The 72,089-nt window shown below is 38.6% G+C and overlaps 4 protein-coding genes across 6 annotated transcripts in view; 3 read left to right on the forward strand and 1 right to left on the reverse strand.

Moving 5' to 3' along the window:
- LOC118638606 (zinc finger protein 527-like) overlaps positions 1-7,991 on the forward strand; it is an 18,986-nt gene extending 10,995 nt beyond the window's left edge. Inside the window, exon 5 of the mRNA XM_036274655.1 lies at positions 6,249-7,991. Coding sequence (XP_036130548.1) covers positions 6,249-7,816 — 1,568 coding nt within the window. The 3' untranslated portion in view covers positions 7,817-7,991. The remainder of the gene's footprint in view (positions 1-6,248) is intronic.
- Positions 7,992-29,685: 21,694 nt separating this feature from the next.
- LOC118638620 (zinc finger protein 383) lies at positions 29,686-46,310 on the reverse strand. Of its 2 annotated transcripts, XM_036274681.1 has the most exons (5): positions 46,247-46,310; positions 45,453-45,515; positions 37,392-37,518; positions 36,981-37,076; positions 29,686-31,125 (listed from the first exon to the last, which is right to left on the reverse strand). In XM_036274681.1, exons 2-5 carry the CDS (start codon positions 45,477-45,479, stop codon positions 29,930-29,932), a joined length of 1,446 nt encoding a protein of 481 aa, XP_036130574.1. In that variant the 5' UTR covers positions 45,480-45,515; positions 46,247-46,310; the 3' UTR covers positions 29,686-29,929. The 2 variants fall into 2 exon arrangements, with proteins under 2 accessions (XP_036130574.1, XP_036130575.1); XM_036274682.1 differs by lacking the exons at positions 37,392-37,518; positions 46,247-46,310 and having other exon boundaries at positions 29,882-31,125; positions 45,453-45,489.
- Positions 46,311-46,426: 116 nt separating this feature from the next.
- On the forward strand, positions 46,427-52,937 carry LOC118638948 (zinc finger protein 585A-like). The gene is given in 6 exon segments (XM_036275087.1): positions 46,427-46,508; positions 48,426-48,605; positions 49,116-49,190; positions 51,315-51,393; positions 51,729-52,397; positions 52,565-52,937. Coding segments are annotated over 6 exon segments (1,458 nt in total).
- Positions 52,938-68,362: 15,425 nt separating this feature from the next.
- The window catches only part of ZFP30 (ZFP30 zinc finger protein), a 12,666-nt gene continuing 8,939 nt past the window's right edge, over positions 68,363-72,089 (forward strand). The window contains exons 1-3 of one of the 2 annotated variants that reach the window (XM_036274763.1): positions 68,363-68,528; positions 69,614-69,740; positions 70,724-70,819. In XM_036274763.1, coding sequence (XP_036130656.1) covers positions 68,520-68,528; positions 69,614-69,740; positions 70,724-70,819 — 232 coding nt within the window. In that variant the 5' untranslated portion in view covers positions 68,363-68,519. Of the gene's footprint in view, positions 68,529-69,595; positions 69,741-70,723; positions 70,820-72,089 lie in introns of those variants that run through there. The other variant, XM_036274764.1, reaches the window with a different exon arrangement.

The raw sequence follows: 72,089 nt of genomic DNA on the forward strand, positions 1-72,089 counted from the left end.
TTTTCTGGTTCCATATAAATTTTTGCAGTATTCTAGATCTGCGAAATATGCCATTGGTAAAAAATAGGGATTGCATTGAACCTATAGATTGCTTTGGGCAGTATGGACATTTTAATGGTGTTAATTCCACCAATCCACGAACATGGTATGTTATTCTACTTGTTTATATCTTCCTCTGTCTCTTTTTACAAAGTCCTGCGGTTTTCTGAGTACAGGTTTTTACCTCCTTGGTTAAGTTTATTCTTAAGTATCTTTTTTTTTTTTTTTTTTTTGCAATGGTAAATAGGATTGTTGTTTTAGTTTCTCTTTTTAAGAGTTCATTACTGGTGTATAAGATGCCATTGATTTCTGGATGTGAATTTTGTATCCTACTACAGTGCTGAATTCATTTATCAGTTCTAGTAGTGTTTTGATTGAGTCTTTAGGGTTTTCTATGTACAGTATCATGTCATCTGCAAATAAAAAGACAGTTTTACTTTCTTCTTTCCAATTTTGATGCCTTTTATTTTTTTCCTCTTGTCTGATTGCTGTGGCTAGTACTTCCAGTACAGTGTTGATTAAGAGTAGTGACAGTGGACATCCTGTCTTGTTCCTGTTCTCAGAGGAAATTATTTTTGTTTTTCTCCATTAAGTATGATGCTGGCTGTAGGTTTGTTATTTATGGCCTTTATAATGTTGAGATATGTTCCCTCTATTCCCACTTTGCTGAGAGTTTTTATAAAAAATGGGTGTTAGATTTTTTGAATGCTTTTTCTGTGTTTATGTATATGATCATATGATTTTTATCCTTCACTTTGTTTATGGGGTGTATCATGTTAAATTATTTGTGGATATTGGAACAACCTTGCATCCCAGGAATAAATCCCACTTGATCATGGTGTATGATATTTTTAATGAATTGCAAGATACAGTTTTCTAATATTTTCTTGATATATAGCATCTATATTCATCAGGGCTATTGGTCTGTAGCTTGTTGTTGTTGTTGTTATGTCTTTATCTGGTTTTGGAATTAGGATAATGTTGGCCTTGTGAAATTAGCTGGGAGTTTTCCCTTCTAGAATTTTTTGGAATAGTTTAAGAAGAATCTGTGTTCTTTAAAAAAATATATATACATATATATATATATATATATATATATATATATATATATATATTTGGTAAATTTCACTTGTGAAGCCATCCAGTCCAGGACTTTAGTTTGTTGGAAGTTATTTATTTATTTATTTATTTATTTATTATTACTGCTTCAATTTCATTAGTTGTAATCAGTCTGTTTAGATTTTCTTTTTCTTTTGATTCAATATGAGAAGATTGTATATTTCTAGAAACGTATCCATTTCTACCAGATTGTCCAATTTGTTGGCATATAGTTGTTCATAGTATTTTCTTACTATTCTTTGTATTTCTGAATTGTAAGTTGTTACTTCTCTTCTATTTCTTTTGAAAAATATGTTTTTTATTGATTTTAGAGAGAGAGGAAGGGAGAGGGAAATTGAGCCCACAACCTGGGCATGTATCCTGACTGAGAATCAAACTGGTGATCTCTAGGTGCATGGGGTGATGCTCAACCAACTGAATCACGCTAGCTGGTTCCTCTTCCATTTCTGATTTTATTCATTTGGATCCTCTTTTTTTCTTGATCAATCTAGTTAAAGGTTTACCAGTCTTGTTATCTTTTCAGAGAACCAGCTCTTGGTTTCATTGATCTTTGGTTTTTTGGGGGTTTTTTTAGATTCTATTTTATGTAATTTCACTCTGATCTTTAGTATTTTCTTCCTTCTGCTCACTTTGGGCTTTGTTTGTTGTTCTTTTTCTAGTTCTTTTAGGTGTACTGTTAGATTGTTTAGTTGAGATTTTTCTTGTTTCTTGAGGTAAGCCTCTATTGCTTTGAGTTTCCCTCTTAGGACTGCTTTTGCTGTGCCCATGAATTTTGTGTTGTGTTTTCATTTTATTTATCAGACGGTGACTTTTGATTTCTTCCTTGATCTCAATGTTATCATAGTCATTGTTTAGTAACATGTTATTTAGCCTCCATGTGTTTTTCAGTTTTTTTCTGTAATTGATTTCTAGTCTCAAACCATTGTGGTCATAGAAGTTACTTGATAATGATTTCAATCTCCTTGAATTTACTCAGACTTATTTTGTGTTCTAACATGTAGTCTATCTTAGAAAATGTTTCACATGCATGTGAAAGAATGTATATTTTGCTACTTTGGGGTGAAATGCTCTGGAAAAATTATTTAAATTTCTCTGGTCTGGTGTGTCATATAAGGCTGCTGTTTCCTTCTTGAATATGTATTTGGAAAATCTATTCATTTATGTCAGTTGAGGTATTAAAATCCCCTACTACTGTCTTTCCATTTATGTTCATCAAGAGTTTCTCTATATACTTAGGTGATCCTATGTTTTATGCATAGAAGTTTACAAGGTTTATATCCTGTTGTTGAATTGATTATTTTATCATTATGTAGTGTTCTTCTTTGTCTCTTATTATAGCCTTTGTTTTAAAGTCTCTTTTGTCTAATATAAGTATTACTACCCCAGCTTTTTTTCCCCATTTTCATTTTCATGAAATATGTTGGATGGGAGACTCATGCTCCTCTTTGTTGTGTTCTCTGCATCCCATAAGTTTTTCTTTTTATGCTTCATGTATGTTTCTTTTGATATTTCCCCACAGTAATAGAGAATTTCACATATCACCTTAGTTCAGTTTTTTTCACAAATGAAAAGAAGATCTAAAATGCAAGACTTAGGTCAAATTATTGGTCTTAGAAACTTCTTCCTTCTTTTATATTATTGATCATTTTGCCACGAATCTTTTAACATAATTGTACAGGTTCAGAATTCAGGAATTCTCATTGAAATTGGCTGAATATAAATTAACTTGGGGTGAACAAGCATGTATACATATTTTTTTCATTTGGTGCAGTTATATCTTATATTTTTATTTAAATCTCCTTTAAAGTAATTTTATAGGAGTCTTTTAGTGTTTCTGTATACCATAATCCTTCTCTCTTCCAATTAATTATATACCAATTGTAATCTTTATTCATTGCTTTCACTTCAAATTTTTTTCCGTTGCCTTACCACTTGCATTATGGCTTCTACTCCTCTAGTTTGACTAAATCCAGGTGCCTTTTTAAATTTTTATTCCCTAGCTTAATGAGATATATAAAATAGTTCTGCCCACAATTCTTTTTCTCTATCCAAATCTGTATTCTGTTTCTCTCTCTGTTTAACTGACTCCTGTTTCTATTTTTCTGTCTTTTCTTCATCCAACCATAATTAATCTTTATCATATTAATCTGGAGCCCTATCTAGTGCTGTCTAATAGAACATTCTTTGATGATGGAAATGATCTATACTGTGCTTCCCAATACACTACCCATGTTTGTCTATTGAACACTTAAAATACGGCTAGGTATGACTGAGAAACTGAATTAAATTTTTAAAAATTAATTTAAATTGTCATATATTAGTGGCTGCCAAATAGGTCAACATAACTTTACACAGTCTTTTATGGAAGGAGATCCAATCTGTAAGTCTGTGTGTCATTAGGTTATTCACTGGGACATATTTGGGGCAGTAGCACCAAACTCCTCCTTCTGAAGATTTCCCCATAAGGTACAAATCCTTTTTTTTTTTTTTAAGGAAAAATCAGAGGAATGTAATGTACAGCAAAGGGAAAATAGTCAATATTATTGCAATAACATTGTCTTATACCAGATAGTTACTGAACGTAATCTGGTGATCACATCATAAGGAATATAAATCAAATCACTGTGTTGTACTCCTAAAACTGATATAATATTGTATGTCAAGTATATTTTAATAAAAAAGATTTCCCCATAAGTCTTGTCTTTTTTTCTCAGAATTCCTAGTAGAGTCTCCTAGGTTTCAAACTAGATTCACATCTAATAAGAACTTTTACTCTTCTAACATTATACATAAGCTTACTTACTATTTAGTTCTGATTGGATTCCAAAGTTTATCATGCTTTGACCCTTTTGCTATAGTATTTTGCTGCCTAAGTCCATAATATTCTTTTTGCTTTTCCTTTTAAGAGAGTGGTTGGAGCTCCAGGCACCTCAGAATCCCCCATGTCAGAAATGCCTGTAGTCTCCTCTGATCAGGCTTCTTTAACTCAGCATTGTATTGGGTGTTTTACAAAGCTGTTATTTTCCTGGAGTAGAGAGGATTTATTCTTAGTTAAAGGGAATATAGCAGTCCTGAGCGATAGATACAGAAGAGATTTAGAGTGGGTGAGGAAACAGAAGTAGTTGTACTTCTGTAGAAAGAAAGATCAGCCCAGCTGGTGTGGCTCAGTGGTTGAGCATTGACCTATGCACAAAGAAGTCACCGGTTTGATTCCCAGTCAGGGCACTTGCCCAGGTTGTGGGCCTGATCCCCAGTGGGGGGCATGCAGGAGGCGGCCTATCGATGTTCTCATCGATGTTTCTATGTCTCTCTCTCCTTCTCCTTTCCTCTCTCTCAAATCAATAAAGAAAAAAAATTAAAAAAAAAGAAAGAAATATTAACCGTGTAGACCTAACAGAGGATAAATGAACAAAGCCCTCAGGCCAGGGTTGAGATAGGGGTCCAAGGAGGATAATATACATGGTTGTACATAGGAGGAACTGGTAGGGGTGTGGGCTTTCTTTGAAGAAGAGAATGTATTAGAAAGAAGAAGGATACAGATGGATAATACGTTCTTTGTTTTCTAATTTTGTACTGACCTAGCATGGAGCTTTACTTTCTTTTTTCTTTTTTTTTATTTTTATCCTCACCCGAGGATATTTTTCCATTTTTTTTTTTTTGTACAGATAGAATGGGAGGGAGAGAGAGTGAGAAACATCGACGTGTTAATTAACCCCAGAATACTAACATGTACATTCTAAAATAATCACTAAGTACATCAAAACATGAAAATGGCCCTGGCCAGTTTGGCTCAGCGGTTAGAGTGTCGGTTGGCAGACCGGAGATTTCTGGGTTTGGTTCCTGCTTAGGGGCATGTGCCTTGGTTGTGGTTTGTTCCCGGCCCTGGTTGGGGTTATGTGGGTGGCGGCCTGTTGATGTGTTTCTCTCACATTGATGTTTCTCTCTCTCTTTTCTCCCCTCTCTCCCTTCTGCTCTGTCAGGAGATAAATGCAAAAAGTGTCCTCAGGTGAGGATAAAAAAACAAAACAAAACAAAAAAACATGAAAATGACTCCATCATGGAAATAATTACTATATTTTGGAAACCTTACCAAAGCCTTGAAAATCAAGTTCACGTTCTCCAGGAATTATTCCTTAACTAAGCTAGAGAGTTTTATCTCTGTTTTTCTGACATTTATACATTTATACTCATAATCAGTATCATATTTACTAATTCTTTATGTGTCATATTGAATTTTTATGCACAGAAGTTTTCTCTTTCTCATTAGAGTTTTTAAAAGGGAGACCTGTGTCTCAGACTTTTTTCTCCTACTAGGTGCTCTAGAAGCAGATTCTGTGAAGTTGAATATATTACCTGATTATTGTGGTTTGACAGTAAAAGGACTTTCTCATTTTACTCTTTTTGAGAGAATCTTTTAAACAGTAGTTTTCTTTCTCTTTTATCTCAACCAATAGCCTGTTCTGAAAGTATCAAGTATGTACATTGAAGCACCATTTTTCTCTCAATGATGAGAAATGCCGACCTCCAGATTCATTCTATACACTGAGAAAAAATAAAATTCCCCTCCTCTGGTCTAATAAAATTTTAGAGGTTGTTGAGCATTCTGTCAGTATTCATAGATTCAACAAAATGTTACCATTTTCCTAGGCACTGGATGCAACAATAAGAAAAAGAAGTAAACAATCCCTATGCCATGGAGCTTTTCATCTTATGAATAGGACTGGATAGTGCAGGATAGACTGGAGACTTTAAAGACTAGAGGCAGGGAAAATGTGATTATGATCTAATCTGTTGTTTCAAATTCTTATCTTTTTGGCATTTAACTTTGTCTACATCTTGATGCCATACATTTAATCTATTTCTCCAATCATCTCCTCCTCATTACCAACACATATACCTTCTTCTAGTAGCTCTCTTCATTCTTTGTGCTTTCTTTGTATTTTGTTCAAATTGCATAACATAATTCGAGAGATGTCAGAACCATGTGCCTTCTCTCCTCATTACTCCAATTAAATTCTTCAACTTCTATAATAGTTTTATTTCTCCTTGCAAAGTAAAAAAGATACATTTGCTTTCTTGATATTTTTCAGACTGGGAGTCTTGGTATGAAATTAAGGAATTATCCCCAAAATGGTACATTGATGATGAAGAGGAAATATCCCAGGGCATTGTAATGGAAAGACTTACCAGTCATGACTTTGAATATTCCAGTTTCAGAAAAGCTTGGAAATATGAGTGCGCATTTGATCAGCAAAATGGAAATCAGGAGAGGCGTTGCAGGCAAGTGGCAAGTCTTAAGGAAATCTATGCTGTGAAAAGAGATAATGAATATAAGAATTCTGAGAGAAGCATTCTCTTGAAGTCATTACTTTTAACACGACAGAGAGTTCCCATAGTACAGCAGGTACATAAATTTGATATTCATGATAAAATGTTCCCCCCAAATTCAGTCCCAGCTGAGCATAAAAGACAACATGCTGAGAAGGAATCTTTGATTGGTAATGAATATGAAGAATTCAACCAGAGTATGTACCTTAGTAAAGATAGAGGAATTCCTCCAGGGGAGAAATCTTATGAAAGCAATGATTTTTTAAATCTCTTAAGTTTCCACTCATTACTTACTCAATGTCAAACAACTCATTTTGGAAAATTACCCAATGAATGTGGGGATGCCTTTAGATGTTGCTCATTCTTAACTCAACCTCAGAGAATTCTCAGTGGAGTAAAACCATATGCATGCAACGACTGTGGAAAAGCCTTTAGCCATGATTTCTTTCTCAGTGAACATCAGAGAACTCATATTGGAGAAAAAACATATGAATGTAAGGATTGTAACAAGGCCTTTAGACAGAGTGCACACCTTGCTCAGCATCAGAGAATCCACACTGGAGAAAAACCCTTTGCATGCAATGAATGTGGAAAGGCCTTTAGCCGTTATGCCTTCCTTGTTGAACATCAGAGAATTCACACAGGAGAGAAACCATATGAATGTAAGGAATGTAACAAAGCCTTCAGACAGAGTGCACACCTTAATCAACATCAGAGAATTCACACTGGAGAGAAACCCTATGAATGTAATCAATGTGGAAAAGCCTTCAGCAGACGCATAGCCCTTACTCTGCATCAAAGAATTCATACAGGAGAGAAACCCTTTAAATGTAGTGAATGTGGGAAGACCTTTGGCTATCGCTCACACCTTAATCAGCATCAGAGAATTCATACTGGAGAAAAGCCCTATGAATGCATCAAATGTGGAAAGTTTTTTCGGACTGATTCACAACTTAATCGACATCATAGAATTCATACTGGAGAGAGACCTTTTGAATGCAGTAAATGTGGGAAAGCCTTTAGTGATGCTTTAGTTTTAATTCATCATAAGAGAAGTCATGCAGGAGAGAAACCCTATGAATGTAACAAATGTGGGAAGGCCTTCAGTTGTGGATCATACCTTAACCAACATCAGAGAATTCATACTGGGGAGAAACCCTATGAATGTAATGAATGTGGGAAGGCTTTCCATCAGATCTTATCCCTTAGGCTACACCAGAGGATTCATGTTGGAGGAAAAGCCTACACCTGTAATGAATGTGGGAATAATTTTAGCTGTGCTGCAGCCCTTAGACGACATCGGAAAAATCACAATAGGGAAACTCTCTGATTATAATGAGTATAAGAATAAAAATATTTAGTCATCATTCAGTCCTTATTAAATAAATATCAGTGAATTCTTTGGTTAGTAATTCTGTTAATGTAGTACACATGGAAAAACCTTCAGCTCATGAGCATCCCATCTCTTATTTGAAATAGCCTGAGTAGTAGATATCTGTTATTTTGTGATTTGTTCTGTGCCCTCTTTGAGACTTACCTTCAATGCATATGATTCTGGTGAAACTATTAATCAGGGAGACCAGTGAATTGGCCATAGGCCAGCCAGTTATTATTTCCCTCAACCTAGTGATTAATAAGGGATTGGCAAATGGCCTTGTCTGGACCAATAGAGCCCTTTGCGGGTATTATTATGGGTAGTAAGAGAAACATTTTCTGGAATTGCAAGTTTCAAGGATTTAGTAAGGTTAAAAACTCATCAGCAGCTTCCTTTGCCATTACATGAGAAAAGCTTTTTCAAGATAAATAACACAGAGGACAATGGAGGTGAGAGACAGAAATCTGGTGACATTGTTTGATCTCTTGGATCCAGTCATGTCTGAAGCCTGCATCATCCTTCACTGTTTCATTTTTCTGATCCAGTACATTTATTTCCTTTTTTTTTTCTTTAGTTAATTTGAACTGGATTTTTGTCTCTTGTAATTAGAATCCTGACTCATATATTGTATGTTTGCCACACATGTAAGAACGCCTTGATCTTTTATAGGGCATAATTATTTATCCTAAGGAGAAATGTTGTTATATAACAAATATATGAAAGTTGAATACACAGACTTCATAAAGCTGAGAGAACTGCTTCATTTTATTTGTTGATAAAGATTAATTTAGTATTTATTACTCTTTCACAATAGGGATGACTTTTTTTGACTGTTACATTGTTGTCTTTATTTTTATATTTACAAGCAACATAGAATTACTTTTCTTAAGGCAAATCTGGTGTAAGGAAACTAATATTTTTTTTTTTTATCCTCACCCGAGGATATTTTTCCATTTTTTGTACAGATAGAGTGGGAGGGAGAGAGAGGAAGGGAGAGAGAGAGAGAAACATCGACGTGAAGGGACACATCGAGTGGCTGCCACCCGCACGACCCAACCAGGGCCGGGGACAAACTGCAACCGAGGTACGTGCCCTTAGCGGGAACTGAACCCGGGTCTCTCCGGACCGCAGGCCGACACTCTAACCGCTGAGCCAAACCGGCCAGGGCAGGAAACTAATATTTTTAAAATAAAAAAAGTAACACTATCAATATATACAACAACATGGAAAATCTCACTATGCTAAATGAAAGAAGTCAAACAAAAAGATTGCCTACAGTATAATTTCATTTAGGTGAAATTATAGAAAAGGCATTAAAATCATTTGTGGCAGTGACTCACCACAGGCTTTCAAAGAAAGAAAACAAGCTAAGAGAATAATAGATCCATCAGTTTAATGACTGGCTCTTCATCTTAAAGGAATTATTTCATTTTCTGCTTTCAGTGTGGGTTAAAACATATTTTGTGATAGAATATAATAAGATAGAATTGTAAATGAGGGCTTTTGTGGGTGGGTCATAAACTTCATGTAAGAAGTATATGGATAATTTCTTTGGAACTCAAGATATCAGATAAATATATTACTGGCAGACAGAATAAACCATTTTCAAATAATGATAAAAATAAAGAAGTTGGAGCCTAAAATATTTAGAGAATAAATCATTACCATTATTCAGAGTAATCAGGAATATGAGGGTGTAAGGCAGTATATTCTAATTTTATAGGTGGATATAGGGAGTTAAATCAATATGGAAACATAGCCATGGTGAACAGTTAGAACTGGTTAGAATCTTGGGCATTGTCTGGAGATCACCTATAAAAACAAATCAGAACAAATGAGTTAGGAAAGAGTGAAGGATTTACATATGTTCATGGAGCAGAACAATGGGTACTACTTTCACAATTTCTTGAATAGTCATTTTATACTTATATCTAAAAAAAATTTGAAAAATTTTTGTATCAAGACAAATTCCCTTTAAGCAACTTTAAATTACAGATTTAGTATAATTGAATACTTCAAACCTTGAACAAACAAACAAAAAATGTATCTTTAAGCTCTAACGCTCCTTCACCTAGGTGTTATAGTTAGACCACATCCAAGAGGGCTCCGAATCCTTCCTCCTCACATAGGGGTCTGTTGCCACCATCGTCTATTTTCAGTTTGTCACCTCTCACACATACTTCCTCCAAGCCCCAGCTGCTTCTCCCAGCTTATATTTATCTCTTAGGCCATTCACATTTAAAACGTTATTGAGGGCCTTGGCCTGTTTGGCTCAGCGGTTAGAGTGTCAACCTGTGGTCCTATGGTCCAGAGAGACCCGGGTTTGGTTCCCGCTAAGGGCACATACCTCGGTTGCAGTTTGTCCCCAGCCCTGGTTGGGTCATGTGGGTGGCAACCACTCAATGTGTCCCTTTTATGTCGTTGTTTCTCCCCACCCCCCCCACTCTATCTGAACAAAAAATGGAAAAATGTCCTCAGGTGAGGATAAAATAAAATAAAAAAGTTATTGAGGTAAAATTCACTTAAGATGAAATTAGCCATTTTAAGTGAACAATTTGAGAGCCTTTAGTACAATCATAGTGTTGTGCAACCACCACCCCTGTCTAGTTGCAAAACATGTTCATTATTTGAAAGTAAAACCCCTTACTCATTAAACAGTTTCTCCGCTTCCCACAGCCCCTGGAAACCACTACTCTGTGTTCCATCACGATGAATATATCTGTTCTGGATTGTACATATAAATGGAATCATACAATATGTGACCTTTTATATCTGGCTTCTTTCAGATAATGTTCTGCAGGTTCATCTGTGTAAGCATTATCTGTACTTCATTCCCTTTTATGGTTGAGTAGTATTTCACTGTATGTATACACCACAGTATACACCATCTGTTGATGGACATTTTGGATATGTATGCCTTTTGGCTATTTTGAATAACTGTTGGTATGAACATAACTACACATACTTGTTTTCAGTTCTTTGGGTTGTATAGCTAGGAGTGGAATTTTTGAGTTGTACGTTAACACTATGCTTAATATTTTTGAGTAACTGCCAAACTTTTCTCTGCAGTGGCTGAAGGTTTTTACATTTCTACCCATAATGCACAAGGTTTCCAATTTGTCCACATCTTCACTAACTCTTATTTTCCTTTTAATTTATAGCCATCATAGTCAATGTGAAGTGGTACCTCACCTGTTTTTTATTTTACATTTCCCTGATGACTAGTGATGTTAAGCAACTCTTTGTTTACTTGTTGGCCATCTGTAATCTTATTTGGAGAAATGTTTGCCCACATTTTAATTTGGTTATTTGTCTTTTGGTTACTGAGTGATAGAGTTCTTTATATATATAGGATACTAGACCCTTATCCTATACATACTTTGCAAATATATATATATTTTTAACCCTCATCCGAGGATTTTTTTTTATTTATCTTCAAATAGAGTGGAAGGGGGAGAAAGGGAGAGAGAGAGAAACATTGACATGAGAAGAACACATTGACTGGTTGCCTCCCACATGACCCTGACCAGGGCCAGGTATGAATCACAACCAAGGTACATGCCCTTGCTCAGAATTGAACCCATAACTCATTGGTTCATGGGCTGACACTCTACCACTGAGCCAAATTGGCCAGGGCAAAAACTTCAATTTAAAATGGAAGTTCCTGATGAGTACAACATAGTGCCTCCAAAAGTGAAATGCTTGACCAGGATCTGGCACCCCAGCATCCAGAGACCATCGAGGGCACTGGTTGAGCTTCCCTGAGGACATTAAAGGATGCTGTTTGGAGATTAAACTCTCTGTTTACTGATCTTCTGAACTTGGATGACCCACTGAATTATTAAGGTTGCAGAGCATCACCTGAGTGACAAAGAGGACTTCTGGAACAAATTGGAAGAGTACATTAAGCGCTATGCCAGATGATAGGAGAGGAGACTGCAGCATGGACTGTGCTAAAGGGCCATTTCCAGCTCCTGGGGGGCCTCCATCCCAGGCCCTGTGCTTTCTCAGACCCACTGGCTCTGCCTGGTCCTGTGACATATCTGCAGAGGAACCTCTTCACAACTGCTCATTGTAGATGGAGAGTTCCACATAAATACAGCAAGAAAATGGGTTTGGACTCTAAAGAGTTGTCTGCTTACCTTAACATGTTTACTTTTGTGAACTTGTACTGTATAGGCTGAGGAGATGTTTGAGAAGTTGTGAAGAACTCAGAACTGGAGCTTGCTTCTTCCCTTCCTCCAACTCACTTTCCTGCACAGCAGGCCAGTGATTTGCAGGGAAGCTGGCAGGTGGAGGGTCAGAGCCCGCTGTAAACTGTGATTGGATGTGCAGTCTCTTAGCTCCTCCCATGAACAGTGGGCCTGTCTCAGTGTGCAAGGCTTCTCAAAATGCAGTCATTCATTGTAGATCTCTTACTGAAATGCATATTTTATTTAATGTAGGTATATTTTGGAACAGATTCATAATTTGTACAATTTAATGTTTAATTATTTTTTTTCTAGTCTCCAAGCAATTATTGAAGAGAAATACAAAGAAAATATGAAAGACAAAAAAAAAAAAGAATAATATATCCAGCAAAGTTATTCTTTAACTATAAAGGAGAGCCCTGGCCGGTTGTTCAGTGGTTAGAGTGTCAGCCTGTGGACCAATGAGTCAGGGGTTCAATTCCAGTCAAGGGCAAGTACCTCGGTTGCAATTTGTCCTCAGCCCTGGTCAAGTGGTGCAGGAGGCAGCCACTCGATGTGTCCCTTTTACATTGTTTCTCTCTCTCTCTCTCCCTCCCACTCTATCTGAATAAATAAATAAAAGGAAAAATGTCCTCCAGTAAAGATTAAATAAATAAATAAATAAATAAATAAATAAATAAATAAATAAATAAGGAGATATACAGAAGCTTAGGGAAGTTACCACCAGAATACCTCTGTTTCGGGAAATACTCAAGGAGATTATTGTACCTGAAACAAATGTAACAATCCTAGAAGAAAACATAGGCAGTAAAATCTCAAACATTTTTGGTAGTAATATTTTTCTGATATATCTTATTGAGCACGACAAACTAAAGAGAAAATAAACAAATGGGACTACATACATCAAACTAAGAAGTTTTGTACAGCAAAGTAAACCATCAACAAAATGAAAAGAGCTGAATGAGAGAACATATTTGTCAATGATACATCTGATAAGGGGTTAATATCCAAAATTTATAAAGAAGTGATACAATTCAACACCAGAAAACCCCCACAAACAATCCATTTAAAAAGTGGGCAAAGGACCTGAACAGACACTTCTCCAAAGAGGACATACAGATGGCCAATAGACATATGAAAAGATGCTGAATGTCAGTAATCATCAGAGAGATACAAATTAAAATCACAAGAGCCCCGCCAGTGTTGCTCAGTGGATTGAGCATAGTCTCATTGACTGAGAGGTTCCAGTTCGATTCCTGGTCAGGGCACCTGCCCAGGTTGCCGGCTCAATCCCCAGTATGGGGTGTGCAGGAGGCAGTCAATCGATGTTTCTTTCTCAAACTGATGTTTCTATCTCTCTCCTTTACCTCTCTAAAAAAAAAAAAAATCAATAAAAAAATAAAACCACGAGATATCACCTCTCACCTGTTAGAATGGCTATCATCTATAAATCAACAAACAAGTGTTGGTAAGGATGTGGAAAGGGGGTACCTTCATGCACTTTTGGGAATGTGGATTGGTGCAGCCACTGAGTATGGAGGTTCCTCAAAAAAATTGAAAATGTAATTGCCTGCCCTGGCCAGTTTGGCTCAGCGGTTAGAGCATTGGCCTGCAGTCCAGAGAGACCCAGGTTCGGTTCCCGCTAAGGGCACTTACCTCGGTTGCAGTTTGTCCCCGGCCCTGGTTGGATTGTGCGGGTGGCAACCACTCGAAGTGTCCCTTTCACGTCGATCTTTATCTCTTTCTCTCTCCCTCACACTCTATCTGAACAAAAAACAAAAAAATGTCCTCGGATGAGGATAAAAAAAAAAAAGTTTAAAGAAAATGTAATTGCCTTATGACCAAGCAATTCCTCTTCTAGGAATATACTCGATGAAATCCAAATCACTATTTTGAAAGAACATTTGCATTTCTATGTTCATATTTACAATAGCCAAGAATTGGAAGCAGCCCAAGTGTGTGGTACATTTACACAATGGAATAACATTTGGCTGTAAAAAAGTAGGAAATACTATGTTTAGTGACAACATGGATGGACCTAAAGTTTATTATGCCAAGTGAAATAAGCCAGTCAGAGAAAGATAAATACCATATGATTTCACTTTTATGTGGAATCTAACGAAAAATAAATAAACAAAATAGAAACAGACTCATAGATACAGAGAACCAAATGACAGGAGGATTTTGGAAGTGTGTGAAAAAGGTGAAGGGATTAAAAAACAAAAACCTAGGCCCTGGCTGGTTTGGCTCAGCAGTTAGAGCATCGGCCTGTAAACCAAAGAGTCCCAGGTTCTATTCCAGCCAAGGGCACGTACCTCAGTTGCAGTTAGTCCCTGGTCCCAGTTGGATTCGTGCAGGTGGCAACCAATCAATGTCTCTCTCACATTGATGTTTCTCTCTCTCCCTCCCACTCTGTCTAAGGATAAATGTAAAAATGCCCTTGGGTGAGGATTATAGAAAGAAAAAACCCTAGAGCTTGGCCAGTGTGACTCACTGGTTGAGCATTGACCCATGCACCAAGAGGTCACAGGTTCAATTCCCGGTCAGGGCACATGCCCAGGTTGTGGTCCCAGTCCCCAGTGGGGGGCGTGCAGGAGGCAGCCAGTTGATGTTCTCTCTCATTGATGTGTCTATGTCTCTAAAATCAATAAAGGAAAAAAAAAATTTTAAAGAAAAAACTCTAGAGACAAAGACAACAGGATGGTGATTCACAGAAGGAAAGGGGTACGTTCTGGTATAAGAAGGTAAGGGGGAGTATAAATGGTAGTAGGGGGGGTAGACTTAATTTGGGTAGTGAATGTACAGTGCAGCATGCTGATGATGTGTTGTGGAGTTTTACATTGAACCCTATGTGATTTTATTGATTAGTGTCACCCCAGTAAATTCAGTAACTGTAAAATCAGCAAGAATTTAGAAGATCTGAATGACTTAAAAAAAAAACTTGATTGACACACACAGAACACTACACACAAGTGCACAGAGTACACTTTCAATACCTACCATATTGCTATGCCATTAAGTGAATAGAAAAAAACAATTTTCAAGTTTAAACTATCTAGAGTATATTCTCTGATCAAAGTGAACTTAAACTAGAAATAAATAACAAAAAACGATGGCTGGTAAATCTCAAATGTTTTTAATTTAAATAGTATAATTGTTTTTTAAAACCCCTGGACCTCCATACAAGGAAAAAAATTATAAATTGGATCTCCTTAAAATTAAGGCTTGTTTTGAAAAACATCCTGTTATGAGGATTAAAATACAAGCTGTAGACCATGAGAATATATTTGCAAAACACATATCTGAGAACTTTTATACGACATGTATAAAGAACTCTCATTACAATAGTAAAAACATCTACAGGTATTTCATTTAAAAGAATATACAGATAGAAAATAAGCACATAAAAATATATAACACCATGAGCTCTTAGGGAAATGTAAAAACCACAACAAGAAATTGCTACACATCTATCAGAATGGTTAAAATAATAAAATACTAGTAACAGCAAATGGTGGTGAGGATATGGCAAACTGGATCACCCATATATCGCTGATGGGAAAGTAATATAGTAAATCCATTCTTGAAAATAGCTGGGCAGTTTTTATAAAACTTAAAATGTACTTACCACACGACCCAGCAATTGCATCATTGTGCATTTATCCCAGAGAAATGGAAATTATATTCACGTGAAATCTGTACATGAATGTTTATATTAGCTTTATTCATTATAGCCTATATTTGGGAATAATCCAAATGTCCTTAAATGGAATAGTTTTAAAAATTGTAGTGAATGTTACCATGGTATACTACTCAACAATAAAAAGCACAACTATTGTTACATACAACAACATGGCTGGATCTCAAGCAATTATGCTGAGGGGGAAAAAAGCAAATCACAAAAGGATACATACAGTATGATTCCATTTATATAACATTCTTGAAATTAAATAAATTATTGAAATGGTAAAGAGATTAATTATTGCCTGGGTTTGAGAATGTGGGAAGGGGTGGACATGACAATAAAGTGGTAACATAAGGTAACTTTATGGTGTTTAAACAATTTTGTATATTGTGGTGGTGGGCACATAAAATTTACACATAAATTACATATAACTATTGAATACAAAGAAATGAGAGTGTTTAAAATTGGTGAAATCTGAGCAAGTACTGTGGATTGTACCAAAGTCAATTTCATGATCTTGATACTTACTATAGTGACTATAGTTATACAAAATATTACCATTGAGGGAAAAGTGCATGGGACCTTCCTATAAATTTATTTGCAACTTTTTGTTAATATATAATTATTTCAAAATAGTTTTTAAAGACATAGATCAGCCCTGGCCGGTTTGGCTCAGCGGTTGGAGCATCGGCCTGCGGTACAGAGAGACCTGGGTTCGGTTCCTGCTAAGGGCGTATACCTCGGTTGCAGTTTGTCCCCGGCCCTGGTTGGTCGTGCGGGTGGCAGCCACTCGATGTGTCCCTTCACGTCGATGTTTCTCTCTCTCTCTCTCTTCCTCTCTCTCCCTCCCGCTCTATCTGAACAAAAAATGGAAAAATGTCCTCGGGTGAGGATAAAAAAATTTTTAAAAATTAAAAAAAAGACATAGATCAAAGAAAAATATTACCATTAAACTTATAAAATTATTAAAAATTAGTGATAATTAAAATAAAACATAAGAAAATGGGATGAGGTAAAGCTTATAGAGAAATTTATACTCATAAATGCACATACTAGAAAAGAACAAATGATAATTATATAAGAATTCATCTCAGAAATTTTGAAAAATTACTGTATATTAGATTCAAAAATAAGTAAGAAAATAATAAAAATAGAAAAATAAACACCCACAAAATTGAGAGCATCAAGAACTAAAGAATACATTCTTTCAAAAGATTAATAAATCACTACAAAGATCAACTGAAAAAAGGCACAAATAATCAAGATCAGGAATATAATGTGCAATATGATGCAGATTTTAGAAACAGTAAGTTAGACTGTCATTTAAGCAAAGCAAGTTAGAGAAAACAATGCATAGCATAGTGCCATTTTAAAATTTGAACAAGAACAAATCAGATTATCTGTGTAATGTTGGTAGAAAGAAAGGTGAAGAAAAGTAAGTAAACTTTGTTGAAATTGTAGATAGGTTTGAAAGAATTGGGGTGAGGGCATACCATTACTTATATATTTTTTCATTGTTTATTAGTTGTGGTAAAATATAAATGTAATTTTGGTAGAAGAATACAATAAAATTTATTAAAATGTATACAAAGAAAATGAAAAGTTCGATTTCAGACAGCTCCCATTCAAATATTAAAATAGAAGTACAAACAAAACCAGTGCTAAAATTCTAGATACTTTTTCTGTCTTTTTAAACTCGCCAATTCTCAGAGGCTTTTCTCCTTTAGAAAACGGTTGATTTTCTCAAATGTTTTTAATGATGCAATTTAATGTATATCACTTTTTTTTCTGTAAAAATTACCATAATTCAATGTTTAAAGAAAATATCTCTCGCCCTGGCCAGTTTGGCTCAGCGGTTAGAGCGTCAGCCTGCGGTCCGGAGAGACCCGGGTTCGGTTCCCGCTAAGGGCACGTACTTCGGTTGCAGTTTGTCCCCGGCCCTGGTTGGTCGTGCGGGTGGCAGCCACTCGATGTGTCCCTTCACGTCGATGTTTCTCTCTCTCTCTCCCTTCCTCTCTCTCCCTCCCACTCTATCTGTACAAAAAATGGAAATATATCCTCGGGTGAGGATTAAAAAAAAAAAAAAAAAAAAAAAAAAAAAAAGAAAATATCTCTCACCCTGGCCGGTTTGGCTAAGTGGTTAGAGCGCCGGCCTGTGGATCAATGAGTTATGGGTTTGATTCTGGTCAAGGGCACGCACCTCGGTTGCGGTTCGTCCCCGGCCCTGGTTGTGCGGGAGGTAACCAGTTGATGTGGCTCTATCACATTGATGTTTCTCTCTGTCTCTCTCTCTCCCTTCTTCTCATTCTATCTGATGTTAAATGGAAAAATATCCTCAGGTGAGAAATAAAAAAGAAAGAAAAGAAAAGAAAATATCTCTCATAGGATCTGACTGGAAGCAGAAATATAAAAGACAGATTTTTGAGATCTTTGGTGAGAGGCAGTTTATTCTGCAGAGCACGACCCATCTCCCACAGACAAACTAGAGATTTTCTACAGGGCCTAACATTAGAGACAAGCAAAAGTCCCTATCTCCAAATACTTAGCTATCTACAAAAATCTACTAAACTTTATCTTTTTATTCATATATTTTACTCACATAAACATTCTCCAGATGTGTATATTTATTTCAAATATATATAACAATTATGAGGAAAAATGGGTGCCATGGTCAAATTACTCTGTGACATGCTGGAATATATAAATTGAATTCTGGAGTTTGTTGTGGTCTACTTCAGGACTCTGTGTTGTACTCCACTGACATGTTTGTCTATCCTTAGATGACACGTCTTTACTGCCTTATCAAGTTTTATTTCAAGTCTTGAAGTTAGATACAAGTCCTTATTCTTTCTCAATACTGATTTGGTCTATTCTAGGTCTTTGGATTTCTATACTAATTTTAGAATAATTTTATCAATTTTAAAATACAAAGCATGCTGGTAGTTTCACTGGGATGGCATTGAATCTGTAGATAAATTTGACAAATTTTACTAAAGATAATGAGTTTTCTAATCCACAGCCATGGTGTCTTCATTTTTATTTTTTTAAATTTATTTATTTTTATTAATTAATTTTTGTTATAGATGTTTCTCCTTTTCCCCCACTGATTCCCCCCTCCCCCACCCTCCCTGCCCTATCCCCAGTTTGTTGTCCATGTCCACTGTTCATGCATACATGCATCTAAGTTCTGTGGTTTATCTCTCCCCCACTACCCCCTCTTCTGGGGATTGTCAGTCTGTACCCCACTTCCACATCTCTGGGACTACCCCATTCCTCAGACTGTTAAGTTCATTATATTCCACAAATAAGTGAGATCATATGATACTTGTCTTTCTCTGTTGGGCTTGTTTCACTTTGGATGATACTTTCCAGGTCCCTCCATGTCGTCTCAAAGGATAAGAGATCTTTCTTTCTTACAGCTGCGTAGTACTCCATTGTGTATATGTACCACTGCTTTTTTATCCATTCGTCTACTGATGGACAGTTGGGCTGTTTCCAGATCTTAGCTATTGTAAATAGTGCTGCTACAAACATGGGGGTACATATATTCTTTCTGATTGGTGTTTCAGGCTTCTTAGGGTATATTCCTAGAAGTGGGATCACTGGGTCAAATGGAAGTTCAATTTTTAATTTTTTGAGGTAACACCATATTGTTTTCCATAGTGGCTGCACCAGTCTGCATTCCCACCAGCAGTGTACTAGACTCCCCTTTTCTCCACACCCTCGCCAACACTTGTTGTTTGATGATTTGTTAATGGTGGCCATTCTGACAGGTGTGAGGCGATAACTCATTGTTGTTTTAATTTGCATCTCTCTGATGATTAGTGATGATGAGCATTTCTTCATATGTCTCTTAGCCATTTGTATGTCCTGTTTGGAGAGGTGTCTATTTAGTTCCTCTGCCCATTTTTAATTTGGTTCTTTGTCTTCCTTTTGTGGAGTTGTATGAGCACTCTCTATATATTGGAAATTAACCCCTTATCTGATATATCATTGGCAATTATGCTCTCCCATACAGTGGGTAGCCTTTCCGTTTTGATGATTGCATCTTTCGCTGTGCAGAAGCTTTTGAGTTTGATGTAGTCCCATGTGTTCATTTTCTCCTTTGTTTGTATTGCCTTAGGTGATGTATCAGTGAAAATTCTGCTGTGTATGATGTCCAAAATTTTGTTGCCTACAGTTTCTTCTAGGATTTTTATGGATTCATGAGTCACATTTAAGTCTTTCATCCATTTTGAGTTTATTCTTGTGTAGGGTGTAAGTTGATAGTCTAGTTTCATTTTTCTGCATGTAGCTGTCCAATTTTCCCAGCACCATTTATTAAAGAGGCTGTCCTTATTCCACTGTATGCTCTTGCCACCTTTGTCAAATATTAATTGAGCATATTGCCTTGGGTCCATTTCTGGGTTCTCTGTTCTGTTCCACTGGTCTATATGCCTGTTCTTGTGCCAGTACCAGGCTGTTTTGATTACAGTGGCTTTGTAGTATAACCTGAAATCTGGTAATGTGATCCCTCCAACTTTGTTCTTCCTTTTCAAGATTGCTGTGGCTATTCAAGGTCTTTTTTGGTTCCATATGAACTTTTGAAGTACTTGTTCTAATTCTGTGAAGTATGCCGTTGGTATTTTGATGGGGATTACATTAAATCAATAGATTGCTTTGGGTAATATGGACATTTTAATGATGTTAATTCTTCCAATCCATGAACAGGGTATGTGCTTCCACTTTTTTATATCTTCCTCTATTTCTTTTTTCAATGACCTGTAGTTTTCTGCGAATAGGTCCTTTATTTCTTTGGTTAAGTTTATTCCTAGGTATCTTAATTTTTTTTGCTGCAATGGTAAATGGGATTGTTTTCTTAGTTTCTCTTTCTGTGAGTTCATCATTGGTGTATAAAAATGCTATCAATTTCTTGACGTTAATTTTGTATCCTGCTACTTTGCCAAATTCATTTATTAAGTCTAGTAAATTTTTGATGGAGTCTTTGAGGTTTTCTACATATACTATCATGTCATCTGCAAATAATGACAGTTTCACTTTCTCCTTTCCAATTTGGATCCCTTTTATTTTTTCTTCCTGTCTGATTGCTGTGTCTAAGACTTCCATTACTATGTTAAATAATAGGGGCGAAAGTGGGCATCCTTGCCTTGTTCCTGTTCTTAAGGGAAATGCTTTTAGTTTTTGCCCATTGAGTATGATGTTGGCTGTAGGTCTTTCATATAAGGCTTTTATTATGTCTAGATATGATCCCTCTATTCCCACATTGCTGAGCGTTTTTATCAGAAATGGATGCTGGATTTTGTCAAAGGCTTTTTCGGCATCTATTGATATGATCATGTGGTTTTTATTCTTCATTTCATTTATGTGGTTTATTCATTTGCGAATATTGTACCAGCCGTGCATCCCTGGGATGAATCCCACTTGGTCATGGTGGATAATTTTTTTTGGTGTATTGCTGGATCCGATTTGCTAGTATTTTGTTCAGGATTTTGGCATCTATGTTCATCAGGAATATTGGCCTGTAGTTTTCTTTCTTTGTAGTGTCTTTTTCTGGTTTTGGAATTAGAATTATGCTGGCTTCATAAAACGAGTTTGGAAGTCTTCCTTCTTCTTGAATTTTTTGAAATAGTTTGAGGAGAATGGGTATTAGTTCTTCTTTGAATGTTCGGTAAAACTCCCCCATGAAGCCATCCGGGCCTGGGCTTTTGTTTGCTGGGAGAGTCTTGAGTACATCTTCAATTTCTTCTGTTGTTATTCGTCTGTTCAAGTTTCTATCTCTTCCCGGTCCAGTTTTGGGAGACTATGTGTTCCTAGAAATTTGTCCATTTCGCTTAGATTGTCAAATTGGTTGCCATATAATTGTTCATAGTAGTTGTTAACAATCTTTTGTATTTCTGTGGTGTCAGTTGTTACTTCTTTTTCATTTCTGATTTTGTGTATTTGGGTTCTCTCTCTTTGTTTCTTGGTGAGTCTAGCTAAGGGTCCATCAATCTTGTTTTTCTTTTCGAAAAACCAGCTCTTTGTTTCATTGATCCCTTGAATTGTTTTTTTGGTCTCTATGTTGTATATTTCTGCTCTGATCTTTACTATTTCCTTCCTTCTACTTGCTCTGGGGTTTTCTTTCTGTTTGCTCTCTAGTTCTTTAAGTTGTGAGGTTAGATAGTCTATTAGAGATTTTTCTTGTTTTTTGAGGTAGGCCTGTAGTGCTATGAACTTCCCTCTCAGAATTGCTTTTGCTGAATCCCATAGATTTTGTGAAGTGGCTACATTTTCATTGGTTTCCAGGAAGTTTTTAATTTCTTCCTTGATCTCCTCGGTGACCCATTCATTGTTTAATAACATGCTATTTAGCTTCCATGTGTTCAAATGTCTTTGTATGTTCTTCTTGCAATTGATTTCCAGTTTCATGCCATTGTGATCTGAGAAGATGCTTGATGTGATTTCAGTCTTCTTGAACTTGTAGAGACTTAGTTTGTGCCCTAACATGTGGTCTGTCTTTAAGAATGTCCCACGTGCATTTGAGAAGAATATGAATTCTGTAGTTTTGGGGTGTAATCCTCTGTAGATATCTATTAAATCCATTTGGTCTAGTGCTTCATTTAGAGTCACTGTTTCCTTGCTAATTTTTTGTCTAGAGGATCTATCCAGTGATGTCAGCGGGGTGTTGAAGTCCCCTGCTATGATTGTATTGCTATCGATTTCTCCTTTGAAGTCCTCCAGAAGTTTTTTAATATATTTTGGTGCTCCTATATTGGGTGCATATATGTTTATCAAGGTTATATCTTCCTGTTGGATAGATCCTTTCAATATTATGTAGAGGCCTTCTTTGTCTCTAGTTATGGTCTTCATTTTGAAATCTATTTTATCAGATATGAGTATTGCTACCCCAGCTTTTTTTTCTTTCTGTTTGCTTGGAAGATTTTTTTTTCCATCCCTTCACTTTCAATCTATGTGAGTCTTTTGTTGTGAGGTGGGTCTCTTGTAAACAACATATAGATGAGTCATGCTTTCTTATCCAGTCAGCTACTCTGTGTCTTTTTATGGGAGCATTCAATCCATTTACATTTAAGGTGATTATTGATATGTACTTATTTATTGCCATTTTTGTTTAGTGTGGTTCTATTTTTCTTCCCATTTCTCCTGCTAATTACAGCAGTCCTTTTAACATTTCTTGCAGTGCTGGTTTGGTGCTAATGTATTCCCTTAGACTTTTTTTGTGTGTGTCTGGAAAGCTCTTTATTTGACCTTCTATTTTGAATGATAGCCTTGCTGGGTAGAGTAGTCTTGGATTCAGATCCTTGTTTTTCATGCCGTTGATTACTTCATGCCATTCCCTTCTGGCCTATAGTGTTTCTTGTGAGAAGTCAGCTGAGAGACTTATGGGGTTTCCTTTGTAGGTAATCTGCTGCTTATCTCTTGCTGCTTTTAGGATTCTCTCTTTGTCTTTAATTTTTGGCAGTTTGATTACTATGTGTCTTGGTGTGGGCCTGTTTGGGTTCTTCTTACTTGGGGCTCTCTGTGCTTCTTGAACTTGAATGCCTTCTTCCTTCACCAAATTAGGGAAGTTTTCTGTCACTATTTCTTTGAATATATTCTCTAACCCTTGCTCATTTTCTTCTTCTTCGGGGACTCCTATGATGTGAGTATTATTACGTTTCCTGTTGTCCCACAGTTCTCTTAAGCTGTCTTCCTGTTTTTTTAATCGTTTTTTCCTTTTGGTTTTCTGATTGGTTGGTTTTTTCTACCCTGTCTTCTAATTTACTGATCCGGTCCTCACCTTCCTCTACTCTGCTTTTTAGACTTTCCAATGTGTTTTTCATTTCTGGTATGTCATTTTTTATCTCTTCTTGGTGGTTTTTAATTTCCAATTGGCTTATTTTCAGCATCTCCATGTCCTTACACATGCTGTTGAGCTTCCTCAAGATCATGGCTCTGAATTCTAGTTCTGTTAAGTTGCTTAACTGCACTTCATTTATCTCATCTTCAGTAGAGGTCTCTTGTTCTTTCATTTGGCTTTTGTTTCTGTTTTTCACCATTTTGGCTATCACAGTGGGCTTTGGAGTCTGCCAAATTTTCCCTGTGGGTGTTGATGTTCTGCTGTTGTGGCTCCCTCTCCTGGGTTTGGATGAGGTAGGGAGGACCCACTTTATACACCAGTGTCAAGTCTTAACTTTCCTGGCTAGAGTTGCTAGCCCAGGGAATGGTAGTTATCCTCTAGCTTTTTTTGCCTGGAGGCTATTAGTAGAGGTCACCTGAAGAACCTTGGTTTCTGAGTTGCCTGAAAAACTCCCTCAGGTGCTCAGTGTAAGAGGATTTCTCTATGGTGGGGCAGATGCTGGTTGTTAATGGGCCTCAATTAGCATTTCAATGGCCACCAGGTGGGGCCTTGAATCTCCAAGGGAGGGGCTGCCGCTTCTCCCCAGGGCCCTGGGAAGGAGTAAGATGACCACAGTCCTGCGTGGCTGCACTCAGCATAAGCTCTGAGCACCCTCCAAATCCCAAGTGTCCCCACACAGTTCCAGTCCAGTCTGCCTTCCCTCTGCCGGAGCCCAAGGTGAGTGGCTGCTGCCAATTTAGCCTCTGTCCGGACTCTGCGTCGTGGAGCTGCCTGGGACTTGCAACCCGAGGGCGCTGCTCCCAGCCAAGGGTGGCCGAGGCTGTAGCACCAGCCAAGGGTGTAGCACCTAGCCAAGTTCGCAGGACTCAGCCGAGGGCGTAGCACCCAGCTGAGGCCACAGGACCCAGCCACGGTCACCGGACACAGCCGAGGTGGCAGCAGCTTTTAGCTGAGGCAGCTGGACCCAGCCGAGGGCATAGCACCCAGCCAAGGTCACAGGACCCAGATGAGGGCGCAGCTTCCAGCCGAGTCAGCTGGTCCCAGCTCAGGCTGCTGAAGACCGTGGGCTCCTGGCCCCCTCTCGCGTTCTCGCAAACATACCAGGATTGAGTCAGTGTCCCTGGTTATGTGGTCCTCCAAACTGCCTTTCGGTTGCCCCTTCCTGATGATTTGTCTTTATTTTCATTGTAATTCCAGTTTGGTCCTGGGAAATTGTCTGTCTAGCTTCCATTCACTCCGCCACCATTTTTCACTCTTCCCATTTTTAAAGATCTTGTCTAATATCCTGGCCAATTTGGCTCAGTAGTACAGTGTCAGCCTGTGGACCAATGAGTTTCGGGTTTGATTCCAGCCACGGGTACGTACCTCGTTTCATCCCCGACCCTGGGTGGGGTTGTGTCGGAGGCAACTAGTTGTGTCCCTCTCTGTCGATGTTTCTCTCTCCCTCCCACTCTGTCTGAAGATAGAGAAATATCCTCAGGTGAGGATTAAAAATAAATAAAAAAACATTTTATAGTTTTCCATGTAAACACCTTTCCTATCTATTACTAAAATTACTCCTAAGTATTTTATGTTTTTTGATAATAATATAAAAAGTATTTTTTTCTCATTTCACAATTTTATATTGCTAATATAAAGGTATACATTTGTGGTCATTTGATTATAAATGTGCCAAAGCAACTCAATTTAGGACATTACAGTCTTTTTTGAACAAAAAGTGAAAGAACAACTAAATATCTATGTGAGGAGAAAAAACAAACCTCAATCTATACTTCATATCATACACAGAAAAATTAATTCTAGGTGAATCATTTGCCTCAAGCTAAGACTAACAAGTCTCTGAAAGAAAGCAGGATTTTCAATATAGCTTGAATCATTGAGCTCTACTTAGTTTGTGTTAAAGAACATAATCTGTGGATGTTAGTCTTTGCTGGTTATTGACTCTAGTTTTATGACCCAACATGTGGTCTATCATAGTGTTTTTTTTTAATCCTCACCTGAGGACATTTTTCCATTTTTTGTTCAGATAGAGAGGGAGGGAAACATCGATGAGAGAGACACATCGAGTCGTTGCCACCCACACAACCCAACCAGGGCTGGGGACAAACTGCAACCGAGGTACGTGCCCTTAGCGGGAACCAAACCCGGGTCTCTCTGGACTGCAGGTCGACACTCTTACCGCTGAGCCAAACCAGCCAGGGCCATAGTGTTTTCTATAAAAGCCAAGTGTATTCTGTAGTAGAGAGTCCTACTAAGTTAAAGTTGATTGATAGCTTTTGAAGCACTTCCAAATTCTAATCCATTTAGAAACTCGTAAATTTCATTTTAGGCTCTAATTTCTCTATCTCTGCAAAGTTTCTTCATCTCTCAGGCCTACTTCTTCATCCACCTATACCATACCCAAACTCCTGCCCACACTATGCACTGCACCCAGGTATGGAAGGTCACACAGCAATCTGTTCATCTCTAAAGGGCTTATTTCTATCAGAAATTCAGTTCAAGTCTTCCTTGCCTCCACTACTCTTAGCCCCAAAGGAAAGTATGATTTTTATCTTGTCAAGATTTTTTATGCTATCATGGAAATAAAGACCTTTCATATTCTTCTACATTCTAATTGTAATAAAAGGTAAAGTTCTGTTCTTGTTTTAATAACCTCCTTGGCACTACACTCTCATACTAAAGGCAATACTACCTTTATTGATCCAAGAGCTAGTTACCATGGTTTGTTCAATCTGCAAATATTTAATGTGCTTCATATGTCGGATTTGTGCACTTCTCTGTATGAATATAATTTATCTAAAGTAGTTTACTAAAAAATCTAAAGAGGCTATTTATAATTCAGCTGTTTCTATCTTCTGGGGAAATATTAAATCTTTAAAACAAATTTTTTTTCTTTATTGATTTTAGACAGAGAGGAAGGGAGAAGGAGAGGGAGATAGAAACATTGATGAGAGAAAACATCAATTGGCCTCCTCCTGCATGTCCCCACTGGGGATTTGGCCCACAACTTGGGCATGTGCCCTGATCAGAAATCAAACCAGTGACCTCTTGGTGTGTGGGTCAACACTCAACCAGTGAGGCACACTGGCTGGGCTCTTCTGGGGAAATATTAGCTCTATACAATCAAATACCTGCAGCATCTTGAATGTTTTGTTTGAAGTCAAAACCAGAAAAGAAGTGTAGCTTTAAAAAAATAAAAGTTTTAAAAATTGCATGGTAATGACTGGATTTATTGCCTATGTTTTAAAGGCTCTTCAAATGAGTAGACAGGGTAAGTGCAGTGATATTGCAGCAGATAGGATAACTCAAATTTATTTATTAAGTATATCCCATTCTATCAAATACTATTAAGAAAAAAGAAGGCTGCATCTAGAACATATTAGGGCTTGATAATATATTTTCATTTGTAGTGCTTTAGTTATTTGAACTTTAGAAATTCCTTGTGAATTATCTTGTGTTGTATTCCAAGAAACCCTGCCTTCAAAATCTATTTGGTTTCTGAGTTCAGATACTAAAGAATACTGTTACCTAAATATTTGATTTCTAAGTTTCAGAAAGTGAATAGCAAATTTGAATAAGTATTTAGCAGAAATATGTTGTTCCTAAATTCAGATTGTGAAAAATATTTTTCTTTCAATTGATTACTAGATTTATATGATAATTTATAACATCACATTTTCATAACTGATTCTGGATATACAGCTGACTATTAAACAAGGCTGGGATTAGAGGCCCCCACCTTCCAGCAGTCAGAAATCTGCATATAATTTTTAACTGACCCCAAACTCAACTACAGTTGGCCCTTAACATCTGTGGATTCAACCAACTATGGATCAAAAATCTGGGAATTCCCAAACTGTTGGGAGTCCATGGTTAGAAATGCAAAAATACTGTTTTCAAGCCATAGTTGGTCAATCTGCAGATTCAAAACTGTGGATACAAAGCACTGACTGTATTTATTGTTAAAAAAAAAAAAAAAAATCTGTGTATATGAACCCATTCAGTTCAAACCTGTGTTGTTCAAAGGTCAACTGTATTATATTTGTGTTCTCCTAGATAGTTTTAATATTAGAATTATGATAAATTCATAAAAATAGATAACTTGCTATCTCATATCTCAGTCTGTATCCTGGAAGAGTTCCTAAAACATTTCATAGATTTTACCTATAAATATAGCTAGTTTGATGTCTTCTTAGCAGCTCTGTGGCATTTAACTATATTTTGGTCTAATTTTAAAACGCTCCTTTTGGAGGGAAGTATTTTACAATTGTCAATTTAATTTCTTTATAAAAATCACATACTGTGTCCAGATCTCCAGAGATATTATTAAAACGTCTACAGTATTAACTTTTAAGTTTTTTAATTGAAATAAAATTCATATATCATTATAATCACCCTTTTAAAGTATACTGGTCAGTGACTTTTAGTATATTCAGTTATGCAACCTACACCACTAATCCCAGAACATTTCATCGCCAAAAATGATCTAGTCCTTTTAAATTTAAGTGTTGTCATTTAACTTCTCATTCACAAAGCTGCTTGTCATCCTTACTTCCCCACATAAATCAATAAAGTTTGTCTGTTTTTTCAGTCAAATCATAAAATTTTCTATTTTAGATTACTTACTTTTTTCTTTCACTTATTTCTGAATTTTATAACTAATAATGCCTTTCTCTACCCTGTGTTTTAGATTTTTAGCTGTTTGTTTTAGCTCCTTGGGTTCTATATTGATTACATTTATTAATGATCTTTCTAATATTTTAATATATGTATGCACACTGGTTATAAAATTTCCAACATGACATTCACAGGTTTTTCAATTGTGTTCTCATTTTCATTCACATTTAAATAAAGTTTATATTAAGGATTTAGTTCCTTAACCAATGTTGATCAAAGGAGGCACTGAATTAATATTCAGATATTTGATGGCCATCTTACTGTCACTCTGGTCAAATAATTTGGCCTCTATATTTTTTCCTTTCAGGAGAACTAATTATTAGAAAAATATTCCGACCTCTTCCTACTTTAACAGCTGTGCTTTCAACTACCCATCATTATATCCACAGGGTTAAGATTTGTATTTATTTCTGTGCACTATAAAAAATGAAGTCTGAATTAAGACTCCTTATATAGACTTTTTCTTTTCTTTTTAAAAATCCATGCTGAATAATGAATGAGAGAAGCTATCCTATACACATTACACTCATTTCTCTTTTTCATTACACATTCTTTGATTTATACAAAGATAAACAACATGGTTATAATCCTTCCCACAAATAATAAGAAAGATAATTATGAAAATTCATATATCAATGATAATAATGGATAACTTTTACTAAGTATTTAGTATGTGATAAAAATAGTTAATACTGTAAATGTATTCATTCATTTACTCCTCACAACAAACCAATACATAGAGCATAATTATATTTAGTATACATGAAATAAAACATATGAAGTAAAATGCCACTAACACCTTTAAGCAGGAAGTAAAAAAATATCTGGAAGGATAGGTAACACTTTGATAATAGTAGTTAAAAACCTTTCTAGTATGAGGTTGGGATTGGGATTGATAAAAGGAACATAAGCGTTTATAAGGAGAAGATGTGGATAATTTTAGCAATTAAAATACATGTTTTAAAAGAAATAAGAATCCAAAGATAAATTTTAGGTCATACTAACCAGGGCAGATTTTGTAACTGTGAACATTTAGATGCAACCATGACATGAATAATAGTCATTTTTAAAAGTAATTAAAAATAAAAATCTACATTTACTGATATGGCAATCATATTTTTGTGGCATGATTAGAGCAGGTGAAGGTACAATATGCATACATGACTACACTTGCTTTAAAAACAAAGTATGGTAGGATGTGTTCTACCAACTTGAGAGTAGTCATCTATACTTACTATGATTATAATTAATATAGGCTTTTTAGTTTCTGGTTTTCTGTTTTATAAGAAAATAAAAATTTGTGAAACAAAATGATTAACACTGACTTCAAAATCAAAGTACATTTGTACAAAGAATTAAAAAATACAAGATCACACAATTTAAGCACAAATATGTAAATCTGAAAATAAAATATAGCCCTGAAACACAAGCAAATATAAAGAATAATATAACATGAACACCAAAAAGTTGGAACAAAATAATGATAGGAAAGAATTAGTGAACATCTGCCATTAGTATAATATTGGGGAGGGGTGGGTAAATGCCAATTTTGAATCTGAATTCATAACATAGAATGAAATGTTTGGATTTATAAGAAACAAAAATAGTCAAAGAGGATAACTCTCCAACATTATTATTTTTTGTGTAAAATACTAGGAAGGTGACAAGAGCTTTAACGTTTATTCATCATTATGAATTCCCTGATGACGAATAAGATCTGAACCACTACTAAATGCCTTCCCACATTCCCTACAGTTATAGGGCTTTTCACCAGTATGAATTCTCAGATGTCGAGTAAGGTTTGAGCATTTATTAAAAGCCTTTCCACATTCATTACATTCATAAGGTTTTTCATCTGTATGAATTCTCTGATGTTGAAAAAGTTGTGAGTTTTGAGTAAAGGCTTTCCCACATTCAAGACATTCAAAGGGTTTCTCACCAGCATGAATTCTCTGATGTTGTCGAAGTTGTGAGCTCTGAGTAAAAGCCTTGCCACATTCCTTACAATCATACGGTTTCTCCCCCGTGTGAATTCTCTGATGATTAGTAAGTGCTGAGCCACTACTGAAGGCTTTGCCACATTCCTTGCACTCGTAGGGTTTTTCACCAGTATGAATTCTCTGATGCTGAACAAGCTTTGAGCTCTGAGTAAAAGCTTTGCCACATTCTTTACATTCATAGGGTTTCTCACCTGTATGAATTCTTGCATGTTGAAAAAGTTGTGAGCTCTTAGTAAAGGCTTTCCTACATACTTTACATTCATAGGGTTTTTCACCAGTGTGAATTCTCTGATGGTCAATAAGATTTGAGCAATAACTAAAGGCTTTTCCACATTCCTTACATTCATAGGGTTTCTTACCAGTATGAATTCTCTGATGTTGAGAAAGGTATGAACTGCAACTGAAGGCCTTTCCACATTCATTACATTCAAAAGGTTTTTCACCAGTATGAATTTTCAGATGTCGAGTAACATGTGAGCCACAACTAAAGAATTTCCCACACTCCTTACATTCATATGATTTTTCACCATTATGAATTCTCTGATGTTGAATAAATTGTGAATTCTGACTAAAGACTTTTCCACATTTCTTACATTCATAGGGTTTCTCTTCATTATTAATTATTTGATGTAGAGTAAAGAATGTCTGTTGAATAAATGTGGGCATGTATCCATGAGTAAATATTTCTTGGCTGAAATGCCCATTTTGATATCCCAGTTGTCTTTCAAGGTGGCTTCCATATTCCAAAACATCTCTATAACTGGAGTACTCAAGGCCATACTTTGTAAGTCCCATTAATTCCCTCTGGCATGATTCTATTTCATAAACTTCCTTCTTTAGAGATAATAACTTGGTTTCACACATTGACTCCAGATCTGAAAGAAAAGAAAATGGTAAATATGGGGGAAGATTCTTGGGCTCTTGATATAATAAAAAATAAATTCGGGCCCTGGCTGGTTTGGCTCAACCGTTAGAGCATTGGCCTCTAGACCAGAGTCCCAGGTTCAGTTCCCACTAAGGGCATGTACCTCGGTTGTGGTTTGTCCCCAGCCTCAGTTGGGGTCATGTGGGTGGCAACCACTTAATGTGTCTCTCTCACATTGACGTTTCTCTCTCTCTCTTCCTCCCTCTCTCCCTCCTGCTCTATCTGAAGATAAATGCAAAAAAATGTCCTTGGGTGAGGAATAAACCAAAAAAAACAAATAAATAAATTGGTCTTTGTACTTGGTTCCTACCTTAGAGCTTCAAAACTCTGGGAATTTCCTGAATAACAGGAGTGTTTTTGTTATGCTAATGAGGTCAAACACAATGGGTCCCTAGATAGTTCTGGGATAGACACTGGTCACCAGAAAGACTAAGCATATGATTAGAGGTCTGGGACTCTACTTGACCTCTGGAAAGAAAAGAGGGGCCAGAAACTGAGTGGCCAATAACTCAATTAATCATGTCAATGTAATTAAATCACAATAAAAACTCTAGACATTAAAGCTCATTGGAGCTTTCTAGTTGGAAACATACTGAAATGCCAAAAGGGTAATACACCTTGACTCAACAGTGAGAGGGTACCGAACCTCTGCATTTGTAAGCCTACTGGACCTCAGCCTAGTATGTATCCTTTATAGTAAAACTATAATTGTAAGTACAGAGCTTTCCTGAGTTCTGAGAGTCATTCTAGCAAATCATTGAACCTGCAGGGGTCATGGAAACCCCCAACTTTATAGCCAGTTGGTCAAGGTGTCGGTGGTCTGAAGACCCCATGAGACTTGCAGCTAGCATCCAAAGGGCAGCATTGTGGAGGATTTTGCTGTTAACCTGTGGGGTCTATGCCAACTCTGGGTAGTTAGTGTCAGAATTAAACTGCAGCATCCTCAGTGGGGGCAGAAACAGAATAGGCTCCTTTGTAAAGGATATATTGGATGAAATACGAAAAAGATTACAGAGGGGGTAAGCCACAGAGGGGAGTAGCCTGAGCTAAATCTAAGGTGCTGAACCACTTTGATGGAAGTGGCAGACTGGGAAGACTCAATCAGTTATGTGCTAGGTAGGGATTAAGTGAAAATACTGTTTGCCTGAGAATTTTGTGATGCTGATTTTAAGAGAAGAGAGACACTCGTGTACCACTGTAAGACTGTGAGGAGTGGCAGATAAAGTTTAAGGCAGACAGAAGGAAAATGAGAACATGCAAAATACTGCAATGGAAAGATGATAGGAACCAGAAGCAGATTGAGCTGAGTCCCAACTCTGATACTTATTCATTATATGTTCCTAGGCAATTATTTCACCTTCCCAAATTCCTATTTCTTTGTCTCTAAAAGGGAGATAATCATTAACTCATGATTATTGGAAGGGTGAGGAAATGTTTGTAATTATCTCTGAATAAAGTATTCATTATTTGACAAATATTATCATGGAAGAATTCATCTTTTTTTTCTCCTACCTCTATATGATCTTTCAGCAACATTCATCTAGTTAAGCTCCAAAGTAACTTTTAAAACTGTCCTCTTGCCCTGGCCGGTTTGGCTAAGCGGTTAGAGCGTCAGCCTGCGGTCCTGAGAGACCCGGGTTCGGTTCCTGCTAAGGGCGCGTACCTCGGCTGCAGTTTGTCCCCGGCCCTGGTCGGTTGTGCGGGTGGCAGCCACTCGATGTGTTCCTTTCACATCGATGTTTCTCTCTCTCTCTCTCTCCCTCCCACTCTACCTGAACAAAAAATGGAAAAATGTCCTCGGGTGTGGATAAAAAATAAAAATAAATAAAAAAAACTGTCCTCTTCTATCTCCACTGCCAATACCCTCTTTCAAACCAAAATAATCTCTTACTCAGACCAGTAAAGTAGCCTCCTAACCCAGTCACCCCACCAAGCTTCACACTCTTTAATCCATTCAGTGGCCAAAATGACATTTCGCTTGGCCTTCTACTACATAAAATCCATACTCCTCATAATGACCTGCAGAGGATGAATAATGTGGTTCCATCTGTCTCTCCAACCTTGACTCATATTCCACTCATGCTTGCTCATGGGGGCCAGCAATACTGACTCTTTCAGTTCTTCAAACGCACCAAGCTTTCCCCTCCCTAGAAGGGCCTTCACAGGGGTCCTTCCCTTTTCCTAGAGTTTTCTTCTTTATTAACACATTACATAGTAAGACCTAGCAGTGAGCCTAGTACTACAGTAGTTATGAAATAGTGATGAGCATAACAAACAATTCAATATGTTGATTTCAATTACTGTCAAAGTCACGGAACTAATACTATTATGGTTTGCTCTGCACACACTGTTAACTGGAAGAAATGCTAAATTTCACTTAGATGTTACTAAACATAAAGATGCATTTTTTTTTTTTTTTTTTTTACAGGGAGGTAGGGAGAGAGAGAAAAACATTGATGTGAGAGAGATACATTGATTGGTTGCCTCCTGTACACAACCATACCAGGGACCCAACCCACAACCTAGGTAAATACCCTGACCAGCAATCGAAACCAAAACCTTTTGGTGCATGGGATGTCGCTCCAAACGACTGAGCCATACCCCTCAAGGCAAGATGCCCTATTTTTTTTTTCCTCATCCAAGTTCATGGACTTCCTAAATTCTATACAAAGAAATTCAAAATTAGCAACCTCTAACTCAGAGTGATCCTTTAAAAACTGGTTTCACTCCGTTGTTCAAGTCATCTCATACAAACAAAATGGCTTTACACCTACCTCATTCAGAATAGAATTCAAAGTCCATACGTAGGTCCACAAATCCCAAAAATATCTGCAGGTACACCCTTCCTCCCACCTGTACCTAGCCCACCAACACCTATATCCTGCTACTTTGCTGATCTTTTAAAAAAAAATCTTTATTGTTGAATGTATTACACATGTTCCTCATTTTTCCCCCATTGACCCCCTCCTGCTCCCCTCCCATCTCCCTCCCACCTTTTCCCACACTGTTGCCTGTGTCCATTGGTTATGCATATAAGTTCTTTGGTTTATTTCTTCCCATCCCCCAACCCCCTTCCCTTTGAGGTTTGTCAGTCTAGCAATGAATTTGTACTTCTTAATCCCTTCACCTTTTTCACCCATTCCCCCAAACCCCCTCCCATCTGGCAACCAACAAAACCTTCTCTATATCTATGAGAATGTTTCTGTTCTGCTTGTTCATTTTGTTTGTAGATTCAATTGTCAATAGGTATGTATTCATTGCCATTTTGTTTGTTCATATATTTTATCTTTTTCTTCAAAAAGACCCTTCATCATTTCATATAATAATGGTTTGGTGGTGATGAACTCCTTTAACTTTTTCTTGTCTGGGAAACTCTTTATATGGCCATTGATTCTAAATGACAGCTTTGCAGGATAGAGTAATCTTGGTTGTAGGTTCTTGCTTTTCATCACTCTGAATATTTCTTGCCACTCCCTTCTGGCCTGCAAAGTTTCTTTTGAGAAATCAGCTGACAGCCTTATGGGAACTCCCTCAAGGTAACTAGCTGCCTTTCTCTTGCTGCTTTTAAGAGTCTCTCTTTGTCTTGAACCTTTTGCATTTTGATGATGATGTGTCTTGGTGCGGGCCTCTTGGAGCTCATCTTGTTTGGGACTCTGTGCTTCCTGGACTTGTATGTGTTTCCTTCACCAAGTTAGGGAAGTTTTCTGCCATTATTGTTTCAAACAGGTTTTCAATTTCTTGTTCTCTCTCTTCTCCTTCTGGTACCCCCAAGATGCGAATGTTGGCATGCTTGAAGTTGTCCCAGAGGCTCCTTACACTCTCCTCATTTTTTTTTTGATTCTTTTTTTTTTTTGCTGTTCTGATTGGGTGTTTTTTGCTTCCTTATATTCCAAATCGATGGTTTGCTCCTTGGATTTACGTACTCTATTATTGAAGCTGTGTAAATTATTCTTTATTTCAGTTAGTGCCTCCTTCATTTCTGATTGTGCTTACTTCATTTCTGACTGCTCCTTTTTTATGCTCTTGAGGTCCTCACTAAGTTCACTGAGGTTCTCACTAAGTTCACTGAGCATCCTTATAAGCAGTATTTTGAACTCAGCATCTGTTAGGTTGTTTATCTCCATTCGCTTAGTTTTTTTCTTGGGGTTTTGTTCTGTTCTTTCATTTGGGACCTGTTTCTTTGTCTCCTCATTTTGGCTGCCTCCCTGTGTTTGTTTCTATGTATTACTTAATGAGAGGTATAGGCCTAGCTGAGACCAGATGCTGCTGTTTGAAAGAATTTAGGAAAACCTGAAGCAGGATCCAAGACCAGCCAATCCTATGGTTAAGCAAGTGGCAACAGCTTGGGTGGGCCTGAAAGCTAGGTGGGGCAGGGCCTCAGGGAATCACCAGGGTGGGACAACCAGTGTGAGCTAGGTTGCTGGAGTCCCAGATATGGTGGCTGTCTGCCGCCCCTGGGAAGGGCTCACCAAAGGAACAAAGGCCTGTGACAGCACGTTTGTCCTGGAGAAAGCCCCTTCTCCAGCCCTCACTCCAATGCCAAACAGCTCAGTTCTTCCCTGTATGTCTCTGGCGCCTCTCAAGCTGCCTCCCATCCAAGCTTAGAAGGAGTGAGTCCGATAAGTCCATGCATGGGCCCTTTAAGAGGAGCTGCCTGGGGTTTCAGTTGCCTCAATCTCCCTGAGCCTCAATTCCCACTGGTTTTTCCAGCCAGAAGTTATGGGGACTTCTCTTCCTGGCACTGGAACCCAGAGCGGGGCACCTGGTGTGGGATGGAGACCCCTCAGTCTTCAGGGAGGACCTTCCCAGCCAAGGTATCCTCCCAATTTTTATCCGCCACACGTGGGTGTGGGACCAGCCTCTCTGCCTCCACCCCTCCTACCAGTCTTGATTTGGCTGCTTCTTTAATTCCATAGTTGTAGAACTTCCATTCAGCTTGATTTCAGGAGGTTTTGAATGATAGTTGTTCTGTATTTTAGTTGTAACTTTGATGTGGTTGTGGGAGGAGGCGATACCGCCTTTACCTACGCCACCATCTTGACTGGAAGTCTTGCTGATCTCCTTTAACACAATTCCCTCTTTATTCATTCTGTTCTGGCTACAATGGGAAGAGCCCAAATGCCGGAAGCTATACTGAAGACCATTATTTGGAGGGGAGGAACAATGCAGATACACACATACATGTGTGCACACATGCACATATCTTATTTTTGGGGTAGTAACAGAAAACATTTAGATAAGTCTAAGAGGAAGAAAGGCTTGCAAGGAACTGAATGTTAAATATGGATAAAAGTTTTCTTTGGAGGGTAAGTGAAGGGCACCTTTTACTTGAAATTAAGTGGTGTGTTGAAGAATGAAACAGAAAGAGTAGTGCCCTGGCCGGTTCGGCTCAGCGGTTACAGTGTCGGCCCGTGGTCCAGAGAGACCCAGGTTCGGTTCCCAATAAGGGGACGTACCTCAGTTGCAGTTTGTCTCCGGCCCTGGTTGGGTCGTGCGGGTGGCAACCACTCAATGTGTCCCTTTCATATCAATGTTTCTCTCTCTTTCTTCCTCCCACTCTATCTGAACAAAAAATGGAAAAATGTCCTCAGGTGAGTATAAAAAAAAAAAAGAGAAAGAGTAGTAAGTGAGGGAAGAAATGAAACAGGTCATTTGTAAACTCGTGCTAAAAGAACTTAGTTTTTCTCACAGGCCTAATGTTTTGATGGGAGGTTCTAAGATGACATCTCCAAGATGGTGTTTCTTCACTGATCAGCTGAGTTATTATCTGTAATGCCCTTCTTTGTTAAACCATTTCTCACTCACCTGAACACAGGCCTCTTGTCAGCTCTCTGCCAACCATCCAGGGCTCTTTCCCTTGTTCCAATAAGGAGATAACTTGAGGTTTAGGTATGTAAAGTCCTGCTCACAAGAAAAGATATGAAACATGGTTATGCTGTGGGTAAATGAGATCCGTATGTAAGATCCAGTCCCTTGATGATCAAGAAAGAGATGCCACTACAGGAACAGCCAAAGAAAAAAGAAGATGAAGCTTCAGCCATAGCCAATTGGAGCTTCCCATTTCCCACTCTTCCTTTTCATTTCAGCTCTAACCATTTATCTGGGAATAGGGAACAGAAATTCAGCTGGTAACTCAAAAAGCAGCTGATAAATTCACTGTGGAAGAAATAGACATTCCAGAAGACAACTCTAAATTACTGGTACAGATGACCTTACCCACTGACAGCAGGTTGCTGTAGTTCTCCAACATTACATCTCTGTACATGTCCCTCTGAGCTGGGTCCAGGCATTCCCACTCCTCCTGAGAGAAATCTATAGCCACATCCCTGAACATCACTGATTCCTGAAACAATAAACATGTATACTTGTGTAATAAAAGAAATGCTTCAGACTACTGCACTTGTATTGTGGCGTGAAGCAAATAAGCAATTATACTGGAGTCACTGAGAACCAGAATCTTTGGATCTCAGAAATAGAAGCAAGAGTAATAAGTTTATCTTACATTAAAAAACAAACAAACCACATCAAAACTACAACTAAACTACAGAAAAACCATCATTCAAAACTGCCTGAAACCTAGCAGAATGAAAGTCCTACAACTAGGGATTCAAAGAAAAAAGCCACATCAAGACTATTAAGAGGAGCAGAGATGAGGAACAGGCTGGGGATCACTAATTCTAAAAATTTATGCACCCCCGTGTTCATTGCAGCATTATTTACAATAGCCAAGATATGAGAACACCCTCCACTGAGAGATGAATGGATAAAGAAGATGTGATATATGTGTATCTATACATACATATGGAATATTACACACCACTAAAAAAGAAAAATCGTACAGTTTGCAATAACATGGATGGATCTATACAGTATTATGCTAACTGAAACAAGTCAGGCAGAGAAAAGCAGTACAGGTTTCACTTATATGTGGAATCTAAGAACAAAGAAAGAAAGAAAGCAAAAATAGACTCATAGAAACAGAGGCCAAAAGGATGGTTACCAGAAGTGAAGTGGTAGGGAAATGGGTGAAAAGTAGAAGGGGAACATAGTCAATAATATTGTGATAAGTTTACATGGTGACAGATAATTACTAAAGTTAGTGGGATGAACACAAGGTAAAGTATAAAAATGTTGAATCACTACATTGTACACATGAAACTAATATAACCAATATAAGATTGTGTACCAACTATACTTAATTTTTTTTAAGGGAAAAAGGCACCCTAGACAGCGATGGGCAATGTAAGTAAAAGGAACCAAGGCTCTTTGGGAAAAGAGGTGATTTCAGGATTCAGTCAGAAATTAAAAGACGAGTTTAAATATTCTGCTTTATCAGAAAGCAGGAGAGCTATCAAAAACTATTAAAATCGGGGAGATTCAAAGATGGCTGCAGTATCAAGTCACCAAACCAGATTTACAGCTAAATTACAAAGCAATCAACTTGAAAAACCAATTGAAATATAGCTGATCTGAAATATAACCAAAGAGCACAGAAGAAGCCATGTAGAAACTGGTGAGAGGGGTAGAGACATGGAAAGGAAGAGGCCCCATGCTACAGTTGAGAAGCTGGAAGAATATCATGGCTGCAAAACTCCCTCACCCTAGGAGATCCCCATGCAAAGATCCCAACCCAGAGCAACAGAGAGAGGAAGGGGAGCCTATGCAGCAATGAATAGTGGGAATCAGTGGGAATTCTGTCTGCCTGGGAGGCTCGGATTGGACCATCCCAAGGAACGAGTTCTCCCAATGTTGCAGCACCAGCCTGAGGAGTTCATTCCAGATTCCAACTACTGGAGAGGCCACACTGCTGTACGCGGGTCCAGCAGAGGGATCTGCTGGCTACGTCCAGCAGTAATTTTGAGGGTCCCTCTATTCTCTGGAAAGGCGTTAGGCAGAGAACAAGTCAGTAACTAAACTGTGTGGCTTGGGAAAGAGGGACGGTCACTCCCACCTTCAGTGCAGTGTCATTGCTTGTCCCCCCAAACCTGTTGAGCTGCGTGGCCTGCACCATCCTGCTGGCTTCCAAGGAACAGGGTAAATGTGCAGGGCTGGGATATTCAGCCTGTCCTGCTGGGTTTAAAAGAAGAGAGTGCCCAGAAAAAGCCCACACCTATATAGTCAATCTATGATGAAGAAGGCAAGAATATACAATAGGGTAAAGCCAGTTCCTTCCATAAATAGTGTTGGGAAAACTGGACAAATACATGCAAAACAGAAATTGATTGTATTTTTATATACCAATAACAAACTATCAAAAAGAGAATGCAAGAACACAATCCTATTTATAATTGCATCAAAATAATAAAATGCCAGGAATAAATTTAAACAAGGAGGTAAAAGTTCTATAGTCAGAAAACTGTAAGACATTGAAGACACTGAAGACACTGAAGAAGATACAAATAAATAGGATATACCATGCTCATGGATAGGAGGATTAGTATTGATACAATGTCTATCAAAGCAATCGACATATTCAATGTAATCCCTTATCAACATAACAATGGAAGTGTTTATAGAACTATAACAACAAATAATCCTAAAATATATATGGAACCACAGAAGACCTCAAATAGCCAAAGAATTATTGGGAAAAAAAGAACAAAGTTGGAGGTATCATACTACCTGATATCAAATTATACTACAAGGCTATAGTAATCAAAACAGCATGGTACTGGCATAAAAACAGAAAACCTAGATGAATGAAACACAATAGAGTACCAAGAAAAAAACTCATGCCTATATGCCAACCTATGACAAAAAAGGCAAAAATATACAATAGGGTACAGCCAGTTTCTCCCATAAACAGTGTTGGGAAAACTGGGCAAATATATACAAAATATAAAAATTAAAATAAACTTGCCCTGGCTGGTTTGGTTCAGCGGTTACAGCATCAGCCTATGGTCCAGAGAGACCGGGTTTGGTTTCCACAAAGGGCACGTACTTTGGTTGCAGTTTGTCTCCAGCCCTGGTTGGGTTGTGCAGGAGGCGGCCACTCAATGTGTTCCTTTCACGTCAATGTTTCTCTCTCTCTCTCTCCCTCTCCTTCCCACTCTAGCTGACAAAAAATGGGAAAGTGTCCTAGGGTGAAGATAAAAAAAAAATAATAATAATACTAAATAAAAAATAAAGTTAAAAAAATTAATAAATAAAAATAAACTTAAAATGACTTAAGTGTAAGACAGAAAAGTGTAAAACTCCTAAAAGAGAAGAAAACTTTGGTATTGCTGGTAACAATATATTTTGTATATGTCTCCTCAGGCAAGAGAAACAAAACAAAAAATAATCAAATGAGACTCATCAAACAAAAAAGTTTTTGCACAGCAAAGAAAACTATCAATAGCCCTGGCCGGTTTGGCTCAGCGGTTGGAGCGTGGGCCTGCGGACCAGAGAGTCCCAGGTTCAGTTCCCGCTAGGGGCACGTACAAAAAAAAAAAAGAAAACCATCAACAAAATGAAAAGACAACATACTATATGAAAGAAGATATTTGCCAATGATACATCCAATAAGAGGATAATCTCCAAAATATATAAGAAACTCGCCCTGGCTAGTTTGGCTCAGCAGTTAAGAGTCTCAGGTTCAATTCCTGGTCAAGGGCATGTACCTAGGTTACAGGTTCAATCCTGGCTCCAGTCCGAGTTGTGCAAGAGTCAACCAATCAATGTGTCTCTCTCACATCGATGTTTCTCTTTCTCTCTCCCTCCCTCCCTTTCACTCTATCTAAAAATTCAATGAAGCCCAGCTGGTGTGGCTCAGTGGATTGAGCATCATCCCATGGACTGAGAGGTTCCAGTTTGATTCCTGGTCAAGGTACATGCCCGGGTTGCAGGCTCGATCCCCGGTGGAGGCCTACCGGAGGCGGCTGATCAATGTCTCTCTCTCACATCAATGTTTCTATCTCTCTCTCTCCCTTCCTTTCTCTCTCAAAAATCAAAATAAAATCATATTTTAAAAAAACTAAAAATCTTTATTAAAAAATACATTTACATGTCTGATGAAGTATAAAAAGGAACTGAGTATAATGATCACCAGTTCATGTTCTAATAATCTTATATTTTGCCACCAAGTCCCAGGTACCAAACAAGAATTAATTGAGAACTCAGCCTTAAAGCTAATCTGTGTTTTTGTCAAATCTGATTTGGTAATTAGGGTCCTACCTCCTTTTTTTCTTTCTTTTTTTTTTTTTATCCTCACCCGAGGATATTTTTCCATTTTTTGTACGGATAGAGTGGGAGGGAGAGAGAGAGAGAGAAACATCGATGTGAAGGGACACATCGATGTGAAGGGACACATCGAGTGGCTGCCACCCGCACGACCAACCAGGGCCAGGGACAAACTGCAACCAAAGTACGTGCCCTTAGTGGGAACCGAACCCGGGTCTCTCCGGACCGCAGGCTGATGCTCTAACCACTGAGCCTAACTGGCCAGGGCTCCTTTTTTTCTTTAAATGTTGCTAAGGGGTTATCAATTTTATTAATCCCCCAAATAAACCTTTGGTTTTGTTAATTTTCTCTTTTGTACATTCATTTAATTTATTTTATTATTTTTTTAGAGAGAGGAAGGGAGAGAGAAAAAAACATCAATGTGAGAAACATCAATGAGTTGCCTCACCCCAACCAGGGGCTGAAGCCACAACCTAGGTATGCACCCAGAGCAGGAAACGAACCCACAACTTTTCCATGTATGGGACAATGCTCCAACCAACTGAGCCACACTGGCCAGGGCAATTATATATTCAATTTATGTTCTAATATACATAAATTTATAGTCGAGTTCTTATTCTTATTATTTCTTATTGTGTGCTTTCTTTGGGTTTCAATATACATTTTCTTAACTTCTTGAGATGAATACATAGATCATTAATTTTTCAGCATTCTTACTAGCATATGCTTTTATAGCTACATATTTTCTTCAGCTTCAGTTTTAACTCCACATTTTGATATTTTCATTTTCATTCACTTCAAAATATTTTAAATTCCATTGCAACTTCTTCTTTAATTCACTAGTAATTTATAAATACATTGTTTAAATCCCAAATACTGGAATTTTCTTTTTTAATCCTCAACTTAGGATATTTTTCTATTAATTTTCAGACAGAGGGGAAGGGAGGGAGAGAAAGAGAGACACACACATTGATGAGAAACAGACATATTGACCGGTTGCCTCCCTCATGACCCTGACTAGGACCAGGAACCGAACCACAACTGAGGTATGTACGCTTGACCGGAATCTAACCCATGACTCTTTGGTCTGAGGGCCGACGCTCTAATTGCTAAGCCAAACAGTCCAGGGAAGAAATATTGGAATATTTCTAACAATGTTTTTGTTATTGACTTCTAGCTGAATTCCACTGTAATCAGAAAACACACAATATTATTTCAATCCTCGGAAATATACTGAAATTCCCTTTATGGTCCAGAATATGATCAATTTGGATAAATGCCTCATATGCAACTGAAAATAATATATACTGTAGTTGTAAAGAACACTGTCAACTTCGTCAATCACATTGTTCAAATATTATATACTTTACAGGGTTTTTGATTGTGTTATCAGCTTTTGAGAAAAGTGCTAAAAATCCCCCATTATGATTGTGATTTGTCTACTACTTATTTTAGTTCTGTCAAATATATTTTAAGTCATTTTATGAAAAAATATACATTTAGAACTGTAATATCTTGCTTGTGGATTTACCTTTAGATTATTAACTGTTGCTTTTTATCTCTAATAAAGCTTCTTGTTATACAGTTTATTCTCATACAATGAAGTCAGGAGTATAAATTGATAAAACCATTTAGGAAAACTGTTAGTATATATTAAAGCTGAATATATGCCTAAACTATGACACAGAATTTTACTCCTAGGGATATGCCCAATAGAAATGCATTCATATGTGCACCAAAAGACATGCACAAGTATGTGCAAAGCAGTCTTGTTCATAATAGCCCCAATCTGAAAACAACCCCAATGCCAATCAATAATTAATAATGAATTTTAAAAAATGTGGTATGTTCATGCAAGGGAATTTTATTTTTTAATTTATTTTTTATCCTCACCCGAGGACATTTTTGCATTTATCTTCAAATAGAGCAGGAGGAAGAGAGAAATATCAATGTGAGAGAGACACACTGACTGGTTGCCACCCACACAACCCCAACCAGGGCCAGGGACAAACTGCAACCAAGGTACGTGCCCTTAGCGGGAACCAAACCAGGGTCTCTCTGGACCACAGGCCGACCTAACTGCTGAGCCAAACTGGCCAGGGCCATACAAGGGAATTTTAAACAATAATAATAAAAGAGCTACAACTAGGTAAAGCAAAATGGATGAATTTCACATATTCATACTATATATTATTATACAGTACATTAATGCTCCATGTGAAATTTAATATTGATCAAAAGAAGTCAAGCACAGAAGAGGAGACATTGTGTGATTCTATTTATATAAAATTCAAGAACAGGTAAAAATAATCTATGGCCACAGAAGACAGAATAATGGTTATCTTTGGGAAAGGTGGGTAGTGAGTAGATGGGACAAGAATCAGATTTCTTGATTGCTGGTAATGTTCTATTTCCTAATCTAATTTGAACTCTGGTTAAATAAATATGCTCATTTTATAAAATTCATCAGACATATACTTTGATTTCTGTACTTTAGAGAATGTATGTTATACTTTTAAAACCATATGATATACCATTATACCTACAGATTCACCAAAATTAAAACACCAAGTAACCACCCAGCTGGTGTGGCTCAGTGGTTGAGCATTGACCCATGTACCAAGAGGTCGCCGGTTCAATTCCGGGTCAGGGCACAGGGCCAAATCCCTAGTGGGGGCATGCAGGAAGGTGGCCAGTTGATGTTCTCTCTCATCAATGTTTCTTTTTTTTTTTTTATTTCTTCTATATCGATTTTAGAGAGAAGAAGGGAGAGAGAGATAGAAAAATGGATGAGCGAGAACATCATTTGGCTATCTCCTGCATACCCCCAACTGGGGATCTAGCCTACAACCTGGGCATGTGCCCTGATCAGGAATCAAACCGGTGGCCTCTTGGTGCATGGGTCGATGCTCAACCACTGAGCCACACTGGCCAGGCTCATCAATGTTTCTATCTCTCTCTCCCTCCCTCTCCCTTCCTCTTTCTCTAAAATCAATAAAAAGAAAAAACACACACCAAGTAACCAAGTATTAGAGAGAATAGAGAATGATTATGTTTATAAACTGCTGGTAGCAATTTAACTGGTACAAGCATATTGAAAATCAGTTTGGAATATCTAGGAAATTTAAAGATACACACATACTGTAAAGCCCAGCAATTCCATTGATATGTTTATGCCCTAGGAAAGCATCAATATGTGCACCAAGATACTTATAAACGTATGTTCTGAGCAGTCCTCTCAAGGGAGCCAAAAACTGGAAACCAGTGTCCAAACTACAGCTATATATTACAACTCACACCTGAAGTGATTCTAGAGAAATATAGTATTGTGTAAGAAAAGCAAGACTCAAAACAACATTACACAGCACAATTTCATTTCTACAAAGTTAAATGTCAAAATTAAACTAAATCTTTTAGGGATGTGTAAATGTGTGGTTAAACTATTTTTTAAAAAATTACCATCTTAAAGTCAGGATAAGGATTACCTAGAGAGGTGAAGAGAATGGTTAGGACCATCTGGGGTTTCTGGAGTGTTGATGCAAGTTTTTGTTATACTGAGTTTCCCTTTATAGTTATTTCTTAAACTATATGCTTATATTTTAAGCACTTTTATGTATATATACAATACTAAGGAATTTTTAAAAAGAATGAAAAAGAAACTATATAATAGCTATAGATAACTTTTAGTGAAAACATAAGCTATGAAATGGTAAATGCTGTAAGAGCCCAATCCTGAAATAATGTATACTATACATGCATAGAAAACTTATTAGAAGGAAATAATTCAAAATATTGACTGGCTATCCTCTCTGTAACTTTCTATTTTTCAAATTCTTTAAAATAATCATGTTTTGTGTGTGTGTGTGTGTGTGTGTGTGTGTGTATGCATTTAAAAAGGGAAAACTTAGGACACAGAAGTAACTGAGCTATTTTCTAAATTAATATACAAACATTATGTAGAAGCAAGTGAGAGTGTATACTGAGATCTGTGTGCCCACCCCCAGGGCTTCCCATTATTTTCTTAACTGGAAATTTGTAGGAAGAGGACTCTGAATGAGCCTATGTTAAACAAGACCATCCAGGTGAAAGAGAGCAAAAAAGGAAAGCCCAGCACACCTTGCATTTGGCTTGGTCGACAGCCATTCCTCCTTCTTCTGAGGACCTCTCTGAGAAGCAGAGCTGAGGAAGGAGAAAGAAATCAAGAAATGCCAGGTTTTCTTGTGGCCCAGACTCATCAGATTAGAGGGAGCTTTGGACCCATACCACCCACAAAGAGAGGTTAGAGGAGTCTAGGATATCCTGAGCATTCTAGGTGTCTCAACAGGAAAAGTCAGCTGTCAACACCAAAATTTGTCCTGACCTCACATATCAACACACTGTCACTCTGGCACAATTACAGGCACCCTCCAACTGCACACAGAGTGCCACAGTTACATGATCATGCTCACACAACCTCTCAGTCACAGACATCCAGTACACTTAGTACTGCTAACATTCAAACAACCTCAGTCACAAACACGCAGCCCTCAGATATGAGTCATAGCCACATAATCACAGATCTCTACACTTCCCCGCCACACACACACACACACACACAATGTCACACAAAGTTATAGGAACACACACAATCACTGCCACACCTATACACACAGTGCCGCCTATAGTCACAATCACACACCTACAACGAGGATATCCACAGTACCACCTGCACACAGAGCTCCGCCCATAATCACAACCAGACACACCCACCACGGGGCATACAATCACACACCCACACACAGCGCCGGACTGTCACATAAGGACTCAATCGTACAGACGGAATCTCACACTTCTCCCCAGTCCGACCAACTCACAGAGGCCGGGGACTCCAGACCCTCCCGGCCCGACCCTTCAAACCTTCAGGGACGCACCTGAGGAGCCCAGTCGAGCCCCCAAGACAGAGGCCGTTCACCTTGCACTCCACCTTCTCGTAAGGCCCAGGGTTCCACAGGCGAGTGAAGTGGCCCCCTTCCTGCGGGGCCTCCTGGGAAATGTAGTCCCGACCGGGATCCGTTGGGTCAAGATGGCTCGCGTCTCTCCGGTTTCGCCCTATGGCATATACTAGGCCAAGTCCACAGCCCTGCTCCCTCTCCGAATTGCTGCCTGGAGTCTTTGAGATCCGGACGCAGGCTCGTAATGCGGCTTCCACAATAGGCAGATCCTGCACCCCGGAGACAAGCTTCCTCCACAGACCCGGCCAATCCCAGGGAGTCCTATGTTCCTTGAGGAATAGAAAAAAGCAGTCCGGTTTTCCCTGGAAGTTGATTAGAGCCGCAAGAACTTCTGGGAAATGTAGTCTAGAGTCGGAAAGGGTGAGGCGCCCGCACAAGTAGAAGATTGTGGTAGTTGACTTTCTGCTTGGAGCTTTCCCACAGGGAAGAGTGGGGCTGCGCCTTCTCTAGGAATTGTCGCCCGCTCTGCAAATACTCGGGACTGACTAAATCGCCATCTTGGCCCAGGGAGAGCGGAAACCTCCAAGTCTCAGATCCAAACTGCACCACGGAGAGTAATCCGGAGCCCAGAATGGAGCTGAAGGGAGCGGGTTGTCTGGAGCGTCAAGCAATGTGTGTATTGGGAGTGGGAGTGGTGACTCCGAAGATAGCCATAGTGTGTGTAAGGCCATAGGTAAAACTGGAAGAGTCACCTCACTTTCTTCACCTGGAAAACAGTGATACTGGGGTGTAACCTGTGACCTGGGTTCTTGTGCTCTCCCAAGATAAAAATCAAGAGAGATCGACAGAAAAAAAGTTCAGGGAAAGGCTTTATTAAGCTTGTGCACAAGGGAGCCTACACCCAGACAGAAAAGAGGAATGGGTCTGCTCCCCAACGGGCTTGAGGGAAAGGCTTTTATTGACAAGGGAGATGGGGAGGGATCCTGTGAACTTTTTTATTCTGTTGGGTTGTTTGGCAATGGTCTCTCCCAGCCAGCGCTACTGTTCAACTGTGCGGGGCGGGGAAGGGGAGGCTGTTACTCTCTGTCAGGAAGCAAGGGGAAATCAGTGGAGGAAAAAGGAGAAACACCTGTAACAAAAATTAATTAATTAATAAAAAATAAAATAAAATCATGTCTCTGTTCCTTACATATGGCTATGGATCCCACACGTTCTGTTGGTTTAGGGCTCGTATTTTCTTTCTATTTTTTTTAATCCTCACCAGAGGACATTTTTCCATTTTTTGTTCAGAGTGCAGGAGAGAGAGAGAGAGAGAAACATTGACGTGAAAGGGACACATCAAGTGGCTGCCTCCTGCAGGACCCAACAAGGGCCAGGGACAAACTGCAACCAAGGCACGTGCCCTTAGCGGGAACCAAACCTGGGTCTCTCTGGACCGCAGGCCAACGTTCTAACTGCTGAGCCAAACCAGCCAGGGCTAAAAAACATTTTTTTAAAGTTTCTGGATTATGCAGGTGTATGCATTTGTCAAAATTTTAAATGGTGCACGGAAGATTTGTGCATTTTATTATATGTAAATCTTACTTTAAAAGGGTAAACAGCTTGACTGGTTTGGCTCAGCAGTTGGAGCATGGGCCCTATGAGCAAAGGGTCGCAGCTTTAATTCCTGGTCAAGGGCATTTACCTGGGTTATAGGTTTAATCCCCAGCCCTGGTGGGGATCGTGCAGGAGGCAACCAATCAATGTGTCTCTGTTGCATCAATGTTTCTCTCTCTTCTCTCCTACTCTATCTGAAAATCAGTGGGAAAATATCCTCGGGTGAGAAGTAACAACAGCAACAAAAAAAGGTAAATAATATATTGCAGTGATTTGCATTCTGAACTATGAAGGAGGAAATGTACTGGTATACAGTTTATTTTGAAATGCACACAAAAAAGGTGGATTGATGGATAGATAAAAGGAATATAGGATAAAATAGTAAAATTTTAATGATAGATCCTAAGTGGTGAGTATATAGGTTTTTACTATATATCTATGTAAAATTTTTTGTATGTTTGTAAATCTTTATAATAAAATGTTAGGGAACTGGGGGTGGTGGTGAATTTTTAAAAAGATGAGATAAATTAACAAAATCCAAGTTCCATGTTTCTGAATATAGTCTCTCCATCCTTCAAAGCTAACTTCACATTGAAAAGGAATGTGCTCTTACAGGGATCAGTGTCCTTTGGGGATGTGGCTGTAGATTTCAGCAGAGAGGAGTGGCAGCATCTAGACCTTGCTCAGAAAAATTTGTACTGGGATGTGATGCTGAAGACCTACAGCTATCTGCTCTCAGCTGGTAAGCACAGACCTGAGGGAAGGCCCCACTGAGAGTGCTTCCATTCTCATTTGCTAAGTGCTATGAGACATCTGAAACACATGATGGTGCCCTGGCCGGTTTGGCCCAGCGTTAGCTCATGGACCAATGAGTCCCAGTTTGATTCCAGCCAAGGGCACATACCTTTGTTTCGGTTTGTCCATGGCCCTGGTCAAGGTCATGCGGGAGGCAACCAGTTGATGTGTCTCTCCCACATTGATGTTTCTCCCTCTCCATCCCCCTCCCACTCTATCTGAAGATAAATAGAAAAATATACTCAGGTGAGGATTAAAAAATAAATAAAAAGAAATACGTGCTGGTTTTTATCCTTTATTTGTCCAGGATTATTTATCCCTTTAAGGCACTTTGAATATTATTCTGTTCCCAGAAATATTTTTTTTGAAGAACAAAACATCATTCAACAATACTTTATTGATTGGGCTGTGAAATAAAGTTAGCTGGACCCAGTCCTTTATCATTTCTCGTGAACAGGGTATCAAGTTCCTGAACCAGAGTTTTTCATACTGGAGCAAGGAAAGGAGGTGAGCTCATATCAGAACTATTCAGGTCAGTGTGACTCAGATGGGAGACGGGAGTAAATCTCAGTTGTTTTGAGAAAGATTGGCGTTTTCAAAATGCTATTAAGATGACTCTTCTGGAAGCTTCTAAAGTTTTTGTATTACTTGAGGACCCTTGACATTGGCCTCTCAAATAACTAAATGCTTTCTACATAAATGCCTTTGTTATTTCTGTCTTAATCCTTGTTTTTTGGATTTTGTATCATGTACCAATCTGCCTAATTATTTTCCTTTTTTCTTGGTTATGCTCCTTTTCTCTACCATTCTTTTTCTTTCTACCTTCCCCATTGTCTTAAGATTTTTTTTATGCATTCAGACATTTATGGATCTGCCTTCTTTGAAAATTACTGTATGTCACTCCCACTCCTGCTAGTACTCTCTTTCTTTCTTTCTTTCTTTCTTTCTTTCTTTCTTTCTTTCTTTCTTTCTTTCTCTTTTTTATTGCATGCTTTTTCACTGTGAGGTTCTTTTTTTTTTTTTCTTTTTTGGTACGTGCCCCTAGCAGGAACCGAATCTGGAACTCTCTGGTCCTCAGGCCAACGCTCCAACCACTAAACCAAACCAGCCAGGGCCACTGTGAGATTCTTTAGAACTTTATCTCCAACCAGATTCTCTTCCTATTTTCCTTATAGGCACTGCCATGGGATTTCTCACTTCCCCATTGACCATATCTTAATATCTAACTGATGGCTCAGGGTTCACTATTACTTAATCTTTAGGAGTAACTTTCTGACATTTTTTTCAGTGTTGCTTGAATGACTTCACACTGACTGGGGTGTCTCTGCCTGGCTGGATGATTTTTGTGATTATTTTATTTCTGTAATTCACATTACAATATTTGAGTTTAATCACAGTCCTCATTTAGGACACACTATCATCATCAGTCTGAGTAAAGATTCTCTGTTATTTTATTTTTCCATTTATGTCCTTTTTTTTTTTCTTTTTCCCACACTCTCACTTCCCACCATAGGCTATTTTTTATACGATGGAAATATATTTTTTTCATTCATGCATTTTAAAAAATTTAAAGTAATTTGGTGTATGTATTATTTTATATAAATGTTATTATGCTATCTTGTTCTTTGCCTTACTTTTTCTACTTCTGTCCATGGTGCACTCTGTTCATAAAGTGTATTTCCTCTAGCTGCTGTATTATATCCCAGAATGTTGCCTACCACAAGCCTCTTCATCCAGTGATTCACCTTCACCCTTCTCTCTGTGTAACCTGGATGAGCCAAATGACCCTCTTTTCTAGCTTCTGCTGGCTGCTCCTTGAGCTGCAATCATCCCTTTATTCTCCTTTGAGGAGAGTCTGGGTTTCGAACTTTATAGCATAGAATTTCTGAAAAAGCTTTTTCTACATTGAGAGAGGAGGTGATTCCACAAGTGATTTTATGTTGTATTTTATTTTAGAAGAATTGTGGCATATTGTTGACCAAAAAGAAAGCTATCAGCAAAGAGGAAACAAATCTTTAAGAGATGGTGTTTTCAGCAAGAAAATATTGACTACAAAGATAAATTATGAATATAAGGACATTAGGAAAATAATTCATGTGAGCCGAAACAGTCCTTCCCCAAAAAGACCCCTTTAGTGTGAATCATTTGGAAATGCTTTGAAGCATAATTTAGATTTATATATTCATAATAGAAACAGTGTATCAAAGAGCATTAATAAGATTACCAAATATATTTTTTTCTATACTGACCATGAATATACTCCTACAGGAGAGAAATTATGGGACCATAATCAATGTGAAAAAGTTCTCAGCTATAAACAAGCACCCTCTCAACATCAAAAATTTCATACTGTATAGAAATCTTTCAAATATACTAAATTTGGAAAGATCTTTGCACAGAAGTTACAACTCAAGTTACAATTGAAAGTTCATGCAGGAGAAAAACGCTATGTATGTATTGACTGTGGGAAGGCTTTTATACAGGAGACAATTCATTACACATCAGAGAACCCATACCCAGGAGAAACCCTATAAGTGCAGTGAATGTGGAAAAGCCTTTTTCCAAGTATCTTCTCTCTTCAGACATCAGATAATTCATATGGGAAAAAAATTCTACGAGTGCCGTGAATGAGGGAAAGGCTTCTCTTACAACTCAGATCTCATTGTACATCAGAAAATTCATACTGAGGAGAGACACCATGAATGCAGTGATTGTAGCAAAGCATTCACACAGAGGTCCACACTCAAGATGCATCAGAAAATTCACACAGGTGAGAGATCCTATATATGTATTGAATGTGGACAGGCCTTCATCCAGAAGACACACTTGATTGCACACCAAAGAATTCATATGGGAGAAAAACATATTAATGCAGTAATTGTGGGAAGACCTTTATTTCCAAGTCACATCTCCAGGTGCATCAACAAATTCACACAAGAATGAAACCCTTTATATGTACTGAATATAGGAAGGTCTTTAATAATAGTTCCAATCTCATCACACATAAGAAAGTTCAAAGTAGAGAAAAATCTTCCATATGTACTGAATGTGGTAAGACCTTTACCTACAGATCAGAGTTGATTATACATCAAAGAATTCACACTGGAGAAAAACCTTATGAATGCAGTGACTCTGGAAAAGCCTTCACTCAGAAGTCAGCACTCAAAATGCATCAGAGAATTCATACAGGAGAAAAATAATATTTATGCATGAAATGTGGGCTAGCCTTCATCCAGAAGGCACACTTGATTGCACATCAGATAATTCATACAAGAGAGAAACCTTATAAATGTCACTGTGGGAAATCATTTACTTTCAAATCACAGCTCCACATGCATAAACAAATTCACACCGGAGAAAAACCCTATATGTGCACTAAATGTCAGAAGGCATTCACCAACAGGTCAAATCTTATCACACATCAGAAAACTCATACAGGAGAGAAATCCCATATATGTCCCAAGTGTGGAAAGGCCTTCACACAAAGATCAGACTTGATTACACATCAGAGAATTCATACCGGAGAGAAACCTTATGGATGCAGTACCTGTGGAAAAGCCTTCACCCAGAAGTCACACATTAATATATACCAGAAAATTCATACTGGAGAGAGACAGTATGAATGCCATGAATGTGGGAAAGCCTTTAGCCAGAAATCAATACTCACTGTGCATCAGAAAATTCATACAGGAGAAAAACCTTATGTATGTACTGAATGTGGAAGAGCTTTCGTTTGGAAGTCAAACTATTACTCATCATAGACTTCATACTGGAGAGAAACCTTATGAATGCAGTGATTGTGGGAAATTCTTTACCTCCAAATCTCAGGTCCTGGTGCACGAACCAATTCACACAGGAAAAAAAACCATATGTGTGTGTTGTGTGTGGTAAAGCTTTTAGTGGCAGGTCAAATCTCAGTAACCACCAGAAAACTCATACTGGAGAAAAGCCCTACATCTGTTCTGAATGTGGGAAGACATTCAGACAGAAGTCAGAGTTGATTATACATTATAGAATTCATACTGGAGAGAGACCTTATGAATGCAGTGGCTGTGACAAATCTTTTACAAAGAAATCACAACTTCAAGTGCATCAGCGAATTCACACAGGAGAGAAACCTTATGTGTGTTCTGAGTGTGGGAAGGCCTTTACTGACAGGTCAAATTTGAATAAACACCAGACAACACATACTGGAGACAAACCCTACAAATGTGTAGTTTGTGGTAAAGGTTTCATTCAGAAATCAGTGCTCAGTGTGCATCAGAGTATTCACACGTGAGAGTACCATGTGAGAACCTTAATAAGATGAGGTCTGACTGTGCATTACTGAATTCATGCAGCAGAAAAAATATGTACATTATTATAAGTACAAATGCTGCATCAAAATGTCACATTACTGTACAGAAGAGGAACTTAGAGAGGGCCCTAAGGGGGTCCTTCCCACAATTGTCACCAGCCTCATTAAGCTTTGGAGCATTCATACTGAAAAGGAACTTTTTCAATTTGATAAGAGGCCTTCTCATGAAAATTATGGAACACTGTTTCCAAATGGTGCATAGGAAAGATTATGTTAAATCTTGTTATAAATGATTTTTTAAAAAATCTGGAATAGGTTATGTGCCAACAAGTTAAGTGGTTTCAGAACAACATAATATATACCATCATGACAAACCTTTAAGTTCTGTGAGATGTGTGTTGCGAAACATATTGTCTAACAGACTTTGGGTATTTTTATCATTCTGTTGAATCTAAGATGGTTCTGCATACCCAATCCTCCACTGAGTATTTCTATCAAGAGATACCACAATAAAAAATTTTTTAAAAACCTTATATATACTCTGGCCAGTGTGGCTCAGTGGTTGAGCATGGACCCATGCACCAAGAGGTCACTGGTTCGATTCCCGGTCAGGACACATGCCCAGGTTATGGGCTGGATCCCCATCAGGGGACATGCAGGAGTCGGCCAATCGATGTTTCTATCTCTCTCTCCCTCTCCCTTCCTCTCTCTCTCAAATCAATAAAGAAAAGAAAAGAAAAGAAAAACATATATATATATGGAGAGAGAGAGAGAGAGACAAACCTCAGCGTATATGTTGATTCCCCATTATCCTCTAGGGTCATGACTTGTAACACCAGCATCTTATAGTCACTAGTGAAGTGTCTTTGACCCTCAGGAATCCCCAGCACATTATTATGTGACCCCCCATAATTGCATTAGTGGTAAACACCATGTCTGTTGACTGCCATTTCTCCCAGAGAGTATTTACTGACCCTTATTTAGCTCACAGTATATTGTCTTGTGAATTTGCACTACCCTGAAGAAAGCTGAGGTAAAAATTTTCAGGTCTCCATCAGCTCTTCACCTGAGTCTCCCTTTTACTGTCACAGTTCTTCCAGCTCATTCACCTTCTTTAATGACCTGATATTCATGATAATAACAAATGAATGTATGAAAACAAATCCCAATCTTCTTGTCCATTTCCATGCCATGTACTCCACAAAGACCTTTTCTCCCATGTGTCTCAAACACATCAGCTAATGTCCTGCATTTGCAGTGCCCTCTTCGAAGAGCATAGTTCCTTATTATATCTATTTGACTTGCTCCTTTATGTCTTTCTTTCAATGGCACCTCTTCACAGAGGCCTTCCCTACCTGCCTGGTTTAAAATTTCACACCCCCGGCCCCACCTCTTCCTTTATCCTTCTCTATAGCATTTATTGCCATGATCTGTATATTTCATTTATTTGTCCATGGTTCCCACACTAGAGTGTTTTTTTTCCTGTTCACCACTGTGAGTCTAAAGTCTAGACCTATGCCTGACATACAACAGGCATTCATTCCATAAATACACACTGTGGAGTGTTGATCCTTCTCATCCCATGACTTCTTTTTTATTTTCTCTATATGGTAGCCTATGATGCTCCAGTGGAGAAAACACACTTGCCCAAAACACACCAGGCTTTTCACCTCCAGTCTTGACCTGGGTAGTGGCTCCTTTCTGGCCCTAAAGCTGTAACATCATTAAAAACCTTTTGGCCTGCCCTGGCTGGTTTGGCTCAGTGGTTAGAGCATCAGCCTACGGTCCCAAGAGACCTGGGTTCAGTTCCTGCTAAGGGCACATACCTTGGTTACAGTTTGTCCCCAGTCCTGATGTCCTGAATGGTCGTGCGGGTGGCAGCCACTTGATGTGTCCCTTTCACATCGACGTTTCTCTCACTCTCTCTCTCCCTCCCACTCTACCTGAACAAAAAATGGAAAAATGCCCTCGGGTGAGGATAAAACAAATAAAATAAAAGTAGTTCTTAATTTCATCCTTTAAAAAAAAAAACCCTTTTGGCCTGCTATCAATCTGTTTAAAGAATGGAGAACTGAGGCACAGGAAATTTCATATAGATGTTTGGTATTCCAGGACTCCCTACCATGATTTCAATATACAGTGAAACTTAAGTTTTCAAACATCTCCCATCTCGAACAATTTTCTTCTCACCCAATAACCCTTTCCTGCTGATACCTGTATGATCAGTCATGCTCCTCTCAGGCAACAAACAAAGGAGAGAATGTGTGAGTATGAGTCAGGATACAACATCTCAGGATATTGTGCTGTGAATATTTTCGTGTTTTTTGTTTGTTTTTTACTGCTTATTAAATTTTTGTTTTTTTACTTATGTTTCATTTCCTTTTTGTTAAATTTTCATTTACTTTTCATGTCCTTTTTAAGTATTTCCAGACCAAACAGTACATTACACGTACTGCATATAATGAGAAAGGGGGTCTGGAATGGATTAATTCAATTTACATAATTTCTAATGGGAAGAAATGCTTTGGTTTTCGAACAGCCTTCTGGAATGAATTAAGTTCAATAACCAAGGTTCCACTGTACCACAGTCAGTTCCAAAGTGATTGCAAATGAAATCACTCACTCTGCCTCAGCATGCCCTGTCCCACTCCAGTTGTACCTCAGCAGGGTGTTGTCTACTCCAGAACATGACCACAGACCTGCTCATTGTGCCCTGACAAGTATGCCCAAAGCTAACAGTATGGAGGGGCTGAGTGCAGATGGGTACAGACCTTTCCCAGAGGTTAGGTGTGTAACCGGAGATGGGCAACACGGCCTCACAGATGCAGACAGGGTCTGATTGAGCACTTAGCTACTGGATGGGCAAATTGGAACCAGCAGAATAGTTTCTCCAGGTCATTCCATTGGCAATGCTGGGAGTGGGAAATAGGTTGTGCAGAGATACTACTCCCCTTTGTGAACAGCAGCATGGGGATTGAGGTTGGGGGCAGAACCTGGTCAAGGGCACAGATAGGGTTGCCCCTTTCATCCAAATTGGGCACTACTTAATGACACATCCCATCTCCCCCACCTTAGATCAATACCTGATCCATCATTGTCTCTCCTTCATCTCACCCCTTTACAGTATCTGATGATCCACATACACTCTTCCCTATCTTAGAACAGTGTATGGTGACCCTCTATTACCTTCTTTTACTTTATCCAGCACTCTATCTGGGGTTTCACTCAAAGTCTTGTGACCCACCATTATTCCCCAACTTAAGACAATGCTGATCACTCAGAAGAGTGGAGATCTCCCCATCATCCCCTTCTTAACCCACCCCAGCAAATGTCTTGACACCCTCCATTATTCCCCATTTTACCTTACTCTAGTATTCTATTTGTCACCTCTCATTAATTCTAGGAAATTGTGTTTGGAGATCTCATTACCTCTCTCACAATTACCTCTATCATAATGTCTGTAACTTCACCCTCTGTTACAAAGTCTGGTATCCTCCATATTCCCCATTTATTCCCACTTTTACCTAAGGAGTGACTGAGGACCACTTCCTACAAACCTCAGAATGGGAACTGTGGTATACTCCACCTAATCCAAGTATTAATATCATGTTCTGATAATTTTGTTACACCTCTAGCAGGATGGCTCTTGTGTCCCCCTTATTACTTGTCCATCACAATGACAGTGACCAATTATCTTCCAATGGCCCACCTAACAGTATCCATAACCATCCCCAACATAGCTTGTGGTGATATCCCCAATCCCTCTCTGAACACTGGTGTATATTATTAACCTGCTTCCCTCCACCCAAGTCAGGGTGATGGCTGTGTGCACTTTGGAGTTTCCACTACCCCCCCCCCCAATAAACAATTAGTATATTGGCTGTTTGTACATATTACCCACCAACAACAGTATGTATGACTCCTTCATTAAATCCCAGTAGTATCTGCTGTTTCCCTATTGCCCTCCGCTAAAACAATGTCTGCTGATTCCCCGTTGTTCACATTGCTTCATAGGGCCCCTCAGTGTGACTACTGCAAGGTCCCAGCACTGCTTCTCCATATCCCCACTGTTTGCATGGACAGGAGCCCTCGAGGAGGGAGGAGAGATAAGGTCCTACTCTCATAGATCCCTTCAGAAAATTGTGCCTAGAGTGGGCCAGGGAGAATCTAAGGGCCACAGGAGACCACAGGCAGAACTTCCCTTTACTACATAAGGAGGATGCAGAATAGGGAAAGTTGTTAGAGCTGAAATTCCCAGCTCCGCTCCAAACAAAAAGATAGTTATGTGCTCTTAAATCTCCACTGAGTTCTCATCACGTTAACACTTCTATCATCCAACTGGCTCTTGCCTTCTGCATCTAATTTTACTTAAACTCCATAAAACAGTTTTAACCCAGCAATTTTGCTACTTTCTTTGCAGGTTACAGACATCCACAATTGCATTCTGCTTACTAACCACCTTATTCCTAGGAATGGTTTATAGGAAACTCTTTAATAATACTGACTTAATTTAGTTTACAGATGAATCTTGAAAGGATAAACAGAAATAATACTGGGCTGAATATGCATAACTTCCATAGTGGACATAATTAAAAGTTCTTATTTACCTAAATAAAATCTACCTGACAAGCCTAATTGTTCTAACTCAGGCTTTTCAATTGGCCAAAGATCAAACAGCTAATATTTACTCTGATATTGGCTATGCCTTTTGTGTAGCTCACAACTTAAAAATGTTGTGGAAGCAGCAAGGCTTCTTAATTTTCTAAGATAGTCCATAAAGAATGGAAAATAGCCCGGGCCAGTTTTGCTCAGTGGTTAGAGCATCGGCCAACGGACCAGAGAGTCCTAGGTTTGGTTCCCGCTAAGGGCATGTACCTCATTGCGGTTTGTCCCCGGCCCCAGTTGGGGTTGTGCGGTTGGTGACCAGTTGATGTGTGTCTCTCACATTGATGTTTCTCTCTCTCTTCCTCCCTTTTTCCCTCCTGCTCTATCTGAAGATAAATGCAAAAAACAAACAAGAATGGAAAATAGGTTGCAGAACTATTAGATGTTATACAGAAATGAAAACAATTGGAAATTATCAAAGTTCCAGAACATTCTAAAACTGCCACCAAGGAAACAAAGGAAATTATTTAGCTAATGCTGCAGCTAGACCTGTTTTTATGATCCCCAAGATAAATAGAAAGAGATTCCATATATCTAAGCCTTTATTACTCTCAGAAGTGAAGCTATCTGCTATCTGTAAAATTAGAAAAATGTACCCAAATGGAAAGAAACATTCCAAAAATGGTTGAAGGAAGTTGTCAGTCTGTCATCAACATTTGGATGGGAACCTAACTGTTTCAGTCAAACAACCCCAAAACTTAGCCATATCTGAGCAAATCAGTTTAACTTATTTCAGCTGTTTCTTTCTAAATTAGTAAACTTAAAAGTTATTGACTATATAAATATTTTAAAATAACATGAAATACTGAAACATTGATTGCTAGACAAGCCTTGAATTTGCCTGCTTTTGTTGCAGAAAGGCTATGGAGTGGATTTGGAACTGTTAATAAATGTCTAGTGCTTGTTAGAAGTGCGTTTCTTAAAAGTGAATATGTTTGCCAATAGACAAATTTATGTTTCTAAAGGTTATGAAATATGTTCATAAAAGTCAGTTTAGCACCCTGGCCGGTTTGGCTCAGTGATTGGAGCGTCAGCCTGAGGACCAGAGAGTTCTGGGTTCGGTTCCCGCTAGGGACACGTACCAAAAAAAAAAAAAAAAGTCAATTTAGGGAATACTGCTTGCTTACTTTCTTGATTATCATTGGAAACTGAGGTTTCTAAAAGTTAGAAATTCTAATTAAGTTGGAAATAGATTATATAGTTTTAATAATAAAAAATATAAAATATGGAAATGCATTTTTAAGGGGAAACGTAAAAGTGAGTTATTTTCAAGTGATGTGTGTAGTCTTTATATGTATGGTCTTTATGTAATATGTTCGTCTATATATTATATGTACTGCATTGTCTGCCTCCAAATGACCTTACTAGGGTATAATCTTTTATTTACCTAAAGAAATTGAGTACTTATATAAATTAAACAGAATCCTGTAGACTGAACAAAATATTTAATATTAAAACTTTTAAGTTTAATTGATATATTTTAATGTTATTACCATAAAAATGTATTTACCCAGGTTTACAAAATTTATGTTATAATCTTTTGATTAAGTTTATTTGACAGTCTTCCCAAACTTTAAATTTTAAGAGACTTTTTTTTTTTTTTTAATCCTCACCCGAGGACATTTTTCCATCTTTTGTACAGATAGAGTGGGAGGGAGAGAGAGGAAGAGAGAGAGAGAGAGAGAAACATCGATGTGAAAGGGACACATCGAGTGGCTGCCACCCGCACCACCAACCAGGGCTGGGGACAAACTGCAACCGAGGTACATGCCCTTAGCGGGAACCGAACCCGGGTCTCTCCGGACCGCAGGCCGACGCTCTAACCGCTGAGCCAAACTGGCCAGGGCTTTAAGAGACTTTTTAAACTGAGAAATGATTTTGAGTTATTCCAATGGGCCCTGGAAAACCTCAAGAATTTATTCTTCTTATAAAAGAAAAAATTATTTAAAACTAATTAGGCCTATTTAACATGCTTTAAATTATATAGGGAGCTTTGCCAAATAAAATATAATAACTAATAATGATAAAACTATGTTCTATTTGTATACATATATATTTTTATTAAAATGGATATTCTAAAGATGTCAGACTGTCCTAGAAATAAACTTATAAAGATTCAAAGCCAAATTCAAACAAGGAGCTCTCAGGGGTAGCAGGTGTCCTGTCAGTGACACTGAGCTGGGTAAAAGTAATGGTTTCCCTGTGGGGGCGTCCAGCAGTGGTACTCCAGTTGTTTGTCGTCCACACACTGGAAATTTATGAATTGTTTTCAATGTTCAGTGCACACTTTCAATAAGCCATATGCAACATTTAAAAGATTGCATATTATTTGTTCTTTATATATTAATTAGTGTATTAAATCTAAAAGAATATGGACTTTATATTATTCTCTATGTCATTTTACAGTAATTATCATTTACCAAGAAACTGTTGTCCTGAAATGTTATATCTTATAGAAAAGCAGTTTTTTTTATCAATTGCATTCTAATCAAATCTATATCCATGCCATTTCAAGTTCTGTCATTTATAGAGACAGTCATTGTTTTACTTTAATGCATTTGCAAATATGTTACATCTTTAGAAAGATCCATAAAAAGAACTCTGACTTACTTTAAATTACAGGTTTCTAAACAAATCCTATTTTTGAACTAAATGAAAATGTATAGAATTCAAAGGAATAACTAAATTCATGAAAATGTTGACAAATAATCAAGATAAACAAAAAACTGTTTATAGGACTAAATAAACTAAGGATAATTATTATTCTTACAACTCTGTTTAAAACATTGCTGATTTTTTAATCTTTTTTCCCAAATATAAGGATAACTAAAAGACATTCTGCATTATTATAAAGGACTTATTAACTACTTATAGGGGCTGATGAATTAATAACATTAATTTCATGATTGCTCCGGAAAGACAAAGACTTCAAAACAGGAGATTTTTGTCCATAGGGAAAGACGTTAATTAAAAACTCTCTCCAACATTGTTGGAAGAGAACTTATCAGGTCTCTAACTGCGAATGGACATCTGCCCCTGTCTCTGACACTCTCCTCCATATACAGGGGAAATTAAACACTTCTCAGGGATGAAAAACCCAAGCATCAGAAATAGACAGCCATCGCAAGACATTGACAAAGCCTGTATACCTACAAATTAATATTGAGCTTTATCTATTTATTTGATTGTCTCTACCTGTTTGCTAATAATAATAATTACTATTATTATTATACTTGTTCTTTAGGCTTTTCTCAAAACTTGTGTATATAGCCCAACTATTAACAATTGCTAAAGGTGTATAAAACAACTTTTGTGTTTTCAATAACACTCTTTAAAGTTTCTCTTAAAATTTAGAAAAAATATTATTACAAAAAAATTAATAAAAAAGATATAGTAAGAAAAGAATTTTATATATAAACACCAAAACTTAACTATGGAAATGGGCTTAACCCCTAACCCAAGAAATACTACTAACTATATGAATTCAATTAGAAACTAAAATGACTATAAAAATATAGCCCTCTGCCCTGGCCAGTTTGGCTCAGTAGTTAGAACATCAGCCTGCAGATTGAAGGGTCATGGGTTCGCTTCCTGGTCAAGGGCACATGCCTGGATTGCAGGTTTGATCCCTGGCCCTGGAGGGGGTCGTGCAGGAGATAACCAATTAATGTGTCTCTCTCTCATCAATGTTTCTCTCTCTCGCTCTCCTTTCCACTCTTATCTAAAATTCAATGGAAAATGTCCTCAGGTGAGGATTAACAACAATATAGATGATAGATAGATAGATAGATAGATGTCTCATAGTCAATTATGAAAACAAAAAATATATTGTCAACATAAGAAACATTCAAACCTGTGAAGAATTTTTGTGAGTTTATTTGAGCCAAACTGATGACAATTGCTGGGAAGCAAAATCTCAAAGAACTGAGATAATGCTCCAGAGACTGGCAGTTGTGCACCTTATTTTATACATTACAATCAAAAGAGAAGATGCAAGTGAGTTACATGAAATCCATTGGTGATAGATAGACAGGGAGGTGGGATAAAGGAAAGTGGGAAAACTCAGGCATCTAGGGCACCACGCCAGTCCCTCCGCAAAGGTCACAAGGCACAAGCTAGCAGCACTGGGATATCACAGTCAGGGTCACCGTTACATGCCTAAAGATCTGGACACCAGGTACCAACTCTGGATCCTGACTCCAACCCCATCAGACCCGCTCCTCTGCGCCCCTCGCCCCCAAGCCCTCAGCTGATGACACCCAAGAACCTACGGGGCCCCCTGAAGATCTGAGTTCGCACACCGCACTCCTCCCACCTGCCCTCCACGCGCCTGCGCACTCTGGGCAGAAAGGGGGCAACTCCCAGGAGCCTCAAAGCTTGGCCCTTGGGGCGTGGCGGTACTCGCTGCCTACCCCGGGCGCGGAGTGAAGAACCCAGGCAGGAAAGCTGAATATACAGCTTTTCTGATTTTCGACTCAGTTCCGACAGGGCAGCACGCCTGGATTATCCTCGATAGCCCCGGTCACTCACGGGGTCATTTTTACAAGCAGGTATAAAAGGAACTGGGCGCTCCAGCACCCGGCTTCTCTGCTGGGTCCGCCTCGTCAGGATCGCCCCACTCGCCCCGTGGAGCCCTCCTGGAGAAGCCGGGGTCTTGCCCCGTTCCCCTGAGCGCCTGCGTCCTCGGGCCGAGGCAGGCACTCCCCGGAATCCCCGCCGCGGACTTGAGGGCTGGGCGCCCGGAGCCAGGCGTGGCCTGCGTGCGGTAAGCCAGGCTCGGGGGTGTTCGCCGCTTTTCCGAAGAAAACCCGCGCAGGACTGGTAAGTCTCTGCGGCCGGCCGGGGGTGGGTCCTGGAGCCTCAGGCCGCTATGCGTTAACTCCAGAGTGGGGAGGTCTGCCGGTGGCCCTGAGACCGGGAGGGTCAAGTTCCCGCGGCAGTGACCGCGCGGGGCCGGGTTTGTGGGCGCGGCCTGTTCTGCGGTGCGGGACTGAGGCCCTGCGCGTCTCCGCGAACGCCTCGGCTGCCGAGGCCCGGCCTTAAGAAAAGGCCGGAGAGGGGAGGTGGAACCCCGGAATGAACGTCCCCACTAGGTTCCGGGTGGGCCCCTGGGGTCTGTGAAGATCCGCAGGGCAGATGAAGACGCGGTGGGCCACCCCCGGGGTGGGGGGGTGGGAGTGAGGGGGGCGGGGCCTGTGAGGGGAGGTGCGGTGTCTGAACCACAGCGTACTCAGAGCTGCGAACTCCGACACGGGTGACCGCGGGCCTTCCGCGTCTCCTTCTCGTCTCCATTTGTGCCTGCAGGTAGCGATGAGGGGGTACGAGGGTGGGTTTGGACCGAGTCAAGGAAATCCTGGGGTGTAATGAACCTTGTTTGCCTCCCTAGTCCTGCCGGTCTCCAGAAAAGGCCTTTTGAAGTGAAACGAGTCGCTGCTGCGCCTCTAAAAGCCAGGTCCTGCCTGATGATGTGCTGCTGCTGCTTTGTTTCCGTGAAATGCATTTGATTTTCAGGACGCAGGACTTTTTCATTTCCTTCCCTTGATATGTGCTGATTGAGAATATTCTCTTTGACATGGGCCTTAGAATTTCTCTACCTAGTCAATGGCAGGGACCTGATAAATGGATTCCTTTTTGTAGTGTTCACTGATTGCCTTTCTACATTTAGTTAACCATGTGCTGTATACTCAATTGCTCTAAGCAGTGTTTCTCTTAAGGATTCTAAAGACGGAAATACCCATTCTGGAAGTTAATGTTCATCCTTTGTTTTCTACTGATTTGTTAATGAGAAGTTTAGGGTTCAGATATCTTTAATCATTCTAGAGTGGGGATCCCCCCACAAAGGGAACTCAAAGTGGAGATTTTTGATACCAGCTTGATATGGTTAGAGGTTTGATAGCATGAGTTTGTCTAGTTTTGTTGATGTAAAAAAAACCATCTGGACCTGTAGAGAATTTTATAATAGTCTATTTGAGCCCAAACTGCCAACATATACTGAGAGCAATATTCCAAATGCTCTGGAAAGTATGTTTTGCAGCTTTTATGGATTTGAAATTAAGGAGGGCACTTAAGGAAGATTACTTGGAGATGGGAGAAAGCAAGGCAGGATTGAATTACAGGGTATTTAACAAGATGATGTGCTCTCTTGAAGGTGGTTATGTGTATTTCAAAGGTGTGTTAACCTAGAAGCACAGAAACTGGACAGGGCTTTGCTTAAGGCAAAGATAAATCATTTACTAAAGTTATAGGCCTGGGGCTTTACTTGCCCAGTTAGGAATTTATGATCCAAACACCCTGTGAGGTTACTTTCCATAATACCCCTTTTTACACTCCCACTTTCTTTTTGACAAATTATAAACTGTATATATTTAGGTTGTAAAACACGTTTTGATGTATGTATATGTTGTGGAATGGAATAATTACAACAATCAGTCTAACATTTTCATCATCTCCCATTGTTACTTTTATTTTTTGGTATGATGAGAATATGTAGGATTTACACTCAGCAAATTTCAAGTATATAATATATTTATTATCAATAGTAAACATGCTGTACAGTAGGTCTTCAGAACTTTTAACTAAAAATTTGTAGCATGAGTTTGTTTTGGATATGTCTTTGGTTTATTGGAGAGCCCTCTGAGTCAGAAGAGGGACTCTCCCCTCCTCGACTCTTGTCATTCTCCCGAAAAGGAATTCAGATGAGTGACAGAAAGCAGCACTGAAGCAAAGCAAGATAATTTATTAAGGAAGCAAAGCAAGAATGCACTTGGTGTAAAGTGCAGGCAGGCAACTCAGCTAGTCTGAGTGCCCTGCCCAGTGGGGGTTCAAGGGATTTTATACCCTTCCCCGTATAAGTTTCAAAGCTCTCCTGCTGGATATCTTGGGTAGCAGACTAGGTTTCAAAGTCTCCTTCTACAATCTACATTGTTGTGGCTTATCTCAGAATGTTTGTACATATATATGGATGAGATAAACTTCCTTTTCTTTCCCCCTTCCCCTCTTTCCTGCCCTAGTAGCTATCTATTCTACCTAACATTTGGATAGACTGAAGGGTTTATGTAGTGGTTAAGAATTTTGAACCTAGCCCTGGCCAGTTTGGCTTAGCAGTTGGAGTGTCTGCAGACCAGAGTCCTGGGTTTGGTTCCCGCTAGGGGCACGTACCAAAAACAAACAAAAAAGAATTTTGAACCTAGATTAAGAGACTTTAAATCCTGACTGGTACATAAATCTGAGAGAGTTTGGGCAATCTTTCTGTGTCACAGTTTCTTCATCTGTAAAATCAGAATTATTATGGTCATGTGATTTTATGTGATTTCATCATTGTGTGAATGTCACAGAGCACACTTACACAAAACTATATAGTGTAGCCTACTACACACCTTGGCTGTATGATATAGCCTATTCTGTATGGTAGGAATAATAATTTTCTGTCTACCCTTCTAGGATCTTCGCGGAGACATCCCTGTAATAAATGATAGATTAACAGGAGGAAAACAAACAAAAGTTTAATAACATACATATATATCCTATTGGGGTCTGGCTGGTGACTTGGGCTTGTGAAAGAATTCACAATTAAGAGAAGAAAGAGAGAGAGGAACTTTATTTTACTTTCCAAAAGGAGGAAAGGACCCATGCATTGATTGGCAATACAAGGGCAACAAAGATAGGGAGAGCTGCTCTTTTATTGGATATTTTAGGGAATAAACAGCTGTGGCAAAGAGGGTGATTATGTTGAAGTTGACCAGATGCCCAAATGCTGGAGGTTGTCTTGAGAAGTTAGTTTGCTGCTTTCCAGGAGATAGTCTGGCTCATGTCCTAAGGAAGTGTCTATCGGCATTTTCTCTAGCCTGTAAAACATACTTAGAGCAAAAGTTACAAAGAGATAGAAGGGCTTGTCTGAAGGGGTGGGGAAGGGAACTTTCTATTAATTAGAGACTTTTTGGTATGAATCATCCCAGAGTTGTTAAAACAACTGGGGGGGGGGGGGTGTTGGGGAGAGAAAGCACAGCCTTGAATGTCTTATGTGGTCTTGCTGTTCTGTTTGAACAGAGAAGCTGTTTGAGTCAGAGGAGCTAAAAATCTCAGGGTTTAATTAACAGGTGCTTCTCATAAATTGTGGAAAGGCCACAACAAAATAAAGAGGGACCTGTTTTCTGTTCTTACACATCCTGTATACACGGGACAGACCCAGGAAAACTGAGTAAGTTGCTAAAATGGCTGAAGCCATAACCTTAAATATCATCTTCAGCAGAAGACAAAAGATGTTGGAGGGAATCAGTTCTGGAAGGTTGCCAGAAGAGCCCACTAAACAAGGGTAAGGTTGTTATGCAGATTTAAGTCTTTGTATTCTGCTTTGATAAGAGTTTCTAGAGATAAGGCCATCCCCCACCTACTGGTACAGGGAGGGGAGACACCCTAACAAATGGAGAGGTCCCATTTACAAATGTAAATGTCTTTTGCAAAGGGTAACTTCTACTTGGTTTTCAGAGCTTCCCCCATGCCTGCTGTTTCTTAAAATTAACCAGTCTAAAATAATCCTTATGCCAGATAGATATTTTAGGTTGACAAATTCTGCTCTTCCACAGCTCCTATGCTACAAACCTATGTAGAATGTTACTGTACTGAATACAATAGGCAATTGTACCACAGTAGTATTTATATAATGCATTGTGCTATGACATGGTACCTATGAACAAAGATCACCTGGCATACCATCAAGTAGAGGTAACACAATAAAGTTTTATGCCAAGTCCATTTACAGACTCATATATATGTATGTACATATATGCATAGGTATGTACTTTTCCTGCCAAAAATAGAATCACACTACAATTATATTCCCTAACCTATTTTCTTCCCCTAGTAATATGCAGTGACCATTTTTCCATAACATCAAATAAGAATTTTACCTTCATTTTTGTGGGTGTTTAGTTTTTCATTGTGTGAATGCATGAAAATTTAACCTTGTTGAAGGATATTTAAACCCTTTTTTTGGCTCCATTATAAACACTTCTACACATCATTTTATTCTTTCCACATTATGCCATGAGTTTCTATTTCCCTACAACTGTAGGAATATAAGGTATCATCAGTTTTTCAAATCTGCTAATCTAATTCTTAAATATCTATCTCTTTAGTTACTAGTGAATTTTAACCAGTATGTTATTTCTACCTTCTAGAGAATTATCTATGCTCAGATTTAACAAATTCACTTTTCCCCAGCCTGGAGACCAAAAGAGATGGGTTGGTAGATCAGATCATGTAGGCAATATTGATGATTTTGAATAGGAAAATGGTGACCAGTGAACTAAAGAGAATGGTAGTTCAGCCTGGGAGAAGGGATTTCAGTGTGCTAGTATAGTTTTGCCAGCATTTGTTTCACTTGGGAACTTTTTAGAAGTGAAAATTCTTTTTTGTTGTTAATCCTCACCTGAGGATATTTTTTCCACTGATTTTTAGTGGGGGAGAGAGAAGGGGTTGGAGAGGTGTTGATGTGAGAGAGAGACACATCAATTGGTTGCCTCCCACACGTGCCATTACTAACTGGGGCTGGAGATTGAACCTGCAACCCAGGTACAGGCCCTTGACCAGGAATCAAGCCCATGACCCTTTGGTGTGTGGGCTGACGCTCTAACCATTGAGCCATGCCAGCCAGGCTGACATGCAAATTCTTAGGCCCAACTCCAAACCTGCCACATGCCAAACTCTAGGACAAAGCGTTGCAAACTGTTTTAATAAGCCCTCTAGGTGATTCTGATGCATACAAAGTTTTACCAAACTTTCTTGCCAATTATGGTCACCTGGGGGAGGTTTTATAAAATCATAGATTTTATTTTTTTATATTTTTAATCCTCACTTGAGGATACTTTTCTATCAATCTCAGATAGAGTGGAAGGGATAGAGGATGGGGCAGGGGGGAGATATATAGATGTGAGAGCGACACATTGACTAGTTGCCTCCTGTACAACCCCGGCCAGGGCTGGGGGTGAATTGCAACCGAGGTACGTGACCTTGACCAGAATCGAGCCTGCGACTCTTTGGTCCATGGGCTGACGTTCCAACTGCTGAGCTAAACCAGCCAGGGCAAAATCATAGATTTTAAAAATCCTGATTCTCAGGTCACACTGTACAATAATTACATTGGAATTTTTTGGGGGAAAGGAGGCAGGCATCAGTATATTTTAAAGATCTGCAGATGATCCCAATATGCAGCAAAGTTTGGGAAATTCTTGTCTATACTATTTTCTATTCTTCTGAGTTTTAAAAGGAAGTTTTGGTGCAGTGGTTCTCAACCTTCCTAATGCCGCGACCCTTTAATACAGTTCTTCATGTTGTGACCCCAACCATAAAATTATTTTCGTTGCTATTTCATAACTGTAATTTTGCTACTGTTATGTCTTAGGCAACCCCTGTGAAAGGGTCGTTCGGCCCCCAAAGGGGTCGTGACCCACAGGTTAAGAACCACTGGTTTAGAGGGTGTAGCCACGAATGGGAGGAGATGCATGCACATGCTCAGGATAGGTATGGACAGCCCATTCCTAGGTTCAGATCAGCCTCCCTATAGTGGAGGACTAACTGGAAGCCTTCCTGTAAAGTGTCTGGACCTGTGCTTCCATGCAGGAGAGTCTCTGCTCTTTGTCTATCCTCATGCAATTGATTTCCCTGTGGTTTGGGGGAAGACATATTTTGTTTAGACTATCTCTTTCTTACCTTTCATAACTTGTCTGTGTTTTGAGGGATGAAGGTTTTGCATGGAGAAGTAGTGTGGGTTTTTAAATTTTGGATCTCTGAGGCAATTCTGTTAAGGCTTCCATTCTTTTCCCAGCTCTGGTTTCCGTGGACTCTGCTTCTCCAGTGAATGACCTGTGAGGAAAACTGAGCAGTTCTTACAACTCTAAAATCATGGCTCGTGTAAGTTGGTGTTTCTCTCTTTATGAAATGTTATTTTTTAGGTTATGTAAACATTTTCATTAGCTTCCTAACAGAGCCCCATTCAACTTCTCCCCAGTCTCTTCCATTCTAGTGAGGGATGGAGCCCAGCAGCCCAGACCCCTCCTGTGTGCCCATGTGTGTCCATGTGTGAGGTGACCAGATTTTTCAGTATCTCCTGTATGTTTGGTCTTTGTCTAGAGCAGAGATAAAGCAGAAATGAGGTTCCTAGAGGGATATATTTGATCTGACACTCTTAGGACTAGAGAACTTTAGAGTAGCACTGTCCTAAAGAATTATGTGAGCCACATAAGTGATTTTAAATGTTCTAGTAGAACACATTAAATGTTCTATAGAATTATAGTGCCTTCTTCATGTAGTAGGCGGCATGTCAGTCTCATAAAAAGTATAGAGTAATATGCAAGGCACGTACATAATCTTAAACTTTTTAGTAGTCACATTTAAAAAAATAAAAAGAAATGTGCAATTAATTTTGATGTTTTATTTAACCAAATATAGCATCGTTTCAGAGTGTAATCAATATAAAAATTAAGGTATTTTACATTCCTTTTTCTTTCGAAAGTCATCAGTATCTGGTGTATTTTATACTTACAACACATCTAAATTTGGACTAGCCACAGTTAAGTACTCAGTAACCACATGTGTCTAAGCTAGCATACTGGACACTGCAGCTTTAGAAATTCTGTGTAATCTAGATTCTAAACATAATTCATTTTAAATATGTTTTTTATTGATTTTTAGAGATGGGGGGAAAGAGAGAGAAACATTGATGAGAGAGAATATTGATTGGCTGCCTCCTGCACACCCCCTACTGGGGATCGAGCCTGCAACCCAGACATGTGTCCTGACCAGGAATCCAACCTGGACCTCTCAGTCCAAAGGACGAGACTCAATCCACTGAGCCACAACAGCCGAGCGAAATAATTTTTTTAATGAAGGGAAAATGGAAGGAAATGCAACAAAGACTGTATGTGGCATGTAAAGCCTAAAATATTGGCCCTTTTCAGACATAATTTTATACATAATATATGGGTTTGTCATTTCAGGATTTGGTGATATTCAGAGATGTGGCTGTAAACTTTACTCAGGAAGAGTGGGAATGCCTGAACTCATATCAGAGGAATTTGTACAGAGATGTGATATTAGAGAACTATAGCAACTTGGTGTCAGTTGGTAAGCTTATCTGTGTCACATAATTTAGAAATTAATAGGACTGAATTTCAGGGCTCTCATTCTAAAGATTGGCTAAATATCTGCTTTGTAGTTTGCAAATAGGCACCTTTAGTTATTAAGCTGTGAAATAGCACCTTCAACTTTCCCCATAATTCAATGACCTTTACATCTTTCTTTGCTTTTTCTGTAATTGCCTCTCTTTAATGGCCACTAAATGTAAGTTCTTAGACAGAAAAACCATTGTCAGAAATCTGGTTTCATATTGCTATAGCTAGCCTTTTTAAAATTTTATTTTACTGATTTTAGAGAGGAAGGGAGAGAGAGAGAAACGTTGGCATGAGAGAGAAACATTGATCAGTTGCCTCTGATTGGTGTCCCAACTGGGGATCCACCCACAACCTAGGTATGGAACCCACCACCATTTGGTGTATGGGCTGATGCCACACCAGGCAGGGCTATAACTAGTCTATTATCTGCTAACTCTCAGTGTGAGTAGGAAGAGAAAGGTGTCAGGCTATATATACCTATTGAAAAAGCTTATATATGGTGGTGGATTGAATCAACTGTTAAAACTCAAGTGGACACTTTCAATTTACTACAACAGACATATCAATACATATATATATAGTGACTACTAAATACTAGGGACTCATTGAAGCACTTTATGTTTATTAAATCAAACCTCACAGGAATATTATTGGTCAATATTGTTACAATTCTTTTAACAACTGAGAACACTGTAGCCCTAGTGACTCAGGTAACAGAATTTGAAACTTATGCTCTCAGTCATTAACTTCTTCTTAAGAGACAGCCTGTATGGTTTAAATTAAAATAAGATCATGTTTCTACCTCTCTGTTCTTGTTAGTCCTTGTGATCCTGAAATAACTCTAATATGAATAGTTTTTAATCTCATTATTCTTCTTAGTTCTGAAGCTTAATCAAGTAAATACTTTATTATGTTCCTTTTTTTTTTCCCATGCAGGATGTTCCATTTCTAAGCCAGATGTGATTACCCTATTAGAGCAAGGGAAAGAACCTTGGATGGCTGTGAAGGATGAGAAAAAAAGATGGAGCCTAGGTAAGTGGTAATCAGGCAGAGGTAAACAATTATGACATGGTATAGTGCAGCTGGATCAGAAGGAAACACACCCCTTAGGTGTTGATTATGAAGAAAAGACCTGAAACCTGGAAAGAAAACTTAGATCTCAGAATGAGCCACCAAAAAAATCTTACCTATGCTTCCATTTACCACTTATTTCTTCACTCATATTTCTCTGTCATTTCAGTGGGGGAAAGCTTTCTTCCCTAATGACAACCATTTTACCTGTATTTTGGATCACATCCTTTCTAGCTCATCTTTTTTATTTGGCCTTTTAATGTATATATTTCTTCATCGCCGTCTTTTCATGGAGTTTGCATTGTAGTAGGAAAGTCAAGCAATAAACACGAACAAATGGATTACAAGATATCATGAAGTGATTAAGTAGTATAAACAAAAGTGAACAGAGTAAGAATATAGAGAATTATGATGGGAGAATGGGATAATTTTGGATAGGGTGGTTAGGGAAGGGAACCAACTGGAAGAGGCTCCAACTTGTCAAAGATGGAATCATTTGAGCGTCTATACAAATAACAAATGTGTTACAACTCATAAAATATTAATTCCATAAATTCTTCATGATAGTGACAGCAAATTGTTCATCACTGGGAACTACTAGAGAACTAACTTATTTGGAAAATATAAATTTAAAGAAAAGGAAGTATTGCCTTACTATAAGAACTGTTCTTATAGCAAAGAATGTTTTTCTTTTATCCTCACCCGAGCACATTTTTCCATTTTTTGTTCAGATAGAGCGGGAGGGAGAGAGAGGAAGAGAGAGAGAGAGAAACATCGATATGAAGGGACACATCGAGTGGCTGCCACCCGCACGACCAACCAGGGCCAGGGACAAACTGCAACCGAGGTACGTGCCCTTAGCGGGAACCGAACCCGGGTCTCTCTGTACCGCAGGCCGGCGCTCCAACCGCTGAGCCAAACCGGCCAGGGCAAGAATGTGTTTCTTAATAAAAGTGTTGAGTGAATAAATGAAGAATGATAGAATATTTCCATTTTGGAACCTGTAATGAACTATTAGATCTAGGTAATGAACTATTAGATCTAGGTATTGAACATTAATGCTGATCACATCACAAAAATAAAGATAGTCAGACATTATATTTCTTATAAGGGCACAGTATCACTTAGGAAATAACTTTGCCAACAAAATTGATCCTATGTCTGATCAAGCTTCTAAAGCCAGTTATCAGTTAATGGGAAGAAGATAGAAGAACATGTTCTATTACACCTT

Source organism: Molossus molossus, unplaced genomic scaffold, assembly GCF_014108415.1.
Source record: "Molossus molossus isolate mMolMol1 unplaced genomic scaffold, mMolMol1.p scaffold_m16_p_21, whole genome shotgun sequence".
NCBI classification, from domain to species: Eukaryota; Metazoa; Chordata; class Mammalia; order Chiroptera; family Molossidae; genus Molossus; species Molossus molossus.

Excerpts from the sequence above, each read along its gene's own strand:
- LOC118638620 (XM_036274681.1), bottom strand. The coding sequence starts at position 45,479 with ATGGCTGTCGACCAAGCCAAATGCAAG. Across the intron at positions 37,519-45,452 it reads TCGACCAAGCCAAATGCAAG|GAATCAGTGATGTTCAGGGA; the intron begins GTGTGCTGGGCT and ends TTATTGTTTCAG. Across the intron at positions 31,126-36,980 it reads GACAAGAGGCCTGTGTTCAG|ATCTGGAGTCAATGTGTGAA; the intron begins GTGAGTGAGAAA and ends CTTTTCTTTCAG.